The sequence below is a fragment of the Zalophus californianus genome, chromosome 6, assembly GCF_009762305.2.
Source record: "Zalophus californianus isolate mZalCal1 chromosome 6, mZalCal1.pri.v2, whole genome shotgun sequence".
NCBI classification, from domain to species: Eukaryota; Metazoa; Chordata; class Mammalia; order Carnivora; family Otariidae; genus Zalophus; species Zalophus californianus.
Window position 1 is genome coordinate 138,617,897 of NC_045600.1, and position 72,089 is coordinate 138,689,985.

A 72,089-nucleotide genomic window follows, 5' to 3' on the forward strand; every position below is an offset into this window, starting at 1 on the left:
ACCTGCTTTCACGTTGCTTGAAGACCGTTTTGCGAGTGTATTTCTCTCATGTCCATTGCCTCCATGTAGGGACCAAACGAATTTCTGTGTCTAGTCCTGACCTCATCTGTCCTTCGATCCTACTGAGCATCACCTCCTGATAGCGGGTTAATACCTCATATAAAATGGATAAAACGTTCTTATCTTTCCCCTCAAATAAACTCCTCAGCTAAAACAGCTTGGTACCTACCTACCTCTTTCTGCCTCTCTTCTATAACACTTATTATCTGGAACCGAAATTTTGACAATTAATTTCTGTGATACTGATTCTGTAAGTAATTTACATTTGTGAGTTTTATCTCTGAACCGCTTTGTGTAATGTGAGGGCAGGGATTCCAGCCCAAGCTTCTCCTATTTCCCTAGTCACAATAACAATGCTAAGTACAGAGGAGGCATTCGATACATTTTGTGAATTAATCCTGGGTAAAACAAGATTTTACAGCTGATTCATGGTCCTTATTCCCAGTACACATGGATTATAGGCACCATTGTAATAATAGCAACTTCTCACTTAAATCTCTTCTTTTTCACTCAGCTCATAGTATTTCCCTGACTTCGTTGTCTTTTCCTTCAAAGGTTATGCCTGAGATGAGGGAAAAGCAGAACCTCTTGATACACAGGCTAGAAAAATCTAACAGCTATCACCTTGGGCTGATTTTCAACCTTTGTTGTAAGGAAAGCCCTTCATTTTGTAATGCTAATGGAAATGAGGTAATAGACAAAGATCCCTTATAGCGCAAAAAGAATAATATTCTCAAATAATCACCCCCCTCACAAAGTCCCTCTAGGCTGCCTGTGGGGAACCAGTGACATTCAAGGCTCCTTCCAACTCAAAAAGAAAAGGAACATGCTTCCAAATTTGCATCCTTCTCAATAAGCCAGGATTAATGCCTTGACTCTGGGTGATTCAATAACTTTATGCCCTTGGGCAAAGCATTTAGTCAGAGTGGGTTTCTGTTTCTTATCTGTGTTTTGAAGTGAAAGCTAAAACAAATGGTGCTGGGTTTTGCCAAATGAGAGGTAGTTGAACCCAGAAAACCCAAACAAGTAATCTGTTGAAAGAGTCTCCCAAGGCTATACTGGGGGAAAAGGGGGGGGGGGGGGGGCAAGTAATTGTTATCAATTATTATGCTCTAGGTGAATGTCCATACATTTCTAGTTAATACCCACAAATATCCTACAATTGAAGTTAATCAGTGTACCCATTTTTCTAGGGAGAGTAACCTGCCTTCTAGCAGGGGACACTGTTATTGCAGTGTCTGGACTTAGCCCCCCATCTGTGTAGCCCCAAGGTGTGCCTTCTCTAACTCTCTGCAGTGCCTCATGCTCCAGGAGGCCTCATTCATGGAGAAGTTCCACCCTGGAAGCACAGCAATATTCTTGAAAACCAAAGTGTCAAAGTTGGTGGGTCAAGGGGGCCCCAGGTCCCTCAGACCCAAGAGGAGAGAGTTCCTGCTTAAGATGGGCTCCTTTGAGGATGGAGGGAACTCTGCACAATCTCACTCAGGCATTTTTCACATGGTTAGCTAGGAACATGGTGTTCTAGTCACAAGAGCTTCAACTAATTTTAAAATCATTTTGCACATAGGCTTCAGTTTTGTCAGTCTTCTCCTTAACGAGGGAGAAGAATGGTGGGAGCTCATGCAAGGGGGTTCTCAGGAGGTGACAGAGGGACAGAAGGCCACCTCCTAGTCCTTGCACAGCTGCTGTGCTCTATTAACTGTTTGCTTTTCCTTGCAAAATGGCCATGTATTTGGTATTTTAAAATACAGGCTTTTTTAATCTTCTGCTGTTTCATTTCATATGCATTTTAATGGATGTGTTTAACATGATTCTTACCTCCTAATGTGAATTAATCCCAGAGGGCACACACTTTATTGAAAAGGGAAAATAATAAAATAAAATGAGTAGAAAGTTAAGCTAGTCCTGTTCTAGACTACTTGGTAAGAATGGGGCTCACTGAGAAAATCCTCTTCACTGGACATCAGTGCATGAGGCCCAGGTGGGGTGTCTACACCAAACAAAAAGAATGAGACAGAAATGTGGATTGTGTATGCAAACATTTTGGGTGATTTCATGAGATTAAGGAGAAAAAAAAAAAACTCAATTGGAAAAGCCTATATGGTTTCCAGTGAAGTTGAAATTGGAAATGAACAAGGTCTGCCATCCGCTTAGGTAATTGGGACAACATTTACTTTGGGTCTTGATATGGATCCAGGGATCACCGGTAGTACAAACCCCTCCTTCAAATTGATGAAAATTTTCTTCTGAGGTCCTAGGCGACTGAGTAAACTGAGAGAAATAAAATGCTAGAGGGTGGGGAAAAACACAGGCAATAGAGATTCAAAAACAAACAAACAAATAAATTAGAGTATTTGCCTAGAAATGAGAGGATTGAAAGAAATATGGCAAAAACTGCTCATGCTCATTAAACGACCCACCACATATCAAACTGTTCCGCTCCATTTCTGGGTAGGGAAATGCAATTGGCCAGTGGGATATGGGTGAGTGCCAAGGACCTCCCAAATGACCCCCTCTAACTCATACCTTCAGCCCTCCCTCATTGCTGTGAAGGTCTTGGAGACCACAGGTTCAAAATGGCATCACTCCAAGATGGAGGAAGGTCACCTGATATATAATGAACTTTGCTTGTGGCAAGAAATTAACCTTTCCTGCGTTAAGCCACTGAGACTGTGGGATTTATCTGTGGCCACACAGAGGATTAGTTTACCTTGATTAATATAGAACCACTTGAGCCTTTGGATATTCTGCAGATACAGGGTAAGAGGAAGCATGGATATTGCTTTCCTGCTGTTGTTAAAGAAGAAGAAGACAAGACAGAGAGGGAGTGACTGAGATGAGATAGAAGGAAAAACAAGCTGGCTTTCCATAGTTCTGAGACATAGAAATGATCTACCAACGGACAATTCTGGAATTCTCCTTGTAAGGACAGGATCAGTAAATCTATTAATAATAATGTTACTCAGTGTTAAATGGTACATATTCAAAGCATTTTTCTCATGGTAGCTTCAGTGAATTACTGTCAGGTGCCTGAAGGTGACCAGGTAATGTCAGGAGATTGGTTTCTGCCTCATAATTTTAGAAGGAAAACATGCTCCATCTTTGTGCCTCCAGCATTTGACCAGCAAGAGACTTCTTTCCATCCCAACTTTGACAAAAAAAAAAAAAAAAAAAAAGCAGCATCCACAGCTGAAAACGATCCAAACACACCAAAGAATGCCTGGATAATGGCCTTGGTTTATCTCATAGCATTTTGTGTCTGCCCCTCAGGCAAGTAATTCATCATCACAATCTCGCCAGTGAATCACAGGGCTCACACACTGTTACAAATCCTGCCTTTCAGCATGCCCAGAATGAACCATTACGCTTCAACCCAGTATGAAATAATCCCAGTGAAACCAGCTGACCTGTCGGAGGGTGCCTAGATAACACGGAAAGACATAGCACTTAATGCAGTGGGGAATCTGTCAAAAAACATAAAGATTGGTGTAAAAACAAGCTGCAAGTTATTGATCTGGTATATTACAGTTGCTTTGAAAATAACTGGATCTCACTTTTGCCCTTTAATTTCTCCATCTTAATCACATTCTGTCAAGACCAGGGCATGCATATTATGCATAAAAAGGTCAAGAATACCCTTGTGTACTGCCTGACCTAACACCAAGATGTGTCCTGGACATCGGCAGGCATGCATACAAAATTACCGGCACACAGGCCTCTGTGAACTGGACCAGCCGGAAAAACAGAGCTTGATGAGACGTGAGCCTCTAAGATAAATTTATAGCCCAAGGCATGAAAAAAAGATGTCAGTAATGATACACAAATTTCAGGTAACCTCTCTTTCAGTTAACTTAGACTCCAGATCCAAACAATGGGATGCTCTCCTGGGACACCTGGACCAATTTCTGGCCAGCCTTGTCGAAGGCTGATGGCCAAACTTTGACCTAATCATAAATGTTGCTTCCACCTTTATGGGGGTTGATAATATTCAGGGGCTATTTTCTTGAGTCCCTGTATCTTTAAATTTATTGATCTTAGGCCAGTGAAACGTTGGGAATTTTGACCCCTCAGCTACACCCAACAAGGTAATGCCAAATCACTTGTTGATTCTTATACTCTCATTCTGGGCTTACTTTTTGAAATTTTTCTTGGGGGAAAAATTTGGTAATTATCTTCTCTCCAGGGATTCAACACAAAAATTGTTTCTTAATGTCCCTCAGGGCCACTCTGTGAGTCTCACTTCAGTATCTTCCCTTTGCTTTTCTTTCTTTACTGCCCCTCTCTCTCAGTCTCTCTCTCTTTCTCTACACACACACACACACACACACACACACACACACACACACACACACACAGAATATGTCTGTTGTGTAAACAGTATATTTCATTAAACTTTCTTCTTCTTACAGACTTCATAAGCTTCTCTGCTTGGTCTTCCCAATTCTTGTTATACCTGTTCCTTCATTCTTCAACATCTATTATTGATGTGAAAATAAGCAAAGACCAACCAAATGGGAAAAGCAAAAACTATTTCTGAGCTTTTCTGTTGCAAGGGAGTCAGCCACTGTCACTTGTGTTTTGACAGAGATTCAAAGGCAGGCAGAGGAGTAGGGAAGCTTTCTAGTGGAAAAAGAAGAAGGCTTCAGCTGTGCCCTCATTGGAGGCTGTGCTGGCATACGGCGGGGCAGGGGAGTGTGTGTGACTAGAAGTGGGGCATCCTGTGTGATTGGTTATGGGTGCATATTTGGCTTTCTCTGGTTGGTCTTAAGTTGGAAGTGGGGACAAAAATTAGGGGAGCTGGCAGGTCTTAATTAATTCCAGGCTGTTTTAGGTTGATCTTTACAGAAGTGACTTAGCCTCCTGGATTGTCACTAGAGAAAGCCATCTGGCCTCCAGCAAGTCTGACCCCTAGCAAGCAGGCTGGCCTCCTGGGCTGCTTACTGAAGAAAAGGGACAGGTTTCCTGGACAGGTTATTACAGGTCCTGAGCCAGAGTTCTCTTTTCATATAGGATGTGGCCATTGTCTGTTGATATAGTCAGTCTCTCAATAACTACCTACCTGTGAATCAAATATTGGTCTAGGTCCTGGTTGTATAGATGTAACCAAACGGACATAATCTTCGTTCTTATGTTCCAATGGGAGACATGACAAACAAATGTGTATTATGTCAGGTTGTGGTATGAAAAACAAAGCAGGACTGGGTGATGGTGAAAGATAAAGTAGTTCCTATTTTAGAGAGACTAGCCAGAGAAAGCCTCTCTGAGTAGATGATAGTTGAGTACTCATTCCCTTCTTTGGCTTGTTCTCCATTCCTCCCCAGAATACACTGAGGCTGCTGGTAAATTCCAGAGAATCCTTCACTCCTAGGCTCAAACCTGTAGCATATCAGAGGTGTGATGTCAGGGAAAGACCATAGAAACAGGGTCCACTTGGTGGCTCCATCACAGACTAGCTTTATTTGTGACATTTGACAAATATGTGACATTTGACAAATAACACTTCCCTTGAGTCTTAGTTTCTAAATCTTTAAAATGAAAATAACAATACCCACCTCAGTGGTTTGTTGTAAGAATTGGAAAAAAATATATCGACAACATATTTGGCATACAGTAGAGAATCTTATTAGTCTTGGCATGCCCCCCTTGGCATGCCTGAGATACTGTGATCCCTTCTATGTGTCAGGAACACATTGCAAAGTCTTCATAATCCAAATAAAATATTTGGTACGGGTCCCATCACATATCACTTTCACTAATTGCAACAGAAACAGATGCCCATGTCTTGTCCATGAATAGACCACTTGAGGAGAATTACAGATGAACAACGTGGGAGCTAGGAGTGCCAACACCCCACATAGTCAAATATTCACGTGAAACTTTGACTCCCCCTAACTTTAACTACTAAAAACCCACCTTTGACCAAGAACCTTGATAATATAGTCAATTAACACATATTTTGTATATGTATTATATACTGTATTCTTACAATAAAGTAAGCTAGAGAAAGGACTATGTTATTAAGAGAGTCATAAGGATGAGAAAATACATTTACAAGACTATTGAATTAATGGGGAAAAAAATCTGTGTCAATGAGCCCACCCACGTAAAACCTATGTTGTTCAAGGGTCAACTGTATTGCCTTTAGGAAGCAAAAAGAATAAGGTGGCAGGCCAGGGCCTCACGCTTGCCAGCACTCTATTGTCAAGTAGTAAGAGCTACAAGAGTCATTAACCCTTCCAGAAAGGCTATTAACCAATCTTCACCAAGTGGGCACCTCTTCCCGGTGCCCATGCTTTCACAGAAGAAGATAGTGTATAGATTCACCATGGTGTATGAGCTATAAAGGTCATCACAGGACTTCATAAGTAGCCTTTTGCTGGAGAAGCAGGGCTGTTGAGAAAGTCTGTCTTCATCATCTCAAATGGTCTCATAAATTCTGAATTGAATTTTTGGAGTCATATTGGCTCCAAGACTCCCATGCTACATCAAAAGACTTAGTTTGCACGTAGACCGTATCAAAAATTGATAATTATGAAAACTATACCTTACAGGAGTGCTTCTCAATCTGTATCATGCAAAAGAATCACCTGGAGAGCCTGTTCAAACACAGATTCCAGGAATGGGACTGGAGAATGGCATTTCTAGCAAGCTCCCTAGTGCTGCGGCTACTGGTCTGGGCACCACACTTTGTGTAGCACTGCCACACAGGCCAGTACATAGAGCATTCAATTTCTCAAACCAAAAAGCATACACACATGCACACATACATACATACACACAAACACCATGTTTTGTACAAAAGTCAGCAGAGAAGATATAGTTGGGACCTCTGAACATTACATTTTCAGCATATGTCACACGTTTACAGAAACATTAAGAATGTATATTTGGAATCAGCACTGTCCTAGGAAATCCAGGATGTCTGTTTCCCTGAACTACATGCCACTTTCCCAAATGGTCTAATTAGTTCCATTTTGGACTAATGTAATAGAGAAAGAAGATTTCTTCCTTTCTTTATTTATAGGCATAGCCAAGTCCTAAAGAGGAAGAAAAAATAATACAAAACATCAGCACAGACCATCACCCTCAACAGATGTTAGCAACATCCCTTCCCAAGTCCTGACCTTGGCCCTGGCAATGGCTTTGCAGAAGTGTGGTGGGTTGAGGAAAAGAGGAGTCCCCTGGCCCCTGTCCTGGTCAATGTTGCAATCTAAAGAAAGCCAAACAACTCAAAAGGAGCCAAGGAACTTTGTCTTTGGCTGTATGTCATTAGCCCCTGAGACAAGCTGTTAGAATCATCCATTAATATTTTTAAGAAGATAGAAAGATACCAACTAATCCACAGAGTTTGGCCCAGTGGAGCCTTTTTCAAGGGTTACAAACAGCAGTGAATGAGCCTGGCTTGATACCATCAGGAGCAGCTGCTCTGTTTCCTTTGAGGACTGGGGATTATCCTTTCATTTCCCTTAGTTACTCAAATGGTGTCAAATCAATCAATGAAATTAATACTATTGAAATTAGGGAGCCAGTATTGAGATGAAAATAATATATTTGTAACTCTTCTTTCTTCTGCATCAGTCTAATAAAACCCTCAAGAACTTAACTCGTTTTTGGTTTTTATTCTATTTGTTGAAGTTATTGGTGTCCCTATTCTGCAAGCAGCATACTGGGACCTCTGATGTCTGGGTTATCTTTTCCTGCCTCTCTCTTGAGTCCTCTACGACAGTGGTGCCATGTTGCTCTCTGTGGTTTCCCTTTTCTGCCTCCTTAGGGTTTATCCTTGTCACTGTATTATGCTTGAAATTGTAAGCCAAAAAGAAAACAAATATATTTCCCTTTCTGTGGCAGAAAGACTGCTGAATTAGAAGTCAGGACACCTGAGTTTTCATCCCAATTCTGCAACTAACTAGGGGCTGACCTTGTACAGGATTCTTGACTTCTAGTTTCTTCCCTCACCCATAAAAGAGGTACTTGATGCCCTTTCAGTTCTAAATATGTTTAGTTGTCAAATAATGTGTTTTCAACTGGTAGAGAAGGAAACAGTATTCATTAGGTTTCTGACCTTTGTAGCAACTTTCTCTTGTGGCTTTTATTCCTCTTTAAGTGACACCCACCATCCCTCCACAATTAAGATAACTTCTCTTGGGCGCCTGGGTGGCTCAGTTGGTTAAGCCACTGCCTTCGGCTCAGGTCATGATCCTGGAGTCCCGGGATCGAGTCCCGCATCGGGCTCCCTGCTCGGCAGGGAGTCTGCTTCTCCCTCTGACCCTCTTCCATCTCGTGCTCTCTGTCTCTCATTCTCTCTCTCAAATAAATAAATAAAATCTTTAAAAAAAAAGATAACTTCTCTTGTCTCTGAAAAGATTCTTCACATGGTTTCATAAACTGTGTGCTGTATACAATTCATTCATTCATTCATTCACTTCCTGCTTCCTGTATGTCTGATATGTATTTCATAGACAGATACAAACAAGAGTTTAGTGTTTATCGTGACCTGAGAGTAAATCACAAAATGCAAGTTGTCGTTCTCCCCTAGAGAGTTGTGACCTCAACTATGGTCCATTTCCAATTTCCAAACTTCTGACACTGTAGCTTCCTGGATGAGATGTGATTAACAAAAAATCATAAGGCAGAGTTTGAAATCACTTAAGGATTGATTCATTTTGCAAGCACTTCCCATTGATTTCACACATCTGTGCCTCTGAGGCAGCCATGGGACAACTTTAGATTCACCCACCTCTTCTGGACTTTCTCCTTCTTACAGCTATGATTGGTGCTTCCACATTTTCTAAAGAAAGTAGTTTGGGAGTGGCAATCTGGTTGGAAGGGAAGAGTTAGGAATTTGTGTTGACAATCAGATGCAATAGTCAATACAAATAGCTATTCATTAACGATGCTTGCCTTCACATTTCATAGAATTGAAAAACTGTTTATGTATTTTTGGGGAGAGTGAGAAAAGTGGTGATATGCTACCAGGTGATCTGTATGTTAAAGATGGGCCACATATGCCATCAGATCTAATGATATCAGTGGCAGAATATTATCCTCTGGCAAAGATAGGCTCCTTAGGGAGCACCTTGGAAGGAGGGATGAGAAGTGAGGGAATAAAACCAAGGAGCCTAGTCTAAGAGAAGAAACACTTTGGAGAGCACATGATGGTCTTAATCAAATCTATGATGGGCTTTCACAGAGAAGGAGGATTTGAGGTGAAATGGAAAAAAAAATGAACAAACCTATACTTACTTTGTCTCAATACACAGACATTTCTATCAATTAGAGTTGTCTTCTAAAGAAATAAACTACCATGTGAGGTAATAAGTTCCTTGTGCCTAAAAGTATTCAAGATAAGACCAAATGTCAATTTTGGGGAGAACTTCATGCATAATAATGAAAAACTTTTGTTACTGCTTTTAAAACAAAATTTTCCTACATCTAATGCTTTTCATTTAATTAAAATTCAGTGATATTTTATCCTTCCGAAACTTAACTTCATTTCACACTGCCTCTTTCTTTCACAGTTCTGAAACATCCTCTCAACATCATTTTACCTCTCTGTTCTCCCTCTCTCCCTTCCCTGTGGCAATGGCAACCTCCTTATCACCACATGTAAATTTTTATTCAATTAAACTTAGTTCAATGAATACTGACTGAGTGCCTATTGTACTTAAGTTCTGCAATAGGCATAATGGGGAGATGCACAGATGAATAGTATGGAGACCTGGGCTTAAGGGAATTTGCAAGATTCTAACAAAAGGGAGAAGGCAAGCCCAAAATAGCTATTATATAAGACAGAAGATAGGCATTGCTATTTTAAAAAGTTAGTGGAGATCACATCTATTGGAATTGCTTCAGCGAGGAGATAGCATCTAAGAAGAACCTTAAAGATTATGGAAGATGGATTTCAACATCCAAAGATAGAGGCAGATGGGCATTTTTGACATAGTTAACACTTGAGTATCGGCATAGAACAGGAGGATGCTGGACCCCTTTGGGACCAGCAGATAGCACATCTGGCAGGACAGATGAGCAAAGCAGGTTTGGAACGTCTAGGAAAGAACTCTGAAGTTGAAGGAAAGGAATTTTTATTTATTATAACCCAAGAAGCAATTGCAGAGTACTTAAGGCTATCAGAGAAACAGAATGATAAGAGTTGTTTTATTGGGAAATTAATGTGCTAGCTTTGCTTAGGAAGGATTGGTGTAAAAAATGTCAAAAGTGGGAGAATCAACAGATCACTGTGATAGTTTGAGAAATAACAGGATTTCAAAGAAGTGAGGGTCTGCGGTTGTGCAAAGGAGCTGCAAAACCCCAGCTGGAGATTTTTCTTAATTTGAGGACATATTTACACTCATTGGAGAGAAACTAGGAAAATACAAAGAAGTAGAAAGCATAAAACTGAAATTGCCAATACTTCCGCCAATTGACAATAGAGATTAACATGTAATGTATATCCATTCTGGCTTTTATTTCTTATACTTCTTCTTACAGATTTGGATGATACCAGCCATACCACACGATTTTGTACACCATTTTTCTCAATTGGTAATGCATCACAATTGTTTTTCAGGTTAGGAAATTCATTTTTATATACCATGTTAATGGCTTCAGAGCATCTATATGCATATGTTTTATATTTGTTGAACCATTTCCCTGCTGGAGGTCTTAGATGATTTCAGAATTTCCCAATATTAGCTGTATATACATACATATAACATACATATATTTTTTATATATAATATAATATACATATATACATATATATAATATACATAATATTTTTCTGATTACTTCCTTAGATAAATTCAAAATGGAATAGGTCAGAGACTACTCCTAAACCATCCCCAGTGGTTGTTTCCTGCCTTTTTTTAGTATTTGAACCCTGAAGTTTCAGTGAGCACATAGATGGCAACAATAAAAGCTACATTTTCCAGCCACTTTTTCAGCCAGAAACTCTAGGTATTGGGACCTAAATGGAAGTATAACATGTGACTTCTGCAAAGTATCACTTAAAAGCAAAGTTTTCTTTTTGTCTTCCTTCTGTCAGAGGGCTAATAGGATGGCTGGGGCTAAAAGAGCCTCCAAGGACGTGAAAAGAAGCTTTTCCCCAGGCTGGTCAAGCAACAAGATTCAAGCTTTCTTCTGGGTCCATGGTACCTTCTATGAAGTGCTGTTATCAGCCCTGGACTGCTCACTTCCAGAAAGAAGTACACTTTTTATCTTATTTGAGTCACTTTTGAATTTGGTTTTCTATCAGATACAGCTGAACTAATCCTAACTAAAACAATGGCTTTGAAAGTTTGCACAATTTTAAGTCTTTCTGTACACATTACCAAATTCTAGTCCAGCAAGGTTGTGCTGATGAATATCCCCACCCGTAATGCGTAAATCAGAGTTCCATTCTCCATTTATCCCGGGTAACACTAGGTACTATTATTCTTTTTAAATCTTTGCCTATTTGGCAGTTGATAAATGATACCTCTTTGTTCTTATTCTCATTTCCAGCTCATTTTTCTGGATCTTTTTCCCATTCTTCTTCCAATCCCCTTGACATAACCCTCTCTTCGACTATGAATTCAGAGACATCATCTATGTTAAAAACATCGCCCTGATGATGAACTAGTTGAGTTTTGCTCTTCTTTTGATATCTTTCTGCCTTCTCTTCCAGAAAGCAGAAGTTCTGATCCAAAGACAATGCACTAGGGGCTCTTCCCTTGTCTTTTCCTTATGATTCCCTTTCCTTGCTACCTGATCTATTCCAGCAAAGAATGCTTGGCCATGCCTCTAAAGTGTTCAGGCTATTTTACTGCTGCAAAAGGAACATCAGGGTATAAACTTCAAGCAAACTGGGCAAATCACATGTATATGGAATATTTTAGCAATCGTGACCACATTGATGTCTTCTTCTCACATCCAAGGGAAAGAACCTTATTCCGTAGCTCTAGATTTTTCCCTTAGACTCTCAGTCTAGCAAATCCCCTCTCTCTTCCCATAAAGATCAGATCCCTTGATTGAACATATCCTGCTTAAAAGATGACAAAACAACTACTTTGAGAACAAATAATATTTTTTAAAAAACTACAGTCAAACTTCTGAACTTTAAAATTTTCATGATGTATGTCAATCATCTTATCTCACATTTTTCCTCCAACCTAGGCTTTCCCCAATATCTATTCTTATTAATTCTGCTTGCCTCCGCACTACACTGGTGTAACCATCTCCAGATGAGACCCTCTACTTTCCCCCAAAAGGTCATTCCTAAATGCATATCTGCACACCCATAGCCACTTTTTTATTATCTAAATTGTTATAACTACTAACACCCAGAAAATCCAATTGGACTTTGAATACCATGCCCCTGACCAACATGGATGCCTTCTAAATCTGGTTATAAGTTTAAGGAGGAGATAGGGAACATGCAATATACTGTTTTCTCCATTGTCTTTCTCTTTTAGGCATCAGGCCACTTAAGAATTCCTATCTCTCATCTCCTGCTGACTACATGTATAGCTCATGAAGCCATCTTGGAACTTACACTACCCCACCCCACGTTTTTTACCCAAGAGGTTTCATTTATTTTGTTGCTTCAACCACCTCTCAATATTATATATATATATTTGGAGTGCCTACTATGTGTCAAGCACTTTTCATGCATCATCTGGTTTAATTCTCAAATTAACTTATGAGGCAAGGGCTATTATTAGCCCCATTTAAAACGTGAAAACCCTAAGTCTCAAAGACACAGCTAGTAGTTGGTAGAAACAAGATTTAAACTCTGACAACCTTAAAACTGTTGGCATCCCTGTCAATGACTCTCTGTGGCCTCTCCCGAAATTCCTCCAGCTTTTCCTCGCTGGGCCTGTTTTATTCTCTCTCTTAGTGCTCTCTGTCATTCTGACACCTCTGCCTGGAGGCCTTTCTGCCATCTGCATATCAACTCAAATTCCACTGAACTCTTGACTCACCAGCCTATAAGTTTAATCCTAACAAAGCAGTTATACCACAAAACTACTCATTTTGGCTGTCTCATACCTTTAGGCTGGACAGGTTACATGGGGTCGTAAGGGGTATCAATCGTGATGAAAGCCACATTGCAGCCACAACGTTCTCTCAGAATCTGCTTTTTTGATGACAATAACTAACGGGAAGTTGGAGCGAGTAACGTATCAGACATGGTGCTGAGCTCTTTTCACACAGACACTGAGTCATTTGATCCTCAGGAGGATGGGTCCTGTTATTATCCCCATGTTACAAATGAGGACACTGAGGCCAGGCAAATCCCAGGAATGGGTTCACTTCACCCAGTGATCTCCTGGCAGACCCAGCACCTGAGTCCATGCGTGCACAAATCTGGTACCTACATTGCTTCATCTTTTTCATAATATTGCTGATATTTTATTAAAATAGCAGAAACCCATAGGGAAAATAATTACCCAACAGCCTATCCCCAAATCCAATCATTTTTTTTCTCATTTATATCATCCAGGACATGACCATGTACATATCCAATTTTACCTATTTACGTTATATAACATTATGAATGAAATTAGTTTTCTACATTTTCCATTAACATTTTGTCAACCATGCAACTCTCTGGCAATAAACTTAAAACCTGAATGAAACAGCTGACTTCCCAGCAGTGTATTAATTGCCAAAACTGATCCATTAAGAAATGGAAAATGTGAACAGGCTAATTATCATAGAAAGGATAATAAAAGGCACCAGGATTAGGTGAGTTTCCAGCAAAATTTATCTAAGCTTTAAATAATAGGTAATCCCAATGTTATTTAAGCCACCGATTGATAAAAAGATGGACATTTATCCAATTCATTTATGTGGACAGTTTAACTTTAATAACAAAATACAATAAAGATGCCACAGGAAGGAAAAATACTGTACAATCTCAATTCAAATAGGATATTAGAAAGTTGATTCTGCAAAGTTATTAAAAGAATACTACATTATGACCAAGTAAGGTTTATTTCAGGAAATCAGAATGGTTAATATCAGGAAATCTATCTGCATAATATATTATGTCAAGAACATAAAGAACAAAATGTGCAAATAGATCAATGCTGACGTGATGCTTGATAAAATTTAGCAATTTGGGGGGGACTTTTTTTAAATTTTTATTTTATTTTAAGTAGGCTCCCTGCCCAACATGGAGCTTGAACTCATGACCCTGAGATCAAGAGTCACAGACCTTACTGACTGAGCCAGCCAAGCGTCCCAAAATTTAGCATTCTTTTAAATAAAATATTAAATGAACAATGAAAAAAAGAAACAAATAAAGTATAAAATATGAAACACAGCAGAAAATATTCTCCTAAATGGTTAATATTTGTTATTTAAACTGAATTTTAAAAATCAGACTGGGATATTATCTGTTATCACAATTATAATTTAACATTACCTTAACTCAATACATGAACGCTGAAAAGAAAGAACTAAAACTACTTTATAATGATCCCATTTCTTGCTCAGAAATCCCAAAAGACTGAAAAAATAGAATTTATGATAAGATTTGCAAGTTAGCAGTAGGCAACGATACATAGAAACAGGAAAACAAAAATTCAGTTATAAAAGCAAAAATAAATTTTAAAAGAGGTAGGAAACATGTCATAGAAATGGATTGGCTAGAGTGGATAAAGCTATTTAATCTTCTGAAAGATCAAACAATATCTAAACAAATGGAAAGATATGCCATCCCTTTGGATAGAAGACTTAAGATCACAAAATATAAAATCTTTCTAAATTAGCAAATATACTAACATTTCAGTTAGAGACCAGGAGAATCTTTATTAATGATGGTGTAAAATTCTTCTAAGGTTTACATGGAAAAATAACTTTCATATAATAGCTAAATTTTTTTTTTTTAATGGGAAGGAAGGATGGAGAGGGGTACTGGCCATGCCAAGATGAAGACGTCTAAAAACACTGTGATCGAATCAATATGGCATTGGCCGGAAGAGATGATGGGAGTAAGGGAGAAGAATAGGAAATCCAGGAATACATCCCGGTCCATATGAGAACTCAATTGGTATTTCAGTTCAGTTGGAAAGGAACAGACTTTTTAATAAATGGTGCTGGCGAACTGGTTACCCATCTGGAAGAAAATAAAATTGGACCTTGATTTTACACAAAATATGAAAATGTTTTCCAGATGGATTAAAGCCTGAAATGTAGAATATGAAGTAATAAAACTCTCAGAGACAATCTTGAAGTATGTATAATCCAGAAGCAGGAAACATTTTCTAACACACCCTAGAAACCCTAAAGCTATAAAAGAAAAAACAAGATGCATTTGCCTATCTAAAAATGGATAAATTTTAAATGATCAATCATACCACACATAAAGTAAATAGGCAAATATTAGATTTGGGGGAAGAAGCAATGAGCCCCTCTAAATGACACAAAAGAGTTAAACAACCATGACTATTCGTAACAATTTTACTGAAGAGCAAACTCAAACAGCAGCCAACAAACTTATGAAAAGATGTGTAAACTCATTGGTTGCCAGGAAAATGCAAATTTCAGGTACAAGCTCTCACTGGATACTAGTAAGAGGAGAAAATAAACAAGAAAAGCAGAGGAGAATGGTTGATTACTGTCTGTCCACACCATTCAGGTACGTGTAGCATTTAAAAACGATGAATTAGGGTGCCTGGGTGGCTCAGTCGTTAAGCGTCTGCCTTCTGCTCAGGTCATGATCCCAGGGTCCTGGGATCGAGTCCCACATCAGGCTCCCTGCTCGGCAGGAAGCCTGCTTCTCCCTCTCCGACTCCCCCTGCTTGTGTCCCTGCTCTCGCTGTGTCTCTCTGTCAAATAAATAAATAAAGCCTTTTAAAAAAATTTTTTAAAAAATGAAAAATGAATTAGACTTAGTTCAATTGACTTGGATTTTTTTTTTCTGATATATTATTGGAGGGGAAAAAAGATGCAGAAAAGTGAGTACAAGGTGATCTATTTTAAAAATGGGAGCAAAAACAAAGAAAACTCTTTACACGTATATGATTAAGACATTTTAAACACAGAGAAAACTATTAAAGAGCGCCTATTATGTTTCTAACCAGCGTTGGCAGAGTGTACAAGGCAGGGGGTTGACTGAGGTGCAGAATGAAGAAGGGAAAGAGAGAATGGAGGATGGCACTAAAAATATGATGTATGCTAAGTTTATTTTTCGTGTTTTTAGAAAAAGGAGTACATGAATACATGTATAAAGAAAATATTAAAACTGTAGAATAATATTATTCCTGTGCTCCTAAATTAATTTCAACGGTCATTTCTCTGTGGTGTGTGTATGTGATACCTCATTTTCTTTCTACTTTTAGATTTCTCCTCCCGTAAAGGTTAAAAATATTTACAGCCCTGAACATACCTTCTCCATTCTTCTCCACCAACTACATTGTTATTTATTATAGCAAAAGTAGAAGAAAATTAGAACTACCTATAATCTTACAGATCACTGCTTACATCAGGTAGTTGTTCGTTTACCCTTGTACTGTGTTAATTCTGGGCTATTATGACTCTAAGAGCTCAAAGTTTCTCAGGTCCTGTTCTCAATTCCCAACAGGGCACTGTCTAAGGATGGGTAATTATAGAAGAGTCAAAGGTCACAGTCACAACCCAGAATGTGCCATGCCAATCTTGGGGGTTGGTGTTTCTGTGATCCCCTCAACGAGAAAGGAGGGTTTTGTATGGTCAGTGTCATTGGGCCAGGCCTCAAGTAGGACTGAAAGTAATCTCACCACTGCCCCATGCTGTTTCTCAATACAAGGACAGAGTGAACCCAGAGAGAATGCAGGTTGAAAGGATGTTGAGTTTCAGGCACATGAGGATTGGTTTGCAAAGTCGTGGTCTGTCTCAGTCCCTCAGTGCCCAACAGCAGTGTCCCCCAGACACTGAAGACTATGACCAGGGGAGCATTTACCTACCCAAGCAGAGTCACAATGAAAAGAAATTTGCTTTGTTCTGGGGTATGGATGCGTTCTACAAATTTTATTTATTTTTCACACTCATGCATACATTCAATGCCACTTATATTGTTTTTCCCCTAATCCCATATTTGCTATGAAACTGATTTTATCAGTTGCGATTTTGCCAACCGTGGTGTTTCTTAAGATTTGGCTAGGGGATCCCTGCACTGAGATTTCCCCAAAGTTAACACATCAGCACTGATAAGGAAGGAAGTGATTCACTTGGCTGGCAACAAGCTGTGAGGGGCTCCAGGGGAGGATGCTGGAAGTTGGAGGAGGCACAGGAAGCATACAACTCCATCTGGTCAGATATTACCCTGGGCCCTGCACAGAAATAGAACTCTGTCCTGGGAGGGACTCTCCTGTGGTCCTCACACAAAGCCCTCCAAATAGCCTTGAGCACTTCCCCCATTTACACAAAATGAAATGGAGTTTTCATTAAGGATTTCATAAAGAGCACAGTATGGAATTTTTTAAATACCTATGTATTTGTCCGGTTGGAGTACTATAAGAAAATACCATAGCTTGGGTGGCTTAAACAAGAGACATTTATTGTTCACCATTCCACAGGCTGAGAAGCCCAAGATCAAGGTACCAGCCAACTCAATTCCTGGTGAGAACCCCAGATAGTGGCTTTCTCTCCGTGGTCTCATGGGGTGAGAGCACTCTGGTATCTCTTCCTATTTTCAGAAGGGCACTAATCCTATCATAAGAACCCCACCTTCGTGACTTCATCTACTTTTATCTCTCAAAGGTCCCATCTCTAAATCCCATCATATTAGGGGTTAGGGCTTCAAAATATAAATTTTGGGGGGACACAAGACAAGCTTTTTACCTTTGAATAAATCATCTCCCTTGACTTATCTCTTCTTTCCCAATTTCTTCTCTTTTACTGTTGCTGGGTCTCTCATGTGCCTGGGAACCTCCTTCCATCAGGCAGTGCTTAGCTTTTTCCATCCTTCAGAAACTTCTCCTCTCTACTGCATTTTCTCATTTCTTGTACAGAGCAGACATTTCTGCTCTGAAAAAAATAGCCATTACACACAAGTTGCCTTAAAATAAAATAAAAGATCCCCACTATCTGATTCCATTCTTCCTAGAGAACAGTAGAGCAAAATCTAATTTTTCCATGCCACAAAATATATTTGTTCTTGGGGCACATATTTTGTATTTAACAAGTATTCATTTATATATGTTCAGCTGATTGAAGAATAAATTCTACATGGGTAGTTCTTTGACAATAACTGGTATTTCTCTTAAAGAGTCCCAAGTTATAGAAAATTTAAAAAATTTTAAAAAAAGGAATGAAGTACTGATACATGCTATAACATGGATGAACCCTGAAAACATTAAGCTTAAGTGAAGGAAGCCAGACACAAAGGACCACAGATCATATGGTTCCATGTACATGGGATGTCCAGAATAAGCAAACCTCTAGAAGCAGAAAGTTGATTAGTGGTTGCCTCAGAATGATGAGTGACTGTTAATGGGTATGGTGTGTCTTTCTGGACCGATAAAAATGTTCTAAAATTCACTATGACACTGGCTGTGTAACTCTGTGAATAAACTAAAAACAACTGAAATGTACACTTTAAATGGGTGAACTGTGTAGTATATGAATTATGTCTCAATAAGGTTTTATGAGTGTGTGTGTGTGTGTGTGTGTGTGTGTGTGTGTGTGTGTTTAAAGCAAGTCTCAAGTTTTGAAGAGTAGAATTATCTCAAAGATGGGCCCTAATTATGCTGGGGTCCTGATGGGGTCTAGCCTTGATTACCATACAAAAAATTGTGTCTTAAATGAAATCCATTGCATTTGGCTCCACCTAGCTCATCATAGTACAGACCTGCACGTTTTACTGAGAAAACTGACCTGGTCCTCCAAAGAGGAGCTCCCACAAAGAGTTAGTAATAACTACATTATTGGAATAAGTAGCATCTCGAGGATATATTGACACACACACACACAACACACATTTAGATGTATAGATTCTTTCTCATTTCTTCATAAAACAAACAGTCCTTCCAAACTGCAGTCACACCTTACATGTTGTACCTTCCCTGTGGGCAGTGAGGAATTAAATGAGAGGTAAAATACATGGGCGTTTGCTGTTAAACATTTAGAATAGAACAGAGTAAAGAGTATGAAAGCATGCATAACGATTCTCAGGAAGAGAAAAAAAATTAAAAAAAAGTCACAACCAATTAGAGGTCTGCATACATGCTAATTGCTCTCTGTGAGAGGTGTCCCATCAAGAATGGCAGCTTGTCTATGTGAATGGGAAAGTGTGAATGAGTGAGCATGTTGATTCTGAGGTAGAACAAATTCTTATCTCACAGGTTCAAATTTTCCAGGCTCATGAATATGACACATTAATATTCATTAAGTGGAACACATTATCATTTTAGAAGGAGATTACTGGGGACTCACTATTTTCATTCCATCACATTTTCCAATTAGGAGTCCCACTTTTGCAAATAATCAGCTTTCTGTTGCCAAAGGCTTTTCAGCTGCATTCTGGCAAGGGGCTTTGGAGCTAAGTTCAGCATCCATTTAAGAAACAGGAGAAAACTGAAGTACAATTATATATTTTTTTAATGACAGGTTAATCTTGCTGCAGTGAACCTGATCGGAGAGGAGCCATACTCCAAAGGCGGAAGGCATGAACTCCTCATGGAGAGAGGGACTCAGACAATGAAGTCTGAGAAGAAGTTGTCTGCAGTTATGGAGAAATAAATGCACCCTGTGAATGATCTTGGAACTCTCATTATGCAAGAAGAAGTAGCCATGTAAGGGGAGACCCTCGAGGTCTAGGAGTGAAGACAAGGGGAAGACCTGATAGCCATGGAACAAGGCCAATGACAGAGTAGGAAGGGGAACATTCATTTTTTTTTATTTTAAGATTTTATTTATTTATTTGAGAGAGAGAGAATGAGAGACAGAGAGCACGAGAGGGAAGAGGGTCAGAGGGAGAAGCAGACTCCCCGCTGAGCAGGGAGCCCGATGCGGGACTCGATCCCGGGACTCCAGGATCATGACCTGAGCCGAAGGCAGTCGCTTAACCAACTGAGCGACCCAGGCGCCCCGGAAGGGGAACATTCAACGAACACATGCATATCCTCCAGACTGACATTTCAGTTCTGGATTAGACCTTTTTTCCTAAAACTTCTGATTTTATTAATGATTTTACCAGATGAAACACTAGTCTAAGACCAGTATGTTTTTTTAAAATGTCAAATAAATTTGAGATAATGCACTTTGATATATTAATGTTTATTAATCATTAATCCCTAATCAGAATTTCCAAATAAATAATTAAATTTCTATTTAAAACAAACATTGATGAATTTAATATGAGAGAGCTTGTTTTTTTTTTCCAATTGCAAAAATAAAACAAAACAGAACTCAGTTGTTCTACCCTTGTCAAATATGAGGAACTGTATATGAGGCAAAAAAATAATTAAAAATAGCATGGAAGGAAAATGAGTTTTTCTTTATAATAAACCATCCATTCTCAGTCCTCCTTCCAGAGACAGCTAGTTTACCAGTTTGTTGTTGTTGTTGTTGTTGTTGTTTTCAAAACTGACTATGTGACATGCAGGCATACAGGTACCACCTATTTTATCATTGAGGACGTGCTCTATGCACACTACTTTCACAATTTTACTAGAAGTCTATCTTGGACATAATTCTGTAGCAACATTTGTAATTTAACTCACTACAGTGGAAATAGACTTCACTAAAATAATCCAGTCAATCATTAAAAAATAAACAAGTAAGTAGCAATAATAAACCCCAAGGAGAGTTGGGGAGCCAGTATCCAGAGTTGCTACAATATATTATCTAAAGTGTCTAGTTTCTAACCAAAAATAGGAAATATGTAAAGAAATATGCAAGTCTGACCCATACACAGGACAAAAGAGCAGGTAACAGAAGCAGAGTGAGTAAATATAGGATTTAACAAAGACTTCAAAGCAGCTATTATAAATATATTCAAAAAGCCAAAGGACACCATGATTAAAGAATTAAAAGGTGGTATGATGACAATGTCTTCTCAAATAAAGTATATCAATAAAGAAATGGAAATTAGAAAAAAAAGAAATAATGGAAATTCTGGAGTTAATGAAAACATAATAACTGAAATGAAAAATTCACTGGAGAGGATCGATAGTGTATCTGAATTGGCAGGAAAAAGAAACAGTGAACTTTAAGATAGATCAATAGAAATTATGCAAACTGAAGAAAAAAGAGAAGAAAGAATGGAAAAAGATCAACAGAACCTCAGAGAAATGCAGGACACCATTATGGACAACAACACACACATATCAGGAGTATATATTTCATACATGAAGGTAAAATAAAGACATTCCCAAATAAACAAAAACTGAGAAAACTTGTTGTTAGTAAATCAGCCTTATAAGAAATTCTGAAGGAATTTCTTCAGGCTGAAGTAACATAAATTTGGGAAACTCACAGATATGTGGAATTTAAACAATGCACTCCTAAATAACAATGGAAAACATAATAAATCACAAGAGAAATTAGAAAATACTTTGAGATGAATAAAACAAAAACATAACATAGCAAAACTTAGGGATGAACTAAATTAGTGCTCAGAAGGAAATATATAGCTGTAAACTAATACATTAAAAAAAAGATCTTGAAACAATAATCTAACTTTCTACCTTATGATACTAGGAAAAGAAGGACAAACTAATCTAAAGCAAAAAGAAAAAAGGGAATAATAAAGATAAAAGTGAACACAAATGAAATAGATTATAGAAAAATAATAGATAAACTCAATAAAACCGGAAGTTTATTCTCTGAAAAAAACAACAAAATTGACAAATCTGTAGGAAACTGATGAGAGAGAGAAAGAGAGGGAGATAGAGAGAAGATTCAAGTTACTACAATCAGAAATAAAGGAAGGGGGGACATTGCTACTGATCTTATAAAAATGAAGAGTCTCATAAATTTTTTAAGATTTTATTTATTTATTTGAGAGAGAGAGAGCAAGGGGAGAGGCAGAGAGAGAAGGAGAGGAAGAGGCAGACTCCCCATTGAGTAGGGAGCCTAATACAGGGCTCAATCCCAGGACCCCAGAATCATGACCCTGGCACCCCAAAATAAAAGTCTTATAAAACAATATCAGGAACATTTGTATGACGACAAATTAGACGACCTAGAAGAAATGATCTGGCTCCTAGAAAGACACAAACTACCCAAACCATCTCAAGAAGAGAAATCTGAACTGACCTATAGAAAGTAAAGACAGGCGTGCCTGGGTGGCTCAGTCAGTTAAGCGTCTGCCTTCGGCTCAAATCATGATCCCAGAGTCCTGGAATTGAGCCCTGTGTCAGGCCCTCTGCTCAGTAGGAAGTCTGCTTCTCCCTCACCCTGTGTTCCTCCCCCCACCCGGGCTCTCTCTCTCTCTCTCAAATGAATAAATAAAATCTTTAAAAAAAATAAAAAAATAAAAAGTAAAGACATTGAAAGAGTAATCCAAAATATATCCATAAAGAAAAGTCCAGGGCCAGAAGGCTACTTTGGTGCTTTACTACAAAACTTAAAATAATACCAATTCTCTAAAAAACCTTCCAAAAAACAGAGGAGGAGGGAACATCCCCAACTCTTTCTTAGGTGAGTTTTACACTGACTCCAAAATCAGACAAAGATGCCACAACAGAAGAAAACTACACAACAATCTCTTACCAATATAGACACAAAAATCCCCAAGAGAATACTAGCAAACCAAGGTGGCTGGGTGGAACACTCGGTTAAGCAGCTGACTCTTGGTTTTGGCTCAGATGGTGATCTCAGGGTCAAGGATTGAGCCCTGCATTGGGCTCCATGCCCAGCATGGAGTCTGCTTGGGATTCTCTCCCTCTGCCCCTCCCCCGTCTCTCCTTCTCTCTCTCTCTCTCTCTAAAAATAAATAATTAAATCTTAAAAAAATAAAGAAAATATTAGTAAACCAAATCAGCAACATATAGAAGAATATACCCCATGCTCAAGTATAATCTATGCCAGGAATGCAAGGGTGATTTAACACTCAGAAACAAATTAATACAATATACCATATCAATAGAATAAAAAAACAAAAACTGCATGATCATCTCCAAAAATGCAGAAACAGAATTTGACCAAATCTAACAGTTTTCGATGATAAAGGTATTCAACAAACTAGAAAAGAAGGGAATTTATTCAGCCTAGAAAAGGTTATTTTGAAAACACATGGCATCCTGCTTAATGGTGAAAGACTGAATGCCCCCTAACATAGGAAAAAGAAAAGTTTATCCATTCTCACCACTTCTATTCAACATTGAACTGGATGTTCTAGCCAGACCAATTCAGCAAGAAAATGATATGACCAACATCCAGATTGGAAAGGAAGAAGTAAAACTATCTTTACTTGCAGGTAACATGATTACATATAGGAAATCCTGAAGAATCCACTATTATCTATTAGAGCTAATCAAGGAATCAAGCAAAATTGCAGGATTACAATATCAATAAATCAAAATCATTGTTTTTTGTTGTGTTTTGTTTTGTTTTTTCTGTACATGACTCAGGTGTTTTCCAACACCAAGAACCAATTCTCTGTGGACCAACTAGGTATTTCCACACTAACTACTGTTTAATTCTGACACTAATTACTTAGAGTTAGCACATTTCCTAGAAATTAAGGCTCAGTCCCACAAGACTGTTCTTACTTCAGATACCAGTTGCAAGTCCCAAGAGCTACTTGTGCTTCTGACCAACTAGCTATATCTTACAGGTTTCCCTGACCCCTGCTCCTAAAGTTCAATAATTTACTAAAATGTCTCATAGACTCAGGGAAATGCTTTACCCCATCAGGTAAATAAAGTATGGGTGGCGTGGGAGGTTCTATGCAGAACTTCCTTGCCCTCTGTGGGTGCATCACTCTCTCAACACTGTGATGTGTTCACCAATCCAGAAATTCTTTAAATTTCATTGTTCAGGAGTTTTTATCGAGCTCAATCTTCATATCCACACTACCCCCAACCCCCTCCTGGTGGTGGGTGGGGCTAAAAGTTCCAACCCTCTAATCACTGGGTCTTTCTGGTGACCAACCCCATCCGGACACTATCTAGAGGGGTCCCACTCTAGGGAACCTCATTAGCATAAACTCAGATGTGATCAAAAGGGACTCATTATGAATAACAGAGGATACTCCTATCACTCAAGAAATTCCAAGAGTTTTAGGAGCTCTGTGCCAGCAATAAAGAAAAAAAAAAAAACAAATATGTTTTTGTATTATGCCACAACTACCAATGAACAATCCTAAAATGAAATTAAGAAAACAATTCCACTTATAATAGAATAAAAAAAGATATATTTAACAGTAAATTTAACAAAAGAAGTATAAAACTTAGACTCTGAACAGTACAAAACATTCTTAAAAACAGTAAAAATATCTAAATAAATGGAAAGATATCCATGTTCAATGATCAGAAGATTTAATATTATTTTTTTAAGATTTAATATTGTTAAAATAACAATATCCCCCACTTTGATATGAAGATGCAGCCCAATTCCTATCAGAATAACAGTTTTTTTTTTTTTTTAGAAATTTCCCAGCTGATTGTAAAATAATATGAGAACTTAAGGGCCCTAGATTAACCAAAACAATCTTGAAAAAGGAGAACATATTTGGGGTCTTATATTTTCTAATTTCAAAACTTACTGCAAAATAATAAAGTATTCAACACAGTGTGGTTCTGGCATAAGGAAAGACATATAGGTCAATAAAATAGAATTAGGAATTCAGAAATAAACCCATATTATCTATGGTCAATTGATTTTCAGCAATAGTGCCACGACTATTCAATAGGGACAAAATAGTCTGTTCTACAAATGGTTCCAGGACAATGGGATATGCACTTGGAAAATAATGATGTTTCACCTCCAGCTTCACACAGGCTATACCAATTAGCTCAAAATGGACCAAAAATCTAAATGTAAAAGCTAAGGCTATAAAATTTTTAAAAGAAAACAGAGGGATTAATCTTTAAGACCTATGATTTGGTGATAGGCTCTTATGACACCAAAAGCATAAGCAAGGAAAAGAAAAAATAGATAAATGAGACTTCTCTAAAATTAATTTTTTTTCTTTGCATCAAAGGATACCATTAAGAAAATAAAAAACAACCCACATGGGAGAAAATATTTGCAGAGCAAATCATATATCTGATAAGGAACTGGTATGAAGAATATATAAAGACCTCTTACAATTCAAAAAACAAAAACCCAAAACAATCCTATTAAAAAATGGGCAAATATCTTTTTTTTTCAAGATTTCATTTTTAAGCAATCTCTACACTCAATGTGGGGCTCAAATTCACAATCCCAAGATCAAGAGTCACACACTCCACCAACTGAGCCAGCCAGGCTCCCCAGGCAAGGTATCTTGACAGCCATTTCTCCAAAGACAATATACAAATGACCAACAAGCACATAAAAAGATGTTCAACATCATTAGTCATCATGGAAATACAAATAAAAACAACAATGAGATACTACTTCATATCCACTTAAGGTGGCTATAATCAAAAAGACAGATAATAGCAAATGTTGGCTACCATGTGGAGAAATTGGAACCCTCCTCCTTGTGTAAATGTAGATGGTATAGACATTTGGAAGAAGAGTCTGGGGTTTCTCAAAAATTTAAACATAAAGTTTCTCTTTGCCCCAGCAATTCCACTCCTAGGTATACATCCAAGATAAATTAAAACATATGTCCACAAAAAACACAAAAAACAAACAAAAAACATACATAAATGTTCCTAGCAGCATTATTCATGATAACCAAAAGATTAAAACAACCCACATCGTCTACCAGTTGATGAATGGATATACAGAATGTGGTAAATCCATACAACTGAATATTATTCAGCCATCAAAGCGAATGAGATACTGATACATGCTACAATTTGGATAAACCCTGAAAACATTATGCTAGGTAAAAGAAGTCAGCCACAAAAGGCCACATATGGTGTGATTCCATTTATACAAAATGTTCAGAAGAGGCAATTCTGTAAAGACAACAAAAATTAGTGGTTGCCTATGACTGGGGCAGGTGGGAGCAGGGAGGGGGAGACGGGTAGGGAGTCCCTACGAATGCACACGGGGTTCTAAAATTCACTGTGGTGTTGGTTGCAGAAATCTGTATGCAAAGGGGAGAAAAAAAAACTCAGCTTTTCCATCTTTCTATGTAGGGAAACCTCAGTCCTTCCCCACTGTGTTCTCTCCTGTGAGTGTCCTTTCCTACTCACACAAAACACTTCTGACACTTCTGATCACCAAATGCATGGGATTTTTGTCCCCACACCAAGCAATTATCTGTGACACCAGCTGGGTGAGTGAGAATTTAACTCAATTCTGACACTGTCTACTAGAAGATAGCATCAGAGACCACAAGTTAAGGCATCAGTCCCATGAGACTGACCTGCACCTCCACACACACACACACAGACACACACACAGACACACCTCAGACATCAATGCTTCTGACCTACCAGCTATAGACTGGAGGTTCCAACAATCTCCTCCTTGGGTTTGATTAATTTGCTGGAGTGGCTTACAGCAGTTAGGGAAACATAAAACATTTACCACCTTAATCAAGGACATGATAAAGGATGCAGATAAATAGCCAGATGAAGTGGTATACAGGCCAAGGCCTGGGAAGGTCCCAAGTGCAAGAGCTTCTGTCCCCATGGAGTTGGGGTGCATCACCCTCCCTGTGTGGACGTGTTCACCAACCTGGAAGGTTGCCAAACCCCCTACTATTGGGATTTTATGGCAGCCTCCTCACATAGGCATGACCAGTAATTAACTCCATTTCCAGCCTCTCTCCCCTCTCTGGGGATGGGGTGCTACTGAAAATTCCAAGCTTCTGATCATGGCTCCGTCTTTCTGGTGAGCAGGAGCCATCCAAGAGCATGCCCACCCCCACCCCCAAGAGATGTCTCAATAGAACAAAAGATGCTCCTAGTGTTCCTATCATAGGAATTTACATGGTTTTAGGAACCCTGTGTCAGGGACAGGGTCAAAGACAAATATTAGAACAGGAGATGTTCCTAGTGTTCTCATCACTTAGGAAATTAGAGGGATTTTAGGAGCTCTGTGTCAAGAACCAGGAGAAGAAATATATATATATATATATATATATAAATATATATATATGTCTGTATATGTATATATATGTGTATATAAGTATATATATTATATTTTTATATTTCTAATATCTCACACTGTGTGTATAACATAAACCATTGAATTGTATATTTAAATTGGTCATTTGTATGGTGTCTGAATTATATCCCAATGAAGCTGTTCTTTTTGCTGTTATTTTTTTTTTAATTATGTAATTTAACTCTTCTCCACCACAAATTTCCTTTCCTTAATCTATACTGGAGGGTGCCTGGGTGGCTCAGTTGGTTAAGCGACTGCCTTCAGCTCAGGTCATGATCCTGGAGTCCTGGGATCGAGTCCCACGTCAGGCTCCCTGCTCAGCAGGGAGTCTGCTTCTCCCTCTGACCCTCTTCCCTCTCGTGCTATCTCTCATTCTCTCTCTCTCAAATAAATAAATAAAATCTTTAAAAAAAAAATCTATACTGGAATATCTGGGAGACACATGAGGTTTTCAATTTCTTAGGAAAAAAGAATATTACTATTTTCATCCAGACAGGGAAAGAGAGGTACTTCTTACCAGATTTAAAAATAGGAAGGCCTTTTCCTGCTGGTTTGCAAACCTAAAATTATAAATAAAGGTTCACATTTGTGAATAAAGCATTCTGTTTTTTTTGTTGTTGTTTTGTTTTGTTTTGTTTTTGTGACTCGGACCTACACATAAACACTAGGCATGTTAAGGATGCAATTCTAAATTAGGCAGCTGATTATTTATTTAGGGGAGAGCCTAAGTGAATCCAACACAAAGAAAGAATTACAGCTATTTACACAGAATCTATCAAAGTTTCATTGGATAATTAAGAGTTTGCCTACTCCACTATGAGGAAAGTTGATTAATGGAATTCTGGAAAATCAGAGCCAAGAGAAACCCCTGAGATCCTCCAGCCCACATGATTAATTTTAGAAAATGAGTATACTAAAACCCGGAAAGGGGAAATAGCTTCCTCAAGGTCATTTGCAGAAAGCCAGGCCACATTTTCAGACTTTTTTTTTTTTTTTTGAGCTAGTACTATCACTATAGACAAAAGAAGTTCAAAATTATGTTGATTAAAAAGACTTTTGGGAAAGGACTGTAGACATTTCCGACACGGGGAAAAGCTACCTTCACATAAAACTCATTTGTATATTTAAAGTATAGGTCCATTGTTGACAGAGGCCAAGCAATGAAAATGTGACTATGCTTGACATAGAAAATTCCAGTTAATGTCCATGCAGAGGCAATGGGACGAGGAAGGAAAAGAAACTTTGTATTAGTGCCTTTGGCATGGGGGACAGTTGAAAAGGAAACTGGAGTATTTAGAAAAACTGAATTCAGTAAGGAAGGACAGAGGCAGCCTAAGGAAGCTGACCAGGGCTTGATACTAGACAATTCTAATTATTTGAAAGGTCAGCCACACATTGATTAAAAAGCTGCTTTCTTGAAACCTTCAGCTATTAATCCTAGTCTTTCACTCTGGATCAATGCATAATAAGTTTGTTTCTTCTTCCACAGAGTAGCCTTTAATATTAAAAAAAAAATTCCATGTTTCCTTTAATTGTTTTTTTCTCTAAATCGATCACCCCGTGGTCTGCCCATAAGTCCTCTCACATAACAAGACTTTCGGAGCAACTACAATTTCAGCCATCCTTCTGTGATGTTCTTCTTCGACACTGTGAGTTACAGGAGTTCACATTCAGTTCATAGCCCAAGTATTCCACTCTCTGGTCTGTCTGTCTGTCTCTCTCATTAATTCACAGCACGGTTATAAGATCCATTAAGATCATATATGTGAAATGGCTCTGCACATTACCAATATATGTACATGTGCATTAATCCTATCAACCTTCCCTTTTTAGTGGGCTGAAAATTCTGTCCTCCAGAACTAGCCCTTTGATACATAAGAAAATGACAGAGGGCATCTCCAAAATGGGATTTCCAACCCTCCATTAAACTCTACCTTCACTGTCTTTTGCCAGCTCTGCATAACACCTGTATAATTTAATACTTTTAATTCAATTAATTCACTGTTCTACATAAGTCATGATAGACATAAAATCAATCATGACTTTGATGGACTTATGTTGTTTTCTTTTTCTAGTAAATTAAGTAAAATACATAGCAATGAAAACTAAAAGCACTGCTCACATACAACAGAAAATCTATTCACATATCACTAGCTGAACGTCACCTGCATCTTGGGAAACACTGATCCACTGAATGCTGCTGGAGAGAGAACTCTGGGGTCAGTCTCCATTCTCTTTTCCGTACACTAAATGAATGTAATCGGCTTATTAAACTGATTAGAATAAATTCCCCATATGTATTAACTATGTTCTCGGAAGTAACAATGACACGACCCTGTAAGTTTGAAATATTTGGGTAATGACACTGGACGTGGCCTGCAGTACGAATCTAGAGGTTGCGTGTGGGGCGACCATGTCAGAAATGACAGGAATCGGGAAAGGGGGAGGCTAGAGCAGCCATGTAGGGTGAAGTGTGACCTGCTGAGACAGGACCGTATATGTCTGCTGTTCTCCACAGTCCCCTAAATCCGATCATTGCTCTTGGCATATAATCCAAGCCCACTCACATTTGGGTTAGCAAGTCACTCTCACTCCTCTACAAGGTGGATGCCATTATTTTGTCAGAGACTTTATTTATCTGCTCAAAAAGCCTTAACTAGGGGCTCCTGGGTGGCATCTAACTCTTGGTTTCGTGATCTGACCTCAGGTCGTGATCTCAGTGTTGCGGTATCAAACTCCGCATCAGGCTCTGTGCTCCGTGCGGAATCTGCTTGGGATTCTCTTTCCCTCTCCCTCGGCCCCTCCCACTTGTTCTCTCTCTCAACCTCTCTCTCTCAAATAAACAAGGACATCTAAAAAAAAAAAAGCCTTAACTAACAGGTGTCAGAACTAGGGCTCAAAACTAGCTCTGTCTGACTCCAAAACTCTTACTCTCTGCCCAGTTACAGGGTCCAAGCCCAACCTTTTATGTGCATAGATAGAAGAACCCTAATCTGATCCTGCTGACCTAATCTATCTTTTATCCGTCAGTGAAAGAGTGTTGCAGGCTGGAAGAGACTCTGAGTCCAGGCATGAATCTGCTCACTCAACACTTCTGCTGCCTAAGACAGACTATGATTCTACCTAAAGTTACTTCTTACCTTGCAGTTACTTCATACTCAGGTTTTTACTAGATCAGGCAAAGGGGAAGGGAAAGGGATCTTTCAATCTCACTGAATGAACAACAAGAAAACAAAATCAATTCCCAGTTCATCTTAACAGTACAAATTTATAACTGGCTTTGCATGTATAAACTGCTAATTTTACTTAAGCATGTTTTTTGTTTGAGCAAATTAAGGTGTACATAATATTGAGAAAGGGGTAAAGGAAGTAAAGAAGAAAGGGAGGGACAGAGCTCAGAGCGGGATGGACAAAGCATGCTTCTGCAGAACCCCTCAGTGAGCATGATCTTAAAGTTCTCCCAGACGCTCTGCACATTGATATTGCCACGAAAACACGGCTTACTTCTCAGCCCTGACATCATGATCCTCTTCTAGGGTGACTGTAATTGATATTTGTATAATTGAAAACTTTCAAGATACTTTCACACCATATGAACCTCAGGGAAATCCCCTATTATAGGGAGGGCAGGAATTATTGTCCCTGATATGGGAAATCAAGGTCTCAGGGAGATGAAGCGCCCCCTGCCACCCCCCAACCCCTCCCACCAAACTGGTGAGTCCCAAAGAACAAGAGCCCCTCTGACTCCAGATTCGGTATTCCTACTACTGTATCATGTGAAGTTTTCTGCATTAAAGAATTATTTTTTGGTATCTGTCATTTATTTAAACTTGAATAAATATGTACCAAGGGGGTGCAATGTTCTGAGGCTACTGTGCAAAAAAAAAAAAAAAAAAGACAAAGTTGCTGTTCATTATATTCCAGTGTAGGAAAGACAATAAAACAAGGAACTAAGTAAATATGCAATACATCAGAAGGTAATGTGTTCCAAAGGAAAAGAAAGAGGAAAAGCCAGGTAAGAGGAATAATGAGAGCAGAGCACTGGGAGAAGGTGCCATTTTATGTATTTAGAAATAGAATATACTTCATATAGCGATGGAATACAACCCATTTAATCTAACTGGGGGAAAGGATATAGAAATGCCATCTTGGACTATTGCTAGCATAGTGAAACAAGCTTGAATCATCGGCAAAGGGCTTGGCTAAGATGCTTGTGTCCTAGTATAGTGCAAAAGAGGCTTGTACTCAGAGTGGACCATCCTTCCAGTTCTAAATGGATCCTAACTCAGAGCTCCAGAAAGACTCATTGTCTATTCTGCACTTCATTTCTCATACTTGAGGAGAATGCATTAATGATTAGGAATATCCCTGGAAACTAGGGCTGTGTCTAGACAGAACTTTCCAGAGAGAAATAAATAGTACATAAAAGAAGTGCCTGTCATAAGAACAGTAGATGTGAGATTCTGGAACACACTGAGGTTTACATTACCACTGTGGCTCAATGCATCATCTGTCACTTTCAAGGAGAAGGCAGGCTTCTAGGGGTGACAGATTACAGGACTTGTAAAAGCCCTCCAGCTGACCAACATAATTACCCTCAGCCCTCACGCAGCCATCCGTCAGTGTTCTGAGGCAGGCACTTGGAGCCTAAGAGACACCACGTTCAGATTCTCTTTCCTCACTCATCCTAGACAACATCATGTTGAAGTCCCCATATTATCAACAAAGAAGTAGAGACTCTGCTTAGAAGCCCTCCTGATAGATCAAGAGATTAAATAATACAGAGGAAATAAAGGAAAGGGAACCATCTTCTCTCTTTAAAATGTACCCAACCTATAATTTATCAAGAGTCTACTAACCTCAAAAGCCCCTACTATGTACTAAATCTTCATCTAGGTATTTTCTATGAGCCTCCTCTACTTAATCTTCCTTCAAAAGTGTATCTCCCTCCTAAATTTATACTCACCAGAACAGTTTATCTTTTAGAACAGAGATGGCAGATATGTTCCATTTTCCTGTTGATTTTGCTCAATTAATCATGCCTACCTAGAGCAGAAGGTGGGAGAGCTTGGGGATCACTCAGCTCATTTATGACTAGCGCCAGGATTGATTAGCAATGCCTGCCGCAACCTCAGGCTATAAAAGCTTCAGAAGGAAAAGTGTTTCAGGAACAACAACAACAACAACAAAATCCCAAAAAAAAATCACAGATACTCATGTAGTTTCTAAAGCTCTCAGAAACATATTAGTGATCACCACCATTTTGAATCTTAGCCTGGCTAAGGGTTCAAAATAAAGCCAAACTTAAACATTGCACAGCTGAGGCATGAAAATAACTCGTGGGTCTTTTTGGTCAAACAGCCTTGAGTTCACATTCCATTTCTGTGACTTGACAGCTGTGAGAATTTGGATAACTTGTTTATCCTTTGCACTACTCAATTCACTCATACGTTAACTAATAGTACTGAAAATACCCACCTTCCATTGATGTTAAGATGGATTAAGGTCATGGATAAAGAGAAGTATACAGCACAGTGCCAGGCAGAGGGGAGAAGGCTCAGTGAATGGTATCCTTAAACAAAATTTAAAGCACAATAAATCATTCCCGTTTCTGTGCTTTTAAAGCACTGTTTATAACTCTACTGTGGAATTATTGCTCTGTATTATAGTTTTATTTTTTTACCATTTGTCTTTCTTTTATTGTGAGTTCTATGGGCATAGGTGCTGTGTCTTATTCATTACTCATTTAATACCTAATAGTGGACAGAAAAAGATGTTACCTGAAGGGATGAAGGATGCCAACAACAACAAAACATGTAGAAATATCTTTGTGCAAGTGGATTCCTCATTTGCAAGCCGTTTAATTACAAATCATGGTTCAGAGGGGTGCCTGGGTGGCTCAGTCGAGCCTTTGGCTAGGCAATATAAGAATCATGCCACAGAAGAGAAAAATTAAGCAGAAAAATAAATGTTTGGGGGAGGGATTCTGTTCCTACAACCCATTTACTACCACATTGGACTGTAAGCTCTATCCTAATTATGGTGACCATATGCCTCTTATTTTCTTTGTTAAGCCTAACTTCCAATATTCTGTCATAATGTTTTATAAGTACATACAGTAGTCCCCCCACCTTTATCTGTGGTTTCACTTTCTGTGGTTTCAGTTATCAGAGGTCAACCGTGATCTGGAAGGAGATTATCCTACCGCTGATGTATCATTAGAAGGTCAGGAGTAGCTTAACACTACATCACAATACCTATGTCATTCCCTTCATCTCATCACGAGGCATTGTATTATTTCACATCATCATCATCATAAGAAGGCTAAGTACAGAACAAGAAGATACTTTGAGAGATAGAAAGACCCCACTTATAGAACTTTTATTATCAGATATTGTAATAATCATTTTATTTTATCATTAGTTATAGTTGTTAATCTCTTACAGGGCCTCATTTATAAATTAAACTTCATCATAAGTACGCATGGATAGGAAAAAAAAGACCCAGTATATATGGATTCAGTACTATCCATTGTTTCAGGCATCCACTGAGGGTCTTGGAACATATCCCCTGTGGATAAGAAGGGACTACCGTATACACCTGCCACATCATAAATTTCATTTTCAATTCTGAAAACATGGTCATCATAACCATGTGGCAAAGACCAGGGCCCAGGCCACCTGAATATTCTCTAAAATCTGTACCAGAACATATTCTGCCTGAAGACACTGAAACTTAAGCCCCAAACATATTTGTCTTTTCACTTTCAGAAAGGCATTTTTTCCTCTTTCATAAAATCTCAATTTGCATTATTTTGTTTTTAGTTTTACATTATTTGGCTGAGTCAACTTCTTTTTTTTCAATTTTTTGTTGTTATGTTAATCACCATATATTACATCATTACTTTTTGATGTAGTGTTCCATGATTCATTGTCTGTGCATAACACCCAGTGCTCCATGCAGAACGTGCCCTCTTTAATACCCATCACCAGGCTAACCCATCCCCCTACCCTCCTCCCCTCTAGAACCCTCAGTTTGTTTATCGGAGTCCATCGTCTCTCATGGTTCGTCTCCCCCTCTGACTTACTCCCCTTCATTCTTCCCCTCCTGCTATCTTCTTTTTCTTTTTTCTTAACATATGTTGCATTATTTGTTTCAGAAGTAGAGATCTGTGATTCAACAGTCTTGCACAATTCACAGCACTCACCATAGCGAATACCCTCCCCAATGTCTATCACCCAGCCACCCCATCCCTCCCACCCCCCACCACTCCAGCAACCCTCAGTTTGTTTCCTGAGATTAAGAATTCCTCATATCAGTGAGGTCATATGACACATGTCTTGCTCTGATTGACTTATTTCACTCAGCATAACACCCTCCAGTTCCATCCACGTTCTTGAAAATGGCAAGATCTCATTCCTTTTGATGGCTGCATAATATTCCATTGTGTATATATACCACCCCTTCTTTATCCATTCATCTGTGGATGGACATCTTGGCTCTTTCGACAGTTTGGCTATTGTGGACATTGCTGCTATAAACATTGGGGTGCACGTACCCCTTTGGATCCCTACATTTGAATCTTTGGGGAAAATACCCAGTAGTGCAATTGCTGGATCATATGGTAGCTCTATTTTCAACTGTTGAAGGGACCTCCATACTGTTTTCCAGAGGGTTTGCACCAGCTTGCATTCCCACCAACAGTGTAGGAGGGTTCCCCTTTCTCCACATCCTCGCCAACATCTGTCGTTTCCTGACTTGTGAATTTTAGCCATTCTGATGGGTGTGAGGTGGTATCTCATGGAGGTTTTGATTTGGATTACCCTGATGCCGAACGATGTTGAGCACTTTTTCAAGTGTCTGTTGGCCATTTGGATGTCTTCTTTGGAAAAATGTCTGTTCAAGTCTTCTGCCCATTTCTTGATTGGATTATTTGTTCTTTGGGTGTTGAGTTTGATAAGTTCTTTATAGGTCTTGGATACTAGCCCTTTATCTGATATGTCATTTGCAAATATTTTCTCCCATTCTGTCGGTTGTCTTTTGGTTTTGTGGACTGTTTCTTTTGCTGTGCAAAAGCTTTTGATCTTGATGAAATCCCAAGAGTTCATTTTTGCCCTTGCTTCCCATGCCTTTGGCGAAGTTTCTAGGAAGAAGTTGCTGCGGCTGAGGTCAAAGAGGTTGCTACCTGTGTTCTCCTTTAGGATTTTGATGGACTCCTGTCTCACGTTGAGGTCTTTCAACCATTTGGAGTCTATTTTTGTGTGTGGTGTAAGGAAATGGTCCAGTTTCATTCTTCTGCATGTGGCTGTCGAATTTTCCCAACACCATTTGTTGAAGAGACTGTCTTTTTTCCATTGGACATTCTTTCCTGCTTTATCAAAGATTAGTGGACCATAGAGTTGAGGGTCCATGTCTGGGCTCTCGATTCTGTTCCATTGATCTATGTGTCTGTTTTTGTGCCAGTACCATACTGTCTTGATGATGACAGCTTTGTAGTAGAGCTGGAAGTCCGGAATTGTGATGCTGCCAGCTTTGCTTTTCTTTTTCAATATTCCTCTGGCTATTCGGGGTCTCTTCTGGTTCCATAAAGATTTTAGGATTATTTGTTCCATTTCTTTGAAAAAAGTGGATGGTATTCTGATGGGGATTGCAATGAATGTGTAGATTGCTCTAGGTAGCATTGACATCTTCACAATGTTGGTTCTCCTAATCCATGACCATGGAATGTTTTTCCATTTCTTTGTGTCTTCTTCAATTTCTTTCATGAGTATTTTATAGTTTTCTCAGTACAGATCCTTTGCCTCTTTGGTTAAATTTATTCCTAGGTATCTTATGGTTTTGGGTGCAATTGTAAATGGGAACAACTCCTTGATTTGTCTCTCTTCTGTCTTGTTGTTGGTGTATAGGAATGCCACTGATTTCTGTGCATTGATTTTATATCCTGCTACTTTACTGAATTCCTGTATGAGTTCTAGCAGTTTTGGGGTGGAGCCTTTTGGGTTTTCCACATACAGTATCATATCATCTGCAAAGAGTGAGAGTTTGACTTCCTCTTTGCCGATTTGGATCCCTTTGATTTCTTTTTGTTGTCTGATTGCTGTGGCTAGGACTACTAACACTATGCTGAATAGCAGTGGTGAGAGTGGACATCCCTGCCGCGTTCCTGACCTTAGGGGAAAAGCTCTCAGCTTTTCCTGATTGAGAATGATATTCGCTGTAGGTTTTTCATAGATGGCTTTTATGATATTGAGGTATGTACCCTCTATCCCCATACTCTGAAGAGTTTTGATCAAGAAAGGATGCTGTACTTGGTCAAATGCTTTTTCTGCATCTATTGAGAGGATCATATGATTCTTGTTCTTTCTTTTGTTAATGTATCGTATCATGTTGATTGATTTACGGATGTTGAACCACCCTTGCAGCCCAAAGATAAATCCCACTTGCTCGTGGTGAATAATCCTTTTAATGTACTGTTGGATCCTATTGGCTAGTATTTTGGTGAGAATTTTTGCATCCATGTTCACCAAGGATATTGGTCTATAATTCTCCTTTTTGATGGCATCTTTGTCTGGTTTTGGGATCAAGGTAATGGTGGCCTCATAAAACGAGTTTGGAAGGTTTCCTTCCATTTCTATTTTTTGGAACAGTTTCAGGAGAATAGGTATTAATTCTTCCTTAAATGTCTGATAGAATTCCCCTGGGAAGCCATCTGGCCCTGGGCTTTTGTTTGTTGGGAGATTTTTGATGACTGCTTCAATTTCCTTAGTGGCTATAGGTCTGTTCAGGTTTTGTATTTCTTCCTGGTTCAATTTTGGTAGTTGATACATCTCTAGGAATGCACCCATTTCTTCCAGGTTATCTAATTTGCTGGCATAGAGTTGCTCATAATATGTTCTTATACTTGTTTGTATTTCTTTGGTGTTGCTTGTGATCTCTCCTCTTTCATTCATGATTTTGTTGATTTGGGTCATTTCTCTTTTCTTTTTGATCAGTCTGGCCAGGGGTTTATCAATCTTGTTAATTCTTTCAAAGAACCAGCTCCTAGTTTCGTTGATCTGTTCTACTGTTCTTTTGGTTTCTATTTCATTGATTTCTGCTCTGATCTTTATGATTTCTCTTCTCCTGCTGGGTTTAGGCTTTCTTTGCTGTTCTTTCTCCAGTTCCTTTAGGTGTAGGGTTAGGTTGTGTATTTGAGACCTTTCCTGTTTCTTGACAAAGGCTTGTATTGCTATATACTTTCCTCTCAGGACTGTCTTTGCTGTGTTCCAAAGATTTTGAACAGTTGTGTTTTCATTTCCATTGGTTTCCATGAATTTTTTTAATTCTTCTTCAATTTCCTGGTTGGCCCATTCATTCTTTAGTAGGATGCTCTTTAGCCTCCATGTATTTGAGTTCTTTCCTATTTTCCTCTTGTGATTGAGTTCTAGTTTCAAAGCATTGTGGTCTAAAAATATGCAGGGACTAATCCCAATCTTTTGGTACCAGTTGAGACCTGATTTGTGACCTAGGATGTGATCAATTCTGGAGAATGTTCCATGGGCACTAGAGAAGAATGTGTATTCCGTTGCTTTGGGATGGAATATTCTGAATATGTCTGTGAAGTCCATTTGGTCCAGTGTGTCATTTAAAGTCTTTATTTCCTTGTTGATCTTTTGCTTAGATGATCTGTCCATTTCAGTCAGGGGGGTGTTAAAGTCCCCCACTACTATTGTATTGTTGTCAATGTGTTTCTTGGCTTTTGTTATTAATTGCTTTATATAATTGGCTGCTCCCATGTTAGGGGCATAGATATTTACAATTGTTAGATCTTCTTGTTGGATAGACCCTTTAAGTAGGATATAGTGTCCTTCCTCATCTCTTATTACAGTCTTTGATTTAAAATCTAATTTGTCTGATATAAGGATTGCCAACCCAGCTTTCTTTTGGTGTCCATTCACATGGTAAATCGTTTTCCACCCCCTCACTTTCAATCTGGGGGTGTCTTTGGGTCTAAAATGAGTCTCTTGCAGACAGCATATTGATGGGTCTTGTTTTTTAATCCAATCTGATAGGCTGTGTCTTTTGATTGGGGCATTGAGCCCATTTACATTCAGGGTAACTATTGAAAGGTATGAATTTAGTGCCATTGTATTACCTGTAAGGTGACTGTTACTGTATATTGTCTCTGTTCCTTTCCGATCTATGCTGCTTTTAAGCTCTCTCTTTGCTCTGAAAACCCCTTTCAATATTTCTTGTAGGGTGGTTTCGTGTTTGCAAATTCCTTTAGTTTTTGTTTGTGTTGGAAGCTTTTTTCTCTCCTTCTATTTTCAATGACAGCCTAGCTGGATATAGTATTCTTGGCTGCATATTTTTCTCGTTTAGTGCTCTGAAGATATCTTGCCAGTCCTTTCTGGCCTGCCAGGTCTCTGTGGATAGGTCTGTTGCCAATCTAATATTTCTACCATTGTAGGTTACATATCTTCTCCCAAGCTGCTTTCAGGATTTTGTCTTTGTCTCTGAGACTTGTAAGTTTTACTATTAGATGTCGGGGTGTTGACCTATTTTTATTGATTTTGAGAGGGTTCTCTGTGCCTCCTGGATTTTGATGCCTGTTTCCTTCCCCACATTAGGGAAGTTCTCTGCTATAATTTGCTCCAATATACCTTCTGCCCGTCTCTCTCTTTCTTCTTCTTCTGGGATCCCAATTATTCTAATGTTGTTTCGTCTTACCGTATCACTTATCTCTCGAATTCTGCCCTCGTGAGCCTGTAGTTGTTTCTCTCTCTTTTTCTCAGCCTCTTTATTTTCCATCATTTGGTCTTCTATATCGCTGATTCTCTCTTCTGCCTCATTTATCCTAGCAGTTAGTGCCCCCTTTTTTGATTGCACCTCATCAATAGCCTTTTTGATTTCGATTTGGTTAGATTTTAGTTCTTTTATTTCTCCAGAAAGGGTTTCTCTAATAACTTCCACGTTTTTTTCAAGCCCAGCTAGTATCTTTAAAGTCATGATTCTGAACTCTAGGTCCGACATCGTACTAATGTCCGTATTGAGTAGGTCCCTGGCTGACGGTACTACCTCTTGTTCTTTTTGCTGAGGTGATTTTTTTCATCTTGTCATTTTGTCCAGAGGAGAATAGATGAATGAGAGAACAAAATGCTAACAGGTTTACAATGTCCCCAGCAAATATGCTGTATACAAATCAGAAAAGACCTGAAACCAGGGAAAAGAAAGGGAAAGAAAGAGAAAAAAAAGATAAAAAACAAAAAAGAACAATACAAAAATCAGAATATGATCAAATATGATCAGCTAGTGCATAGATCAGTGCCACACACTAGATTTTGGGTGTAATTTGGTCTGTTAGAAAAAAGTGTCTCCTAAAATTTTAAAGGAAGAAAGACATATAGGTACAAAATAAGGGTTGATACAATGAAGGGATTAAAGATGACTCTAAAGATGAAAATTATAAAAGATTTTATAAAAGGAATTGATAAGATAAGTTGTTTGAATAAAGAAGGAAGAAGATTTAAAAAAAAAAAAGAAAAAAGTTAGAGAATGTGATCAGGCAGGAGACTAGAACAAAGTCATACACTAGTGATTTAGGGTATATTTTGATCTGTTAGAAGAAATTGTATCTCAAAATTTTAAAGAGAGAACAACTTATATATAGATGCCAAAAATAAGGGTAACTACTATGAAGGGATAAAATATAACTCTAAAAATAAAAAATAAAAAATGTTTTTTTAAAAAAGGGATTGATAAGATGTTGTTCGAAAAAGGAAAAAAGAAAAATAAAAAAAAACAGTTAAAAAAATTAACTTTGCTGAACTAATGAATCATGGTAAAGAAAAGCCATGAATTCTATGTGCAGTATTCCCCTAGCGCTGGAGTTCTCCCGTTCTCCTTGATCGGTAAACTTGGTCTTGGCTTGCTGGCTGTTCGTGCTCATCTTCTGGGGGAGGGACCTGTTGCCGTGGTTCCCAAATGTCTTTGTCGGAGGCGGAATTGCCCCACCCTTGTCCGTCCGGGCTAAGCAAGCTGCTCAGGTTTGCTCTCAGCAGCTTTTGTTCCCTGCAAGCTCTCGGTACAGCTTTGGAGGAAGGGAGTGAAAATGGTGGCCTCCCAATCTCCACCCGGAGGAGCTGAGAACTCGGGGCCCTGCTCCTCAGTGCGCCCCCAGAGAAAAGCAGTCACTCCCGTCTCCCCGGTCTCCAGCCGCACTCCGTGCTCACCTGGCCTGTGACTGAGCGTTTCTATCTCTGGCACCTGACCCCGTGTGGAGTCTCCAAACCCAGCAGATCCCTGCAGTGCGTTCCTGCACCGCTCCTCCCGGGGGAGGAAGGGGAGTCTCCCCGGATCTGCAGCTTGTTGGGTCCCTGCTGGAGGAGCAGTGGCCCGACTGGGCCGCGGATCACAGTTTATGGCAACCCCGAGCTGAGAGCCCGCGCCTGGGCTCTGTCTCTGCAGCCGGCTTCCCTCCTCTGATACCCGGGAGCTCTGTCGCACTCAGGCACCCCCGGTCTTTCTGTGACCCCGAGGGTCCTGAGACCACACTGTCCCGCGAGGGTTCCACCCGCCGCTTAGCCACTGGAGCGACGTCCCTCCGCGGAGCTGACTTCTAAAAGTTCCGATTCTGTGCTCCGCGGCTCTAGCACTTGCCAGAAGCGGCCGGCGGAGGCCCCCTCCCCTGCCGTCTATCCTCCCGAATATCGCCTCGGATTCACTTCTCCGCACGTCCTACCTTCCAGAAAGTGGTCGCTTCTCTGTTCAGAGAGTTGTTGCTACTCTCCTCTTCAATCTCCTGTTGAGTTCGTAGGTGTTCAGAATGGTCTGATCCCTATTCAGCTGAATTCCTGAGACCAGAAGAAATCCAGGTCTCCTACTCCTCCGCCATCTTGCCTGAGTCAACTTCTCTAACTCCATATCACTACACTTTTTTTTTTTTTAAGACATTTACTCTGGGGCCCCGGGTGGTTCCACTGGTTAAGGATCTGACTCTTGGTTTCAGCAAGGTCATGATCTCATGGTCATGAGCCCCCCATTTGGGCTCCACACTCAGTGTTGAATCTGCTTCAGATTCTTTCTCCATCTCTTTCCCCCTCTGCTTCTCCCCACTCTCTCTCTCTCTCAAATAAATACATAATTAAAAAAAAACCACATTGACTCCTCACTCACTTTACTTCTTCATACCATACCTAACCCATTATCTTGGGTGATTTCAATGTCCATTTGGATGTCCTATCCAATTCCCTGATGTCTCAATTATTTGATCTCCTTGTCTCCATGTCTCTTTTTCATCCCATGTCAATCACCAATTCTAGCGGAGATAGATAGATAGATAGATAGATAGATAGATAGATAGATAGATAGATAGACAGATAGATAGATAGATATACCTTAGATGTTGCTTATCCCTTGAAACACCTCCAGTCTTTGCTAATTAGAGCCAGACAGCCAAATTTATCTAATCCTCTTTCATTCATACCACTCTGCTTCCTGTTTTGGTAAAATTTCAAGGTCCAACACTTCAACCACTCTTACCAATTTCTTAAGCTCCCTTTTTCCTGGTGTTTTTTGTTTGTTTGTTTGTTTGTTTGTTTTTTCCATAGAAGTCTAACAAAAGCCTCTATCCAGATGAACATGACTTTATATGTTCACCTTTATATATAGACAACTGTATACTGCTGAGGAAAAATCCGTAATTATACAGATGGGCATTTATAAATGCATGGTCACCAATAATGGCTGACATGTGTCAACTTGTTCTTCCAGTCCCTATAAAATTATTCCAAAGCTTTTCAGTTTTCTCAAACCTCCCATTTTTCTCTTCCCTCTCATCCAATACATAGCTTTGTCTTTTGTTTAAGAGAGGGAGGAAGAGAAAGAGAGAGAGAAGAACCCATTAGATGAGACACTTAACTTCGCAACTCAACTACCTCTACCAATACCTACTTCTCTTCTTTTATTTTTGTGATAGAGAAGATCCAAAGTCAGTAATTCCAGCTGTCTTCTGAACTCTGTTCACTCAATCAACCTGGGGAATTTTACTCCTTTACTTATCCTTTCTCTTATGTCTTCAATTTCCCAACCATTACTGGATCCTTCCTGTAATCCATTAAACATGCTCTAATGCCTCTTATTCTATAAACAAACAAACAAAAAAACCAACAGAAACCTTCCCTTGACATCCATCTCTCTTAATGTTAATATTTTATTTTTCTCCTTTCCTTTATATAAGTCTTCTTAAAAGAATTGTCTATGCTCGCTGCCTGCAATTCTTTACCTCTAAGGAAAGTCTTGTAAGGCCACTGGGGAGTCCACAAGCTAACACCCTCCAGTAGAGAAATCCTGTATCTCCTAGGAATGGGCCTGCCTCCTAGGAATGGGCCTTAGTATCCTTGCCACCATCAGTCATACTGGTAGTGGCAGATTGGAGTACCCAAGGGAAGTGGGTCTTGGCGAAAATGAAACCATGGATTTCAGAGCATATCGGCTGGAGCCCTCGCCTCTCTACAGTCAGAGATCTGAGAGGTGCAAACCCAAGGCTGTCACCTTGGGGATCATACTAAGTTCCTGTTCATTTTTGACTTTTGAATGATATGCCGGCAATTAAAATAGTGTGATATTACATAGAACATGAGTTGGTGGCTACTTTAGATTGAGTAGTCATTTAAATTAAAATCTGAAGAAGCCAGTCACATAAAAGTTGGAGAGAACAGCATGCTAAGAAGAGTACAGCAGTGGAAAAACCTATAAGGTAAGAAGGAGCTTGATATAGTGAAAAAAAACAGGAAGAATTCCAATTTGGTTACATCATAGAGAGCAAGCAAAGGGGAGTACAGGATGCAACTAAGGAGGAAGAGAAGCACCAGATACTTATTAATGGCTTTATAATCTTGGGTGAAAACTTTGGATTTTAGTCTACGTGCCATCTAAGAAGTCACATAAGACTTCTAATTGGGGGATGGGGTGCCCGGGTGGCTCAGTCGGTTAAGCTTCTGCTTTCGGCTCAGGTCATGATCCTAGGGTCCTGGGATCCAGCTCTGGGTCTGGCTCCCTGCTTGGCGAGAAGTCTGCTTCTCCCTCTCCCTATGCCCCTGCTCATGCTCTCTCTCACTCTCAAGTAAATAAAATAAATAAAATCTTTTTTTAAAAAGAATTCTAATTGGAGGAGAGATGTATTTGGAATTTACATTTTTTAAACTATCATTTGAGATTAGAAACAACATAAGTATCCATGACTATGGGATTTGTTGATCCATACAATAAACTCTTATGCCATTGTTAAAAAGGATGAAGAGGCTCTACATGGACTACATATATAGAATGATGATTACAATATGCTAACTCAAAATTCAAGATGCAGAGCAGTTTGACGGAGCAGTTTTACAACATTTGGGTAAAATATAAACATGTTCATGTTAATCTCTGGAAGGTGGCACTAGAAACTGGTAGCAATGGTTGCCTCTGAGGGGGGACTTGTTTAACTGCGTGACACGGACTGAAGGGAAACTTGCTCTTTATTATATTCTTTAATATTTTGGGAATTTTACAAACTAATCTGTGGGTTAGTAAATACATTGACGTAAAATTTAACACGAGGGAGGAGTACATTACAATCCAAATGGAATACCAAATTAATATTTCCAACCAGAATTACATCCCAAGCCCCAGACATGTCTATCTGACTGGCTCTTGGGTATCCTTACATGGAAGAAATTCATCAAACTCAACATAACCAAAACCAAAATCCACCATCTCTTTTTATCCTACAAATTTTGACTTAAACGTCAGGTCTGTTGTTCAGAGACGTACCCCCTGGACTGCTATGTGTGCCCTATCCCCTGGGAGTGTGTGGTTCCTATTTACTTCCCCTAGACTGTACATCTCATGTAGCATCAGTCACGACCCACCTGCTAATCTCTGCATCCTCACTGCCTAACACAGAATCTGACTCAAGGAATACAAGCAATTTAATAAAGACAGTCTTTCAGAAATCATTCTGAGATTTTATGAATAAGCCATAATTACCATTTCCATAATGTCAATTATTTTATGGATTTCAAAGTGTAAAAGTAATTGAAAGCAATGTGATTTAAGACACAGGGAATAGATTTCTATTTAATGTGGCTGATGAAGAAGAAATTTCCCTTCCTAGTTGAAACCTTAGACAGTTAGCTAACAGACTTATTGAATGAATGAATGAATATTATAAACAAACACAGCTAAGCCAATAATCAAGAAAGGGAAATCCCCAAGTGTTCAGTGAAAGAAGCCTAGAGGAAATTAGGGTTGGGGCATGAGGAAGAGTTGAAGCTAAATCATCTACTAGCAATGAATTTCCTACTTGCCTTGGGGGATAAAACTGTAAAACTCATGTCTATAGGGAGCTGGAACGCTGAGTAGGATGAAACTGGCCTTTACAAAGAATTCCTCCACACCTGAAATGGAACTAAGAAGAAAAAACTACTTAGTGGCTTAAGTAACACGCAAGGAAATATAACACCTTGCAGGAACGGTGGATATAAAAATAATTAAGAGCAAGAAATAGGGAGTTGAAAATTACATCATATGTGGCTTTGAGGTTTATATTTATGCTTTCTCCATGAGATGTCATCCCTAGACAGATAAATTCATGTAAAAATTATCCTAGGTCTCGAAGTCTGTAACCTCATCTCTGTTCTCCCCCAACCCTCCCATAAGTGTGGGACTGCCATGAAAACAACTAGAGCTACACCTGAGTTTACATTAGCAATTTTCATAGCCTATGAGGAAAGCAACAACCATGAGGGAGAGTCAGCAGAGAAACAGGAGAAAATACAACCCAAAACCCAGGTGGTAGAATACTAGGAAAGGGCTTTTAAATAAGCATAGCTAAAACATTCAGATTGATTTTATAAAGGGGGAGGAGAGACACAAGACCGGAAAGCAAACACAAATAGATTATTATAAGAGCCAAGCTGAATTTCTAGATAAGAAAAAGAAAATACAGATATTGAAAACAAAATAAAACAAAAATTCTGTGGTCAGTTTGAAAAGTAGGTTAGAGATACCTGAAGAGAGAATTAATGAATTGTTTGATTGAGAAAATCAACTAGAATGTAGACTATTCTCCTCAAAACATTTACCAAAATACAAATCTATTTCTAGTATCAATTCTCTTACTTAATAGAATTATGACCATGGGCATATAAACAACTTCTTGGGGGTCTCTTTTTATCTCTAAAATTAGAGTTAATAATAGATAACTTAAATCTCAGTGAATCATGGTGAATATTAATGCAACAATGGTTGTAAATATGTTATTCAAAAGACACATGTACAAACATTATTATTATTATAATCAATTTTATTGTTAATAAGCAGTTTCAAGATTCTCTTGGTTCAGTTACTCACGTTTCTCTAGATCTTCTATAGAGCTAATTGTCTTTTTAACAGTTTTTGAAGAATACCAAAACCCCTAGATTTTGCATTAGGAAGATTATGTGTTTTGTCTAATCCCAATATAAGTTTTGACCCACTTAGTGAATATTTAGAGAATATTCTAAAGTGGTTATCAGGATTTCTGTTCCCAGAGTAGTTCATTGCATTTGCATGACACTCACAAGTTTATGAGAAGGAGTGAGGGAGGGGAACATTGGGTGGGCTTTGTAGAGACAGGGAAACATGTGTAGAGAGGCAGGTGGAAAAAAACAGAAGAGCATTGCCCACTTTTTATTTTTTGAAAATGTAATATTAATGCACAAAACTTTCAACCAAGTCAGTTTTCTGAATTCAAACACTCTGTAAGTTAGTGTTAATGTTCACTCTACATTAGCTTATTAAAGTCTCTAGAAAGCTTTGCAGTAAGGACATTTGTTTAATTTCAACTTTGCATTTTACAAAGTAATTGACCATCAATCCTGTTTTTATTTTTCTTGCTGCAAAACACTCACTTAACATCTTCACTGGCCCATTTTAGAAAATTCTAATTTAACGCTTCTTTCTGTAAGTCCTGACACCCTCTCTCTATGCCTCCCTTGGTCTGATATCCACATTTTGCTGCTTCTGCCCTTTGGCCTCTGGGCATGGGGAATAAGTTTCCTTAGTGACCTCGAGTGTATAGCCTAGGGCGACATGCCACCCTCTGAGCCATCTGCTGGTTTTAGATAATGATCTTACCAGACCCAGGCCAAAAGTCTGCTTAAGCGTAGAGGAGGGTCACATATGTTCAGCATCTATCTTTGGTCTTTACTTGCCTGGAGGTTTACAGGCTTACAGCAGCGGCTCAGGGAAGCGAAGGAAGGATCATCCTGGCATTTTGCCTGCCTGGACCTCCAGTGGGATGGATGAAAAGTACTCACACACATGCACAGAGGAGAGGGCACCCCGGGTTTTAACCTCCACTGGACCAAACACCAGCCTGGCCAGTTTCCTTCCCAGTGTGAAGTTCCTTTCCTGTGAGATGGGGTGATAGGTTGCAGAGTTGTTTTGGTTTTTTTTTTGAGATGATGTAAGTAGAGTTTCTGGAGGATTGTTGGTTTTTGATAAGTAATAGCTAGGACTATTTTTTTTCTAATTAAAAATGTACATGCATATATGATTTCATATAAATGCTTACATTAGTTATTCATTGCTACAGATGAGTAGGCCAGAAATTTAGCAGCTTAAGGTCATATTCATTTATTATCTCACAGCTCCCGTGGGGCAGGAGTCAAGGCACAGTCTAGCTAGGTCCTCTGCAATCAAGGCATGGGCTAAGCTAAGGCCTAATTCAAAGGCTCCATGGAGAAAGGATTCTCTTTTAAGTTCCTGTGGTTTGTGGAAGGATTCAGTTCTCTGATGTCTGTCACTGTCAGTTGGAAGCTGCCCTGGTATCTTGCCATGTGGGCTTTGCTGTGCATCAACTTACTTTATTAAAGCCAGCAAGGGGGAGAGTCAATAGACAGTGTCTTCTAGCAAAACAGAGAAACAAGATAGAAGTAGCATGATCACAAAAGTCACATCCCATCACCCTTGCCATATATTATAGGTTAGAAGCAAGTCACAGGTCCTACGCATACTCAAGGGAGGAGACCTACAAGGTATGCATACCGGGAGAATGGGGTCATTTGGAGCCATCTTAGATTTGGTCTATCACAAACGGGGTCAAATCACACATGCTGGGTTGTAGCTGGATTCCCTCTCTCTTTTTGGTTGTACTTCTCCCCACCCCCAACACCCTTCCCCTTTGTATCCCTTTCGACCTATGCCCTAGGTCATCTGGCGTTTCTATGACAGGTTATCCTCTTAATAACCTGGTTTGTATAATTGCATATTTTCTCCAGTCAGATACAGGGAGAGAGAGAGAGAGAGAGAGAGAGAGAGAGAACATGAGAGAGGGAGGGAGGTAGAGTTGCACACGCACACACATATATGTTCATATGCATGCGTATGTGTTTACATATGTTTTTCATTTAAACAATGTGACCACATTACACCTGCCTATTTATATCTTGATTTTCCCCCACTCTAATATACATCAAGGAAATTTCTCCAAGTCCAAAGCTGTAGTACTAAGCTGCATAATATGCTGTGATATTCACAACCACCAGCCTTCCACAACTAATAGGAATTCACTAAGTTTCCGCTTTTTTGGCACAAGAAACAAGCATGCAATAAACACTCTTGTGTGTGTAGCCTTACCTATGGCTGCATTTGTTTTTCTGGGATAGTTTCCCACAGCGGGATGTCTGGGTCAAAGGATATTTTTAATTTAATAGATATTGCCAGATTGCTTTCCCAAAAAGCTATATTAAAGCACATTTCTACCAGCATTATATTAAAGTGCCCCTTTCCTCTGTACCCCCAACAGCAAGAGGTGTTATTGTTCTGTTCAGTGCTTGCCAGTCTGATGGGCGGAAAGGGATCTCATTATTTTAATGTGCATTCACTGGCGATTGGTGAGGTTGAGCATCTTAATGTCCATTGGCCATTTGGAACTACCTTTTTTTTGCATTGCTTCTTCATAGTCTTTGCTAATCTTTCTGTTGGGATGTTTGAAAGGGCTATTTATAGAAAATGGGTGCTAACTCCTATCATTTGCACTAATTTTTTTTCCTCCAAATTATCATTGTTTTCTATTTGCTTTATATATGGAATCTTTTCCCATACAAAGGTTTTCTAATTTTTGTATGGTCCATATACATACAGTTTTGCTTTGTCCTATTCCTAAATCATACATGAAGTGTCCTAAATATTCATTTTCTAGTATTCTATTGTCTTATTCTTTTTTTTTTTTTGATTTAATCTTTAACTTTTCTAGAATTATTTTGTGTTCTGGGTAAGAGAGGGGTTAACTTTACTTTCTTCTGGAGGGACAGCCAGTTATGCTAGTACCATTTATAAATAGTCCATGGTTTCCTACTGGTCGAAATATTACTGTCACGTGTATTCAATTCTCATTTATCTTCCCATACAATTCTGCATTCTCCAATCTGTGTAACTAATCTATATGTTTACATATATGTCGATACTATGATGAACTGACTTGAGTTGCCATATTGAATGCTACTTTACGTAAAACAAGTTCTCTCTTTGTATTCTCCTTTTATACGCTTTTCTTGGCAATTCTCTGCATTACTCCTTCAAGTAAACTCTTAGGATAATTTTATCCATTTTTAAAAGAAAGATATGTTAGGATTAAAATTGCAGTTATATTAAGCTATACATTGATTTCAAAAGAATTGGCATTTTATTTATCAACCATTCCATGTCTTTCTGCTGGTTCAAAACTTGGTTTATATCCTTTAATACAATTTTGTACAAAGTTTATTTATAAAAGTTTCTTGGAGTGCCTGGGTGGCTCAGTTGGTTAAGCATCTGCCTTGGGCTCAGGTCATGATCCCTGGGGTCCTGGGATCGAGTTCTGCATCAGGCTCCTTGCTCACAGGGAGCATGCTTCTCTCTATCCCTCTGCCTCTCCCCCAGCCTGTGCATGCTCTCTCTCTTTCAAAAAAATAATAAAATATTTAAGAAATAAATGAATAAAAGTTTCTCTTACTTTCATTTTACATTTATTCCTAAGATTTCGTTCTTCTTTTTATTGCCATTGTGTATATAATTTTAGTTCTACTTTAGTTCCTCAGTGTGTATTGCTACATCAGAGAATATTTTTTTCTTTCTAAAATACATCACATATTAAATTGGTAAGCCAAATTTTCTCATCAACTGAAGAACTTAATTTTCTTTTTATTTAAACTATGGGCTTTGTATTTTCTAGGTATAAAATAATTTATCTAAAAAAGTTGTGTTTATCACTTTCCTCGTTATATTTATATCCTTTCAATTTATGTTATTGCATTTTCTAGAACTTTCAAGAAAATGTTGACTAACAATGGGCATCCTTATCTTCTTCTTGATTTAATTGAAATGGTTTTAGTGATATGTGATTGAAAATAATATTTGCTGTTGATATACTTAATTCATATCTTTTTATTCTTACTTTTGCTTTATCAGTAATGGCTAATGATTTTGATCATGTGACTTTTTATTATCTGTTAATATGCCGGACTGTTTTTCCCTCTTAATTCCTCAAAGAAATGGATTATGTCAATTGGGTATCTGAAATAGACCTACTCTTGCTTTCCTGGAAGAAATGTTAGCTCTCCGTGGGACATGTATAATACTTCATGAAATCTATTAGTTCATATTTTAGTTAGACTTTTGCATCTATATTCACAAATAATAGTCTTGCTTTGCTTTGTCTATTATTCATTTTTTAAGAAAAGATGTATTTATCCCAGAGAGTGCATGTATGTGAACAGGGTTGGGGGGGCGGAGGGGGGAGCAGACAAGCAGAATCCCAGTGAGCAGGGAGCCTGATGCGGGGCTCCATCCCAGGACCCTGAGATCATGACCAAAATCAAGAGTTGGACACCCAACCAACTGAGCCACCCAGGCACCACTCATTTATTTTTTAAAGAAAGCTTTCATGACATGTGATTTACAAACTATAAATTTCGCCCAGTTTTAGAGCATTTCCATTACCTCAAAAAAATCCCTATGTGAAGTCAATTCTGGTATCCACCCCCGATCTCAGACAACCACTAATTTGTTTTCCTTTGTCTATAGAATTGATTTTTGTATGAACATTTTATTTAAATAAATCATGCAATATGTGGTCTCTGTGGATATAAAGAAATCATACAATATGTGGTCTCTGTGTCTAACTTGACATAATGTTTTTGAGATTCAACCATTTTGCAGCATACATCACTATTTCATTCCTTTTTACTGCTGAATTTCTTTTCTTTAGAAAAGTATAATTTGAATTTGGGAATTTAGGTTTAGAAAATTTCTTAAAATGATTTGAGAAGATGTTTCATATTTGTGGTGGTGTGTAATAGTTTTAGAACATTGAAATTATTTCTTCCATAAAGAGTAGATAGAATTAACTGTGAATTTTCACAGTTTCAGTATCAAATATGTAACTGCTTTTACATTCTTTTTTATAATAATTGATCAATTTAAGTTTCTACTTCTTGTTGGATCAATTTTAGTAATTAGTAAATAATTCATTTTCTTCCTAAGGTTTCAAATGTTTGGCATGTGTTTTCTTTTTTTTTTCAATTTTAATATGTTATGTTAGTCACCATACATTACATCATTAGTTTTTGATGTGGTGATCCACGATCCATTGTTTTCGTATAACACCCAGTGCTCCATGCAGTACGTGCCCTCCTTAATACCCATCACCGGGCTAACCCACCCCCTCTCCTCTCTCCCCTCTAAAACCCTGTTTGTTTCTCAGAGTCCATAGTCGCTCATGGTTCGTCTCCCCCTCCGATTCCCCCCCTTCATTCTTCCCTTCCTTCTCCTAATGGCCTCCCTGCTATTCCTTATGTTCCACAAATAAGTGAAACCATATGATAATTGACTTTCTCTGCTTGACTTATTTCACTTAGCATCATCTCCTCCAGTCCCATCCATGTAGATGTAAAAGTTGGGTATTCATCCTTTCTGATGGCTGAGTAATATGCCATTGTATATATGGGCCACATCTTCTTTATCCATTCATCTGTTGAAGGGCATCTCGGCTCTTTCCACAGTCTGGCTATTGCGGACATTGCTGCTATGAGCATTGGGGTGCATATGGCCCTTCTTTTCACTACATCTGTGTCTTTGGGGTAAATACCCAGTAGTGCAATTGCTGGGTCATAGGGTAGCTCTATTTTTAAATTTTTGAGGAACCTCCACACTGTTTTCCAAAGTGACTGTACCAACTTGTATTCCCACCAACAGTGTAAGAGGGTTCCCCTTTCTCCACAACCTCTCCAATATTTGTTGTTTCTTTCCCTGTCCATTTTTGCCATTCTAACTGGTGTAAGGTGGTATCTCAATGTGGTTTTGATTTGAATTTCCCTGATGGCTAATGATGATGAACATTTTTTCATGTGTCTGTTAGCTATTTGTATGTCTTCTTCAGAGAAGGGTCTTTTCATATCTTCTGCCCACTTTTTGACTTGATTATTTATCCCGAATTCACCAACTAACTCTACACCTTAAAGAACTAGAGAAAAAGCAACAAACGATGCCTAGGCCATGCATTAGAAGAGAAATAATTAAAATTAAAGCAGAGATCAATGAATTAGAAACCAGAAACACAGTAGATCAGATCAATGAAACTAGAAGTTGGTTCTTTGAAAGAATTAATAAGATCGATAAACCACTGGCCAGACTTATCCAAAAGAAAAGAGAAAGGACCCAAATTAATAAAATCATGAATGAAAGGGGAGAGATCACGACTAACACCGAGAAAATAGAAACAATTATTAGAAATTGTTATCAACAACTATATGCCAATAAACTGAGCAATCTGGATGAAATGGAGGCCTTCCTGGAAACCTATAAGCTGCCAAGACTGAAACAGGAAGAAATTGACAACCTGAATAGGCCAATAACCAGTAACGAGATTGAAGCAGTGATCAAAAACCTCCCAAAAAACAAGAGTCCAGGGCCTGATGGATTCCCTGGGGAATTCTACCAAACATTCAAAGAAGAAATCATACCTATTCTGCTGAAGCTGTTTCAAAAAATAGGAACAGAAGGAAAACTTCCAAACTCATTCTATGAGGCCAGCATTACCTTAATCCCCAAACCAGGCAAAGACCCCATCAAAAAGGAGAATTTCTGACCGATATCCCTGATGAATATGGATTCCAAAATCCTCAACCAAATCCTAGCTAATAGGATCCAACAATACATTAAAGGGATCACCCACCACGACCAAGTGGAATTTATCCCCGGGATGCAAGGGTGGTTCAACATTCGCAAATCAATCAATGTGATAGAACACATTAATAAGAGGAGGGAGAAGAACCATATGGTCCTCTCAATTGATGCGGAAAAAGCATTTGGCATGTATTTTCTAACAACTCCCTTCATCAATATATTTGTAATCTTAGGTCTTTTCTAATCCTTAGTCTTGTATCTTATTTCTTCCTTCTCCTTATTCTTGTTCTCCTGTGCCTTCTCCTCTCTTCTTTGAAGTCCTTTATGAGGCTTATGTTGTATTTTATGACCTTTTCAAGCAATAGCTTTTAATTTCTATAATCTTTTTACTATTTTTAGCATTAATTTCCACTAATTTCAGATTTTCATTTTTTTCAATACTTTCTTCCTACTCTCTTCTGCTTTGTTTGTTGGTGCTTTGCTGATGTTCTTTTTCCAAAATCATGAGATGAATAGTATTTTCTATTTTAGTTTTCATTCTTTTTATTTATAAAGCCATGGAAATGTAGATTATACATTATGCAAATTTTTTGTTTGGTTAAATATTCTCTTCATTTCTTTCTTGATAGTTGGTATTATCAGGTTTGATTTACTCTGACTCCAGGAATGTCTATTTGTTTATATCTCAGTATCCAAGTGGGTGAGCTAATTCTGGTTATCTCCTTTGTATTACATTTAATTTTAATGAAGTTCATTCAGAGTATGTGAGTTATCCAATGTTTTTTTTTTGTAATCAGATTTACATCAATTTTTAGGAATGTTTTGTAGACTTACAGAAAGGCATATTATTTCTTTCAGGGGCATATGGATCTATAGTATTAAATAAAATTATTGTGTCATTAAATTCCTTCATGCCTTTATTTATTTTTGTCTACTAGATCCATCTAATTTCAAAATAAGTGTATTGAAATCTACTATATTGGATAGTTACTACATTCTTCTTGATTTTCTAATAGATTTATATATTTACTTATTGTGTTATTTAGTGCATACAAATCTATGATAATATTATCTTCTATATCATTTGCATCTATTGTCATTATATTGTGTCCTTCTTTTTGGTACTTTTACTCTTAAAGTCACCTAGATTAAAGCAATATTGTCACCTCTGCTGTTAGTTTTGTACTCATTTGCCTAATATCTCTCTTATGCCTCTTGTTTCCTCTTAAAAACACATTAAAGTCTACTTAAAAATAGCATGTTTTAGCCCAAATTTAACTCTGTCAATCTATTGTTGTTTTTTTTTTTTAAGATTTTATTTATTTAATTGACAGAGAGAGAGACAGCGAGAGAGGGAACACAAGCAGGGGGAGTGGGAGAGGGAGAAGCAGGCTTCCTGCAGAGCAGGGAACCCGATGCAGGGCTCGATCCCAGGACCCTGGGATCATGACCTGAGCCGAAGGCAGTCGCTTAACCAACTGAGCCACCCAGGTGCCCCAATCTATTGTTTTTAATGGAAGAATTTCATCAATTCTCAAATACACATATTACTTTTATTCGTTCCATTTCTAGGTCTAGTATGTAATGTCTTTAGTAATTTCCTTTTCTTTTTCTTTTTACTTTTTTCCAGACCAGTTTGATGAAGTTACTGTTCATTTCATTTTTTGTTTTTTTTATTTTAATTTTTTTTTTCTAGGTGGGCTCCATGCCCAACATGAAGCCCAACTCGGGGCTTGAACTCACCCTAAGATCAAGACCCGAGCTGAGATCAACAGTCAGACACTTAACCAACTGAAACACCCAGGTACCCCAATTTTATTTTTAATTTGGATCTTCTACTATGCTTTCCCATATCCTGGCTGATCACTTTCCCTTCCCAAAGACTCATAATCAGTTTCTATTTACTAATATTGTACAAACTCTTTTCATACAAAATATCCTATTAACCTCCATTTCCTTGCCTTCTATGAGATGAAATCTCAGAACACTTTTACCCTCCATTTGTCCTTTCTTTCTTGCCACTGCCAACCATCCACCCAAATGATACCTTTAGAATGCTTCTTCTTCTCTCTCCCCAATTCTACCCAACTCCAGTTTCATAGAGCTAAGTGTATGCAGATGTAAGCTATTATAATTTTCCTTGCACATGCTCCTTTTATTTTAAGAATCTACTTTAGGGCTGTTACATCTTACTAGAGAAATCTGTCATTATCTATTCAGATATATGTGCATAAAACAAGGTCCATTGCTCTTCACATGTTGTTTTCTTCCTCCATTTCTCCTACCTTGAGGTCTCTATTCTCAGGGATCTGTTTGTTGGCGTTGCTTTTTGAGCAGTGTTCTCTGATAGAATAAGTGAGTGATCTACTCCCCAAATCCTAATGTCTTTGCAATGGTATTCCTTTTAGTCCTAGCAGATGGATCATAACTTGACTAGGCACAGGATAATTAAGTTGTAGCTCTTTGTCTCAGCACTATTCAAATGTTATTCAACCATCATCTAGCGTCCAGTCTTGCAGACTATAAAGGCAATGAGTTTGATTCTTTTTCCTTGTTTAGGTATTGCCATAGACTAATTTGTAGCCCCCAAAATTTGTATGTCAGAACCCTAATACCCATGTGACTATATTTGGAGTTAAGTTCTTTAAGGGGATAAGTAAGGTTAAATGAGGTCATAAGGGCAGTGCTGTAATCCTAATAGGAATGGTGTTCTTATGAAATGAGAAAGACACCAAAGATCTTTTTTTCTTGTTTCATTCACATACAGAGGAAAGGCCATATGGGGACATATTGTGAAGGCAGCTGTCTGCAAGCCAGGAAGAAAGGCTTTATCAGAAATCAACCCTGCTGGCACTTTGATCTTGGATCCAGCCTCTGTAACTGTGAGAAAATAAATGTTGTTTAAGCCACCCAGTCTGTGGTATTCTGTTATGACAGCCCAAGCAGGCTACATTTTTCTTCTTACCTGAAAGTTTGTGAGAATTTTCTTTAGCATTGGAGTTCTACAATTTTATTAGGGTGGACTTAGGTGTGTGTCTTTACTCATGAACTCTACCAGGAACTCGTGTCATTTTAATTTGATCATACATTCACCAGCCACCCACCTCAGGGAAATTTTATTTTCTCACTGGTCAATTATTGTCTCTCCTCCATTTTTTGTCTCCTCCTCAAATCCCTTTATTTGCATTTTTGGGCTCCAAGATTTGTTTTCAAATTCTCTCATCTGTTCTCTTATATTTTCTATTTCTATCATTTGAAATGTTTCTTCTACCAAGTAGTTTAGGCTATGGATTTAGGTCTCAGCAATGACTACCCGACTGTCCTCCCAATTAATCTACTTACTGATTTCTGAATACTATACCAGAATCTTTTTTATCATTTCTTTTATTCAAGAAAATCAAACTTAACTGCCAATTTTCTGTCTCCATTAAAAAGTTCACTTCCACCAAACTGACATCAAAATACTCCTATAATCTTCACTCAAAAATAAATGTAAAATGGTGAGGACTGTGAATTGTGTAAGACTGATGAATCACAGACCTATACCCCTGAAACAAATAATACATTATATGTTAATAAAAAGATGTATTAAAAAAAGAAGCAACCAGAACATATAAAAAAATTTTTTTTAAATGTAAAATGAATGAATGAATTCATGGCATACTTGCTATGGTCTAGGAAATCTGTAGGCAGGCACAAAAGCTAACTTAATTATTATGCTCACAGAGCTTATAGTCTAGTGGTGTAGAAGACATCATACAAAAGCATGAATAAATATATAAAAACAATTTTAAGGCATGCCATAAAAGAAAATAAAAGAGTACCACAAGAGAAAATAGCAAGTGGGGGTGGAGATAAATGGTATGGTGGGAAGGCTTCTCTGAGAAGTGAAATATAAGCTGAGAATGAAGGACAGGTTGATCAGTACAAGATCAGTGGACATTGTTCCAGACAGAAGAAAAAATTTATAAAGACAATAGTCTCTTCAGGGCATTGGAAAAAGGTCAGCACAGTGGAAGCAAGCTGGACTTTGGAGGTCTTGTCAGTTTGCAGTCTTCATTGTAAGAGCAATGAAAAGCCATTGTCATGTATTAAGAAGAAAGTAAAATGATCCAACACTCATGTAAAAAGGATGATTCTGGATGCTGTTTGAAGAATAGATTGGGAGTGGTTGGGTCATGGGTGTTTGTAAGGAAACAGAAGATGTCATTTAAACCAAGGGTCAGCAAACTTCTATAAAGGATCAGGTAGTAACTATTTTAAGTTTTGCAGTCTATATGGCCTCTGTTGTAACTAACCTGCTATTGTAGCATGTAAACACCGATAGACAATACATAAATTAATGCATGTTGCTATATTAAAAAATCTTATTCATAAGTACAGGTAGTGGTCTGGATTTGGCCTGTGAGCTATTGTTTGCTGACCCCCTACTCTAAACATTTAGAAATTCCTCTTTCACTCATACCAAAAGAGCATCATGGAGATACTAATCTCCAAGTTCTGTAATATATCCCATAGACTGATCTTAACAACTGGCATATGCTAGGTGCTCAGTAAATATTTGTTGGCAGAATAAGCAATGTAGAGAAACATAATATTTAAACTTGTCTAATGAGGAAAAAAAAATTGTTAATTCATACTCTTGGCTCGGTATCACTAAGCCAGTTTCCTGCTTATAACATAGCTTATTGCAGAGTGACTAAGAGTAAGCAGTTAATTTGATGGGGAAGATATTTCAAGTTTGCCTTGACTTGTATTCCTCTCTAATAACCTATTTTTTTCTTATTAATGGAGAAAGCCTACCTATAATAGACTTCATTCCTATTTGTTTTGAAATATTTTAGTCTCCTTTTGATATTTGTATATAGTTAAGTAGGCTCAAGTTCCTTTATCATCTATTTGATATGTAAGATTTATGTAATTGTGATATTAATCATATGATATTTGGATGTTGGATACTGGAAGTCACATGGATCTAAGCAATATCCCCAACACTGAAATATTGTTAAAGCATGAAAAGAAAATAGATGCATTTTTTTATTACTAACTAGGAGGTATGTGTGTCTAAATGCCAAGACCCCATAAACAGAATAAATTAATAGATAGAAACTTGAGCTTGAAATACTCTGAATTGGGGATGATTTGGACATTAACAGGTCTATTACCTCCTTTTCCTGAAGAAAGTCATCTTTGTGCTTGTGTTTGGAAAAAGTATTGCAATGTTTAGAAAAGCTTAGCCTACGTAAACCTTTCTCAAAACTTACTCCTTTTTAGCTCAGTTTAAGATGTCATATAGGAGGCAACACATGGTCAATAAAAACTCCTAGGAATCTGCCAGCCACACTGTTCTTTGTCCTCACTATATTCCCTGAGAGTAGTCACCTTCTCTACAATATATACATTACATTTCACATATATGTATTTATACTTATTGTAAATATTTTCTCAGTTTGTCATTTACATTTTAATTGTTTATGAAGATTTCATTATACATAAAATTTTAAATTATGTTCAATGATAACCCGTATTTATTTAGTTTTATTAAGTGTTTCAGATTATACTAAATTATTGACACATGCTATTTTATTTAATCTGTAAATCACATCTAAAGTACATGTAATAGTCTTTTTTTTCCCCAAATGATGAAATTGAGGCACAGAGAGGTTCAGCGTCTTGTCCAAAGTCACACATCAACCAGTAAGTGACAGAGATGCTCTCTAAAAGCCAGATCATTTGACTCCAGAGCCCACTTTCTTCTATTATTTTCTACATTTTCTTTGAGGTTTTGCCTCAAAAGGCTTGACCCACTTTAATATTGGGTAATTTCCCTTTCCTAACACTTCTCTCTTTGATTAACTTTCCAGTTATTTGCCTTCCTTGTTTCCTCCTTCCCCCCCCCCCGCTTTCCCTTCATTTTGTCCTTCTTCCCCAACTCCTACATTCTCTTTATTTCATCTGGGATTTCTATTGAGTTATGGTGTAGGGTACGTAACTGTTTGAACAGTTAAACAATTATTCCAATAGTACTTATTAAATAATCTGTCATTTTGTCAATGGTTTATTGATTTACTTATTTTTTTAAGTAAGCTCTACATCCAATGTGGGACTTGAACTCATGACCCTGAGATCAAGTGCATGGGCTCCACCCCACCGACTGAGCCACCTAGGAGCCCCATCAATAATTTAAAATGCCATCTGTATCATGTGGGAAATAGACAAACTTGCTGTGGATTTTATTTCCCTGTTCTGTTCACTGCTGTTGTGTTATACTATACCACATAATTTAAATGTTTTAATTTTGTAATGTTTTATTACAACTACTTCATCACAATAAAAATGTACTGTAAGTTCAAAAATTGGCTATAATGCCCTTATGTTCTGCCATATACACCTTTTCTTTATTCTTTCCCTTTATTTACCAGTTTTCAAATAATGAGTTGATTCCCTTTATACTCTAAAGGGAATATTTGGGGGATTTGGGGAAGTGTCATTATAAACTGATGGATTTTAAAATATGGGTGTGCTCTAATTATCCATCTCTGGACAGTGGAAATCTCTTTAAGTTTTATCCTGGATTATTTTAAGTCAAACCTGAACAGTCTTCAGTAATTTCCATATATTCTCTGATCCAGACTCACTTTCCATATTTCTTACTCCAAATCAGGAATCAACCAGATCTTCAAGGATCTTTGGTTAATTTTGTTGTTAAGTAGTTAATGATCTGGGCATTAGCAGTGCTCATTTCTGAGTTTCTAGGTTTTTACAATGGACAAAGAAAATAGATCATGAGTTCATACCGATATTTCCATCCCAATGTAAGATTATTGTCTTTGGCATTTCTTATTTGATTTTAGGTTTGATCACTTTGATACTGAAAAATCTTTGTTAGCATATTCATTTATTTGGTGTGTGCGTGTGTGTGCACAGGTGCACACACACACACACACACACACACATTTTGAGTTTTAATGTAATTTGCTCCAAAAGGCACACATGTATATGGCATTAAGATCAAACCAGCTAAGCAAGTTGTATTAGAAACTCCTATCCATTTTTGCTTTGCCCTATAGAATAGAATATCACAAAATATGGTTTTCCTCCCATTTTTAAATAAAGGAAATATCCAGCCAGCCAGCCAGCCAGCCAGCCATGTTCCATAGAAACTTCCCCTGTCTTGGTTAAATATTGACATTTTCTTCTTGTTATTTGACTTAACAGGTCATATAAAACAGCATATAAACATAAATTTTTAATTACATAGTAGTTCATTGTGTATGCACAGTTTATTTAACTAGTTCCCTGTTTTTTGGACATTTGGGTCAGTCTTTTACTATGGCAAAATGCTGCAATGAACATTGTGAATGTGGTTTTTTCTACTTTTGGAATGTATCATTGTTAAAAAATTCTAGAACAGAGATTGCTGGGTCGAAGAGTATATGTATATATAATTTTGCTAGATATTACCAAATGTGTTGTGCAATTTTACATTTCCACTGATAATCTATGAGAGCATCTGTATCTTTGCAGTCCCAACAACAGTGTATTTTGTCAAACTTTTGGAATTCTGCAATCTGACAGGTGAGCAATGCTATTTCAGTATAGTTTTTAATTTTTATGCTTTGTACTATGAGTGCCAGTGAATATCCTTTCATATGTTAAGGACATATGACTATTATTACAGGAATATACCTTCCTGTAAATTGATAATTTTATGTGTTTTTCCCATTTGCCTATAGGGTCCTTTAAATTATTATTTAGAAATTCTTTTATTATTAAGATTAAGTCTTTCACTGTAATTTGTAAGTAAGCTCCAAACAGTTTAGGTACTTGTAAAATTATATTTTATCTAATTGTATATAACCTATAAACATATATAATCTATAATTTTATATTATATAAAATATAGTTTTCCCCTATTGATTATGAATTTTTTAAGTTATTAAGTAAACCACCCCTATTTCGAGATTACAAAATAATTAATCTACATTTCCTTCCAGTATTTGCAAGGTTTTATTTTTCACATTTATTTTATTATTTTTTTTAAGATTTTATTTATTTATTTGACAGAGAGACACAGCGAGAGAGGGAACACAAGCAGGGGGAGTGGGAGAGGGAGAGGCAGGCTTCCCGCGGAGCAGGGAGCCCGATGCGGGGCTCGAATCCAGGACTCTGGGAACATGACCCAAGCCGAAGGCAGATGCTTAAAGACTGAGCCACCCAGGCGCCCCCAAAGTGGTGGTTCTTATGCTGGCCTTTTGAGCTGGCCACACAGACTTTTGCTGCACAATTTACTGAGATATAAGAGCAGTGACTTTCAAACATACTGTGTCATTCTACAGTACGAAAGAGAGTATTTTATGGGCCAAAACATACCTCTCCATATAACCATATAAGTAGCTGAAATAAAACTTTACTAGAAATAGGAAAGACATGTCCGTTTATTATATGACATGCATTAATCTTATGCATTTTATGAAATTATTTTTATTTATATATAATCTGTAATAAATCCATTTATAAATTATAGATCAAATTGATGATCTATATTATCCATTTACTTAGATATAGATGACACATGTATTTTCTATTTAAATGTTTTTTTCTTTAAATTTTTATTGTTATGTTAATCACCATATATTACATCATTAATTTTTGATGTAGTATTCCATGATTCATTGTTTGTGCATAACACCCAGTGCTCCATGCAGAACGTGCCCTCTTTAATACCCATCACCAGGCTAACCCATCCCCCCACCCCCTCCCCTCTAGAACCCTCAGTTTGTTTTGCAGAGTCCATCATCTCTCATGGTTCGACTCCCCCTCAGATCTACCCCTCTTCATTCTTCCCCTCCAGCTATCTCCTTCGTTTTTTTTTTTAAATATATTGCATTATTTGTTTCAGAGGTACATATCTGTGATTCAACAATCTTGCACAAAATTCACAGCACTCACCATATCACATACCCTCCCCAAGGTCTATCACCCAGCCACCCCATCCCTCCCACCCCACCCTCACTCCAGCATTCCTCAGTTTGTTTCCTGAGATTAAGAATTCCTCATATCTGTGAGGTCATATGATACATGTCTTTCTCCCGACTGACTTATTTCACTCAGCATAACACCCTCCAGTTCCATCCAGGTCCTTGCAAAAGGTAGGATCTCATTCTTTTTGATGGCTGCATAATATTCCATTGTGTATATATACCACTTCTTCTTTATCCATTCATCTGTCAATGAACATCTTGGCTCTTTCTACAGTTTGGTTATTGTGGACATTGCTGCTATAAACATCGGGGTGCACGTACCCCTTCGGACCCCTACATGTGTATCTTTGTGGTAAATACCCAGGAGTGCAATTGCTGGATCGTATGGTAGCTCTATTTTCAACTTTTTGAGGAACCTCCATACTGTTTTCCAGAGGGGCTGCAACAGCTTGCGTTCCCACCAACAGTGTAGGGGAGTTCCCCTTTCTCCGCATCCCCGCAACATCTGTCATTTCCTGACTTGTTAATTTTAGCCATTCTGACTGGTATGAGGTGGTATCTCATGGAGGTTTTGATTTGGATTTCCCTGATGCCAAATGATGTTGAGCACTTTTTCAAGTGTCTGTTGGCCATTTGGATGTCTTCTTTGGAAAAATGTCTGTTCATGTCTTCTGCCCATTTCTTGATTGGATTATTTGTTCTTTGGGTGTTGAGTTTGATAAGTTCTTTATAGATTTTGGATACTAGCCCTTTATCTGATATGTGATTTGGAAATATTTTCTTCCATTCTGTCAGTTGTCTTTTGGTTTTGTGGACTGTTTCTTTTCCTATGTAAAAGCTTTTTATCTTGATGAAATCCCAAGAGTTCATTTTTGCCCTTGCTTCCCTTGCCTTTGGCGATGTTTCTAGGAAGAAGTTGCTGTGGCTGAGGTCGAAGGGGTTGCTGCCTGTGTTCTCCTTTAGGATTTTGATGGAATACTCTCTCACATTTAGGTCTTTCAACCATTTGGAGTCTATTTTTGTGTGTGGTGTAAGGAAATGGTCCAGTTTCATTCTTCTGCATGTGGCTGTCCAATTTTCCCAACACCATTTGTTGAAGAGACTGTCTTTTTTCCATTGGACATTCTTTCCTGCTTTGTCAAAGATGAGTTGACCATAGAGTTGAGGGTCCATTTTTGGGCTGTCTCTTCTGTTGCATTGATCTATGTGTCTGTTTGTGTGCCAGTACCATACTGTCTTGATGATGACAGCTTTGTAATAGAGCTGGAAGTCCGGAATTGTGATGCTGCCAGCTTTGCTTTTCTTTTTCAATATTCCTCTGGCTATTTGGGTCTCTTCTGGTTCCATACAAATTTGAGGATTATGTGTTCCATTTCTTTGGAAAAAGTGGATGGTATTTTGATGGGGATTGCACTGAATGTGTAGATTGCTCTAGGTAGCATTGACATCTTCAATGTTTGTTCTTCCAATCCATGAGCATGGAACGTTTTTCCATTTCTTTGTGTCTTCTCAATTTCTTTCATGAGTATTTTATAGTTTTCTGAGTACAGATCCTTTGCCTCTTTGGTTAGATTTATTCCTAGGTATCTTATGGTTTTGGGTGCAATTGTAAATGGGATCGACTCCTTGATTTGTCTCTCTTCTGTCTTGTTGTTGGTGTATAGCAATGCCACTGATTTCTGTGCATTGATTTTATATCCTGCCACTTTAATGAATTCCTGTATGAGTTCTAGCAGTTTTGGGGTGGAGCCTTTTGGGTTTTCCACATACAGTATCATATCATCTGCAAAGAGGGAGAGTTTGACTTCCTCTTTGCCGATTTGGATGCCTTTGATTTCTTTTTGTTGTCTGATTGCTGTGGCTAGGACTACTAACACTATGCTGAATAGCAGTGGTGATAGTGGACATCCCTGCCGTGTTCCTGACCTTAGGGGAAAAGCTCTCAGCTTTTCCCCATTGAGAATGATATTCGCTGTAGGTTTTTCATAGATGGCTTTTAAGATATTGAGGTGTGTACCCTCTATCCCTCTACTCTGAAGAGTTTTGATCAAGAAAGGATGCTGTACTTTGTTAAATGTTTTTTCTGCATCTATTGAGAGGATCATATGATTCTTGTTCTTTCTTTTGTTAATTTATCATATCACGTTGACTGATTTGCGGATGTTGAACCAGCCTTGCAGCCCAAGGATAAATCCCACTTGCTCGTGGTGAATAATCCTGTTAATGTACTGTTGGATCCTATTGGCTAGTATTTTGGTGAGAATTTTTGCATCCATGTTCATCAAGGATATTGGTCTGTAATTCTCCTTTTTGATGGGGTCTTTGTCTGGTTTTGGGATCAAGGTAATGGTGGCCTCATAAAATGAGTTTGGAAGTTTTCCTTCCATTTCTATTTTTTGGAACAGTTTCAGGAGAATAGGTATTAATTCTTCTTTGAATGTTTGGTAGAATTCCCCGGGAAGACATCTGGCCCTGGGCTTTTGTTTCTTGGGAGATTTTTGATGACTGTTTCAATTTCCTTAGTGGTTATAGGCCTGTTTAGGTTTTCTATTTCTTCCTGGTTCAATTTTGGTAGTTGATACATCTCTAGGAATGCACCCATTTCTTCCAGGTTATCTAATTTGCTGGCTTAGAGTTGCTCATAATATGTTCCTAGAATTGTTTGTATTTCTTTGGTGTTGCTTGTGATCTCTCCTCTTTCATTCATGATTTTGTTGATTTGGGTCCTTTCTCTTTTCTTTTGGATAAGTCTGGCCAGGGGTTTATCAATCTTGTTAATTCTTTCAAAGAACCAGCTCCTAGTTTCGTTGATCTGTTCTACTGTTCTTTTGGTTTCTAGTTCATTGATTTCTGCTCTGATCTTTATTATTTCTCTTCTCCTGCTGGGTTTAGGCTTTATTTGCTGTTCTTTCTCCAGTTCCTTTAGGTGTAGGGTTAGGTTGTGTATTTGAGACCTTTCTTGTTTCTTGAGAAAGGCTTGTATTGCTATATACTTTCCTCTCAGGACTGCCTTTATTGTATCCCAAAGATTTTGAACAGTTGTATTTTCATTTCCATTGGTTTCCATGAATTTTTTTAATTCTTCTTCAATTTCCTGGTTGGCCCATTCATTCTTTAGTAGGATGCTCTTTAGCCTCCATGTATTTGAGTTCTTTCCAATTTTCCTCTTGTGATTGAGTTCTAGTTTCAAAGCACTGTGGTCTGAAAAATGCAGGGAGTAATCCCAATCTTTTGGTACCGGTTGAGACCTGATTTGTGACCTAGGATGTGATCTATTCTAGAGAATGTTCCATGGGCACTAGAGAAGAATGTGTATATTTCGTTGCTTTGGGATGGAATGTTCTGAATATGTCTGTGAATTCCATTTGGTCCAGTGTGTCATTTAAAGTCTTTATTTCCTTGTTGATTTTTTGCTTAGATGATCTGTCCATTTCAGTCAGGGGGGTGTTAAAGTCCCCCACTATTATTGTACTGTTGTCAATGTGTTTCTTCGCTTTTGTTATTAATTGCCTTATATAATTGGCTGCTCCCATGTTAGGGGCATAGATATTTACAATTCTTAGATCTTCTTGTTGGATAGACCCTTTAAGTAGGATATAGTGTCCTTCCTCATCTCTTATTACAGTCTTTGATTTAAAATCTAATTTGTCTGATATAAGGATTACCAACCCAGCTTTCTTTTGGTGTCCATTAGCATGGTAAATGGTTTTCCACCTCCTCACTTTCAATCTGGGGGTGTCTTTGGGTCTAAAATAAGTCTCTTGCAGACAGCATATCGATGGCTCTTGTTTTTTAATCCAATCTGATAGCCTGTGTCTTTTGATTGGGACATTGAGCCCATTTACATTCAGGGTAACTATTGAAAGGTATGAGTTAGTGCCATTGTATTGCCTGTAAGGTGATTGTTACTGTATATTGTCTCTGTTCCTTTCTGATCTATGCTGCTTTTAGGCTCTCTCTTTGCTTAGAAGACCCCTTTCAAGATTTCTTGGAGGGCTCGTTTTGTGTTTGCAAATTCCTTTAGTTTTTGTTTGTCCTGGAAGCTTTTTATCGCTACTTGATTTTTCAATGAGAGCTTAGCTGGATATAGTATTCTTGGCTGCATATTTTTCTCATTTAGTGCTCTGAAGATATCATGCCAGTTCTTTCTGGCCTGCCAGGTCTCTGTGGATAGGTCTGTTGCCAATCTAATGTTTCTACCATTGTAGGTTACATATCTCTTCTCCCAAGTGGCTTTCAAGATTTTCTCTTTGTCTCTGAGACTCGTCAGTTTTACTAATAGATGTCAGGGTGTTGACCTATTATTATTGATTTTTACAGGGGTTCTCTGTGCCTCCTGGATTTTGATTCCTGTTTCCTTCCCCACATTAGGGAAGTTCTCTGCTATTATTTGCTCCAATAAACCTTCTGCCCCTCTTTCTCTTTCTTCTTCTTCTGAGATCCCACTGATTCTAATGTTGTTTCGTCTTATCATATCGCTCATCTCTCGAATTCTGCCCTCGTGATCCTGTAGTTGTTTATCTCTCTTTTTCTCAGCTTCTTTATTTTCCATCATTTGGTCTTCTAAATCGTTGATTCTCTCTTCTGCTTCATTTATCCTAGCAGTTAGTGCCCCCATTTTTGACTGCACCTCATTAATAGCCTTTTTGATTTTGACTTGGTTAGATTTTAGTTCTTTTATTTCTCCAGAAAGGGTTTCTCTAATAACTTCCACTCTTTTTCCAAGCCCAGCTAGTATCTTTAAAATCATGATTCTGAACTCTAGGTCCAACATTGCACTAATGTCCGTATTGGGTAGGTCCTTGGCAGACAGTACTACCTCTTGTTCTTTTTGTTGAGGTGATTTTTTTCGTCTTGTCATTTTGTCCAGAGGAGAATAGATGAATCAGAGAACAAAATGCTAACAGGGTAACAAAGTCCCCAGCAAATAAACTCTAAACAAATCAGAAAAGACCTGAAACCAGGGGAAAAGAAAGGGAAAGAAAGAAAAAAGAGAGAGAAAAAAAGAAAAAGATAAAACAAACAAAAACAGAACAAAACAGAAAAGACAGAATATGATCAAATACGATCAGGCTGGTGTATTGATCAGTGCCATACACTAGACTTTGGGTGTATTTTGGTGTTAGAAAAAAGTCCCTCCTAAAATTTTGAAGAAAGAAAGACTATATATGTACAAAATAAGGGTTGATATGATGAAGGGATGGACTATGATTATAAAGATGAAAATTATAAGAAATTTTAAAAAAGGAATTGATAAGAAGTTGTTTGAAAAAATAAAGAAGAGGATTAGAATAAAAGGAAAGATAGAAAGAAAAAAAAAGGGGGAGATAGAATGTGATCAGGCAGGAGATTGGAACAAAGCCATACACTAGAGATTTAGGGTATACTTTGATATGTTAGAAGGAACTGTACCTCAAAATTTTAAAGAGAGAACAACTTATATATATATGCCAAAAATAAGGGTAACTACTATGAAGGGATAGAATATGACTCTAAAAATGAAAAATAATTTTTTTTTTAAAAAAAGGGATTGAGAAGATGTTGGTTGAAAAAGGGTAAAAGAAAAATTAAAAAAAAAAGTTAAAAAATTAACTTTGAAAGACTAATGAATCATGGTAAAAAAGCCATGAATTCTACGTGCAGTATTCCCCTAGCGCTGGAGTTCTCCCGTTCTCCTTGATGGGTAAACTTGGTCTTGGCTTGCTGGCTGTTCGTGCTGATCTTCTGGGGGAGGGGTCTGTTGCCGTGGTTCCCAAATATCTTTGCTGGAGGCGGAATTGCTCCGCCCTTGTCAGTCCGGGCTAAGCAAGCTGCTCGGGTTTGCTCTCAGGAGCTTTTGTTCCCTGCAAGCTCTCGGTACAGCTTTGGAGTATGGGAGTGAAAATGGTGGCCTCCCAATCTCCGCCCAGAGGAGCTGAGAACTCGGGGCCCCGCTCCTCAGTGTGCCCCCAGAGAAAAGCAGTCACTCCCGTCTCCCCGGTCTCCAGCCGCACTCCGTGCTCACCCGGCCTGTGACCGAGCGTTTCTATCTCTGGCACCCGACCCCGTGTGGAGTCTCCAAACCCAGCAGATCCCTGCGGTGCGCTCCCGTGCCGCTCCTCCCGGGGGAGAAAGGGGAATCTCCCCGGATCTGCAGCTTGTTGGGTCCCTGCTGGAGGAGCAGTGGCCCGACTAGGCTGCAGATCACGGTTTATGGCAACCCCGAGCTGAGAGCCTGTGCCTCGGCTCCGTCTCTGCAGCCAGCTTCCCCGCTCCGATATCCAGGACCTCTGCCGCACTCAGGCACCCCCGGTCTTTCTGTGATCCTGAGGGTCCTGAGACCACACTGTCCCGGGAGGGTTCCACCCCCAGCTTAGCCACTGGAGCGACGTCCCTCCGCGGAGCCGACTTCTCAAAGGTCCGATTTTGTGCTCCGCGGCTCTATCACTTGCCAGAAGTGGCCGACGGAGGCCCCCTCCCCCGCCGTCTATCTTCCCAAATAGCGCCCCGGATTCACTTCTCCGCACGTCCTACCTTCCAGTAAGTGGTCGCTTCTCTGTTCAGAGTGTTGTTACTCTTCTTATCTTCGATCTCCTGTTGAGTTCGTAGGTGTTCAGAATGGTTTGATCCCTATTCAGCTGAATTCCTGAGACCAGACGAAATCCAGGTCTCCTACTCCTCCGCCATCTTGCTCTGCCCTCTATTTTTCACATTTAAAATCTCGGATTCATATTGATTTTTTTTTTGGTGTGAGGAGTAAACCAATAAATCAGTTTTTAATTTCTCACTTAGTTATTCATATATCTCATTTCTGTTCATCTAGAAGTTCATCTCTCTCCCACTGATATGAGATGTTATAATATTACATATTAAATTTTCATATGTAAGTGAGTCTATTTCTGGCTCTATTCACACTGTTCTCAATTATAGAGTCTTGGTAATTGTTTGTTGTTGTTGGTTTTTTTTTTTTTTTTGATTCTTGCAAATGAACTTTGTAATTAACTCGTCTGGGTCCAGGAAAAAAAATGCAATTATTTGTTATTTGGGGTCTTATTATATTTACATATTAGCTTATGGATAATATATTTTTAATGATGTTGAATGTTCCTTCCAAGAACATGGCATGTCTTTCAATTTGTTCAAATTTGCTTTTCTGTCTTTCAGAATGTTTTATAATTTTCCTCATAAAATTTTGCAAAATTTTTTAACTTTTATTTTCTTTTTTTGCTACTATAAGTAGAGTCTACTCTTTTAATATATCTTGCAGACAGATAGTTTCGTTTGTATGTTTGAAGTTTCAAGCTTTTGTGCATGTATATTACGAAGTGCAAATGTAATTAATTTTACTTAATTTTTATCGTAGGTGCTTTCATAGCTTTTTCGGGGGGGTTGCTTTCCAGATAATCATTTCATCATCAAATAAAAATAACTACTTCTTTCTTTTCCATTCTTAAGGCTTGAGTTGCATTCCTGTTTAATTCCATCGCTAATGCCTCCAACACAATGATGAATAGTTCTGATCAGAGTGTTCATATCTTTTGCCCAATTTTAGTGGTAAAGACATTATTTTTCCACATTAAAAATGTAGAATTTGGGGCTGACGTATATATATATTCTATCCTTTAAGGAAGTGTGTATAAGTTAATATTTTATTGTTTTTTTTCATATGGATGGTTTTGACTCATTAAACTTTTTATCATCTTGACATGTTCCAAAAAAAAATTGTATTGAAACCGTTGATATATATGAATTATTTGGGGGAGAATAGACAAGTTTATAATATTAAATCTTTCCATGCTCTTTAGGGAATTTTTGTGGATTTCTTCATATAAAATAGGGTCCTTCTTTTTTGTTTATTTGGGCACATCAGGGCCACAGATTCATGCTTTGCAAAGAATAGGTGTTCAACAAATATTTGATAAAAGGAAAAATGAATAGACACATACATTTCTTTTTGTATATTTAAAAAAGCATTTACACTGCGGCCTGCTTTTAATGGGATATTTTTGTTATACCTTCACATTATTGCACTTATATATGTGTGTGTGTGTGTATGTGTATAAATACACACACTCAAGCTGTTGCCAAAAAAAGTCTTCATTGAAATATAATTCATATATAATAAAAGTTATTTATATAAAGTATACAATTCAGTGATTTTTGTGTATTTACAGAATTGTGCAGCTATCACCATGACCTAAGTTTGGAATATTTTCATCACCCAAAAAAGAAAACTCCTACCCATTAGCAGCTCCCTTTAACCCCTCCTGAAAAGTAGTAATCTGCTTTCTGTCTCTATAGATCTGCCTACTGTAGACATTTCGTATAAATGGAATAAACAACACGTGGTCTCTTGTGACTAGCTTCTTTTACTTGCCTAAGGTTTTCAAGGTCCACCCATGTTGTAGCCTGTATCAGTACTTCATGCCTTTCTTACTGCCCAAGAACATGCTTGTGTATGACTATACCACCATGATTTATCGATCCATCCAGTTAATGGATGTTTGGAGTGTTTTCACTTTTTGACTATTGTAAGTAATGCTACTAAGAACGTTCATGTGCAAGTTTATTTAGACCTGTCTTCAGTTCTCTTGAGTACATCCCTAAGAGTGGAACTGTGGATCATATGGTAACTTTCCTTTACTTTTTGAGAAACTACCACATTATTTTTCAAAGTGGCTGTACCATTATACATTCCTACCAGCAATGTATAAGGGTTTCAATTTCTCCACATCCTTGTCAACACTAGTTATCATCTGTCTTTTGATTGCACCCATCTCAGTGGAGATGAAATGGTATCACATGGGGGTTTTGATATGCATTTCCTAATGGTTAATTATATCGAGCATCTTTACATCTGTTTTTTGGCCACTTGCTTATCTTCTTTAAAGAAATGCCTATTCAAAATCCTTTGTGTTTTTATTTTCCATTATTGAATTATAAGAGTTCTTTACATATTCTAGATACCAGTCTCTCTTTTTTAAAAAAATATTCTATTTATTTATGTATTTGACAGAGAGAGAGTAAGAGAGAGCACACAAGCAGGAGGAGCGGCATGCAGGAGGAAAGGGAGAAGCAGGCTCCCCACTGAGCAGAGAGTCCAATGCAGGGCTCGATCCCAGGCAAGATCCCCCTGGGATGTTGACCTGAGCTGAAGGCAGACGTTTAACCGACTGAGCCACCCAGGTGCCCCTAGATACCAGTCTTTTATTAGACATACGGTTTGCAAATATTTTCTCTCATTCTGTGGGTTGTTTACTTTTTTATTTTATTGGGGTACTCTTTGCAGCATACACATTTTTAATTTTTATGATATCCAAATTATCTGCTTCTTCATACGTTCCTTGTGTTTTAGTGTCATATCTGAGAAGGTTTTGTATAATCCAAAGTCAGGGAGATTTACTTCTATTTTTTTCTTCAAAGAGTTTTCTAGTTTTGGCTCTTACTTTTAGGCCCATGATCCATTTTCGAGTTAATCTTTGCATGTGGTATAAGAAAAGGGTCCTGCTTACTTTTCTTACATCTGAATACCCAGTTATGCTAACATCATTAGTTGGAAAAACTGTTCTTTGGCACCCTTGTCAAAAGTCACTTGACTATAAATAGAAGAGTTTTTGTCTAGACTCTCAATTCTATTCTTTTGATTTATAGATCTATGCTTAGACCAGTACCACATTGTCTTGATTACTGAAGCTGTAACAAGTTATGAGATTGGGAAGTGTGAATGCTCTAGGTTTGTTTTGGTTTGGTTTTTAAGATTGTGTTGGTTATTCTGCTCTTGCATAGTTTGAAAACAGCCAATGTTCCAAGTTCTATCATTTGCTTTATTAGAACTTTTAATTGTTTCATTCAGTTTTATCAAGAGATCAGTTATGAACTTTTCCTCATCTCTACTGTTTCTCATAACTCTCTGATTCCACCTCCCTCATTTCCATCGCTGAAATTGCAGAGTAATGTCAGATAATAGTAATGATGACATGAATCCTTGTACTATTCCTGACTTCAATGAGAATTATTTTAAAGGCTTACTGTTAATTATAATGTTGGCTATTAATTTTAGATAATGTTCTTGATCAAATTCTTCCTAGTTCATTAAGATCTTTTGATCAGGAATGAATACAGGTTTTCTCAAATTTCTCAGTCTTCATTTTCCTATCTATGGAACAAGGGAATTGAGACTAGATTGGATCACAGAGTCCAGTCAAATAAATGCTCACTTTGGGGTTAGACACCACTGGGTTTCTTTCCAGCTGTTCCAACCAACTCTGGGATAACTGGAGATGTCAGTTAATATTTTCAAACTTAAATCCTCATTGACAAAAACGTCTGACGAATCATACTAAGCTTGGAGTGTGTTACGGATTAGAGATAATGTATGTAAAGTAACTGACATAAAATAAACAACCAAGAGAGAGTAGCTTTTATTTGTTTTATGACTTATAAGGTCTTTCTAGCTTTAAAATGCTCTGGAGACCTTTGCATGTAACTTTTCGCAAGACTCAATTACATCAAAAACAGGACAGCCAAGTAATTATATCCTAATTTAAGGGGACTGCAGGTTTAAACTTCAAGTTGCTAAAAAGCAGACTAAATTTTCCCAGACAGATCCCTGATGGTTTGCTTGTGGCATCTAGATCTGCCACCTAAGAACAAGAAAACTCAACAATGTAATTAGGGTACATTTTTGTATCCTAGTCACACAATCTCACA